The sequence below is a fragment of the Felis catus genome, chromosome B1 (assembly GCF_018350175.1).
Source record: "Felis catus isolate Fca126 chromosome B1, F.catus_Fca126_mat1.0, whole genome shotgun sequence".
Lineage (NCBI taxonomy): Eukaryota > Metazoa > Chordata > Mammalia > Carnivora > Felidae > Felis > Felis catus.
The window spans coordinates 37,872,413-37,944,501 of record NC_058371.1 but is presented as its reverse complement, the minus strand read 5'-3'; the positions used below and the strand labels follow the sequence as shown (position 1 = coordinate 37,944,501).

Here is a 72,089-nt window from a genome sequence, read left to right as displayed (position 1 = left end):
AGTTCTTAAGTGGCATGAGTTCAAAGCTTACTGTAATTTTACAATAAAGGCAGTGTAGTCTTGGAATAAGTGTAGACAAATAAATTAAACAACAATTTGTAGAAACCAGACATACCAGATCAGTTGATTTTCAGAAAAGGTGCCAAAGGGGATAGAATAGTCTTTTAACAAATGATGCAACAATTTAAGAAATGATACAATAATTTAATATGCACATGAAAAATAATAAAACTATATATTTATCTTATAAAATTATAGATTATAGATATTAATATAAAAGTGAAAACTATGAACCTTCTATGAAACTACATAGTAAAATATCTTTGTAAACTTCCAGTTGGCAAAGAGTTCCTCAAGAAAAAAAAAACTAAATAAGGAAAAAGAAAGATAAATTGGAATTCATTAAAGTTAAAACCTTCTGCTTTTCAAAAAAAAAAAAGACTGTAAAGAATATAAAAAGGCACACCACAAACTGAGAGAAAATATTTGTAGTAAGTATATCTGATAAAAACCTAGTCAGAATATATCAATTTAATTCAATAATAAAAAAGATCAACACAATTTTAAATTAGGCAAAATGCATGAACAAAGGATAACCAATTGTCAATAAGCATATGAAAAACATGCTCAAAATCATTAATTATCAGAGAATGTAGAATACAACTATGTCACATCACTCTGTACACTTGAATGTCTAAAGCTTAAAAGACCAAATACATAAAGCATGAGAATATGGAGGAATTGGAATTCTCATAACTAGCTGCTGGCAGTCCAAAATGGTACAACTATATTGGAAAACAGTTTGACAGTTTCTTAAACAAACTTCCCTATGATCTAGTTATTTACTAGTTATATACCCAAGAGAATATATATATGTATATATATATATATATATATGAACATATATAAATATTCATAAAAGCCTTATGTGTAATAGCAGAACCGTGGAAATAATCCAAATATCTACCAACAGGTGATTAGATAAACATGAATTCATATTTCTACAGTGAAATATTACTCAGCAATAACAAGGAACAAACTACTCATATACAAAATAATATGCATGAATCTCAAAAATATTAGTTTGACTGAAAGAAACAGACATGATAGAGTGTATACTCTGATTTCCTTTATATAAAATTGTACAACGTTTGAGACAACTCTCTGCTGTGATAAAAATATTCTATATCTTGATTAGGGTGGTCAAAACCTATTGGAGAGGAGTGACATCAGCAAAATGGCACAGGAGGAAACTCTGAGTCCTTGTACTTCCATGAAGACATCAAGATACAATCAAAACCTTGCTAAAAGAAACTAATAGGAGCTCTGAAAAATAGTTACAAGTCTATAGCAACCAAGTGAATACTCAAGAAAAAAGACACATTTAAATTAGTAAGAAATTTTGTGATGTTTTGCTTGCCTTTTCCCTATCTCCTCTTCCACACGTTCCATGTGGACAGGCTTGGTGTAGAGGAGGAAGCAGTCCAATTCCCAGTTTCCTCCCTTGAAGTGAAAGGAGTAAAGCAGACCATATTTGGAAGATTCTAACCTATATGGGGGCAGTCTGAAGAACTGCTCTCTTTTTCTTCACTCATATCTCAGGCAGAAGGCTCAGGAAAACTAATGGGAGACTTAAACCCAGATGCCTGGGGCAAGAGATTACAGATGAAGACATATGGTAGACCACTGAATGCAGCAGCCCAGTTCCCAATCCCTCCTTTGAACCAAAGGAAGCAGAGAAGATCTTGTTATATTCTAACCAGAGGGTTTCACGAAGGACTAGTTTCAGTTTCTCCTAACTCAAATCTCAGGTAGGGACAAGCATCAGTACTGTTTTAGGAAGACTAAGACTCACAGACACCTGGGGAAAGGGATTATGGATAAATGCACAACAATAGAACTTCCAAGAAGAAAATATGAGGTAAGACTTGATACCTATTACGATGGGTATTATAAACTAAAATTAAACTAAACTAATCCCAAACAGAAAATAACACGACTTGGTGAGGGTATGAGAAATCAGTACCTTGTGCATTGTTGGTGGGGATGTAAAATGATGCAGTTTCTGTGAAAACAGCATGACAGTTCTTCAAAAAAAATTATAGGACTACTGTGTTATTTAGCAATTCTACTTAAAGGTATGTATATATTCAGAAGAATTGAAGGTAAGGACTCAAATAGATATTTATACACCAACAAGTTGAAACAACCCAAATGTTCATTGATGGAAATATGCATGAAAAAAATGTTGTATATGCATACAATGGAATATTATCCAGCCTTAAAAAGGACAGAAATTCTGACACATGCTACAGCATGGATGAACCTTGAAAGCATTGTGTTAAAAGAAATAAGCCATAAAAAGATAAATATTATATGATTCCACTAATATGAAGGACCTACAATAGTCAAAATCACAGAGAAATAAATTATAGTAGTAGTTACCAGGGGTGGGGGAGAAGAATAAATTGAGAGTTATAATTTAATGAGTACAAAGTTTTGATTTGGGATGATGAAAAAGCTCTGGAGATTCTTAGCGGTGAGGATTGCACAACAATGTGAATGTACTTAATACTGCTGGATTGTACACTTTACAATGCTTATAACTGTGAATTTCACGTTATATGTATTTCACCACAATTAAAAAAACTCATTGAGTAATTTTGGTGGGCTTTGAGCTTTAAGCATGATCTCTAGTTGCCTAGTGTATGGCCTGGGAATGATTAAGACAGAGGAATATTGCCTCCTGGGTACCAGGCTAGATGGAGGAAATATGGCTCTAGATTGGTTAGTTTGTATTATCAAAGGCATGTCCCCAGCTGGGTCTTTTGCTATTTCTAAGAATTGGCTATCCCAGTGAGGGGCAGTCTCTCCTCAGCCAGAAATATTAAGATGTCCAAACATCATAATACACAGAAAATTAAAAATATATATGATACAGACACTGAACATTTCACTTAGCAGTGGCAGAATATTCATTCTCCTTAAGTGAACATGGAATAGGATATACCATATGCTACACCATAAAATAAGTCTCAGTAAATTTAAAAGAATTTAAATTATACAAAGTATGTTCTCTGACCACAGTGGGATGAAATTAGAAATAAATAACATATGGAAATTCAAAGAACCTAGAATAACCATACCAAGGTTAAAATACAGAATAAAGTTAGATGATTCACATTTCCTGCTTTCAAACTTACTGCAAAACCATAACAATCAAGACAATATAGTATAGACTAGAAGACAGAGATATAATCAGTGAAATAGAATCAAGAGTCCAGAAATAAATCTTCACATTTGTGGTCAAATGGTATTTTTAAATAGGTTTGGGGAAAGAATAGTCTTTCCAACAAATGTTGTGGAGCATGGGATATCCATGGTCAAAACAATAAGCTGGGGCCTCTATATGACAGCATACATAAAAATTCAAAATCGATTACAGATCAAAATGTAAGAGCTAAAACAATAAAACTCAGAAAAAAACAGGGATAAATTCTTGCAAACTTGGAGTAGACAACGGTTTCTTAGATATGACAACAAAAGCACACATTATAGAAGATAAAAAATACATAAATTGGACTTCATCAATATTAAAAACAACAACAACAACAACAAAAATATGTGCTTCAAAGGACACCATCAGGAATGTGAGGAGACAATCCACAGAACTGGGAAAAAAATCACAAATTATATATGTGATAAAGAATTTATATGTAGAATACATGAAAAAACTCTTACACCTCAATAATAAAAGACAAATGATCCAACTGAAAAATGGGCAATAGATCTGAGTGTACATTTCTCCAAAGAAGATATACAGATGGCTAGTACGCATGCAAAATGATCCTCAACATCATTAGCTATTAGGTACATGTAAATCAAACTACAATAACACTTCACACTAACTTAGATGTCTATAATAAAAAACCAGATAATAATGAGTGTTTGTGAGGATATAGAGAAATTAGAACCCTTATACACAGCTGGTAGGAATGTACAATGGTTGTACATTACTTTAGGAAGTTATCTGGCAATTCCTCAACTAATTAAACACAGGGTTACCATTTGACTCAACAATTCTACTCCTAGGTAAAAACACATGCATGTCCATACAAAAACTTGTATCCATGGATGTTTATAACAGCATTATTCAAAATAGCCAAAAAAAGTTGGAACAATCCAAGTGCCCATTAACTGAAAAATGGATAAAATGTGGTATATCCACACAATGGAATATTATCTGCCATAAAAAAGGAATGAAGTACTGACACATGATTCAACATGATGACAAAACCATATGTTATATCATTCCATTCATATTAAATACTGAGAATAGGAAAATCTATAGAAATCAAAAGTATATTTGTGACTGCCTAGGGATGAGGAGCTTGGGGGAAATTGGGATTGACTGCTTATAGGTTTGAGGTTTGGGTTTTAGATGATGGAAATGTTCTAAAACTGATTGTGGTAATAGTCATGGAACTCTGTGAATATACTAAAAGACATTCAATTATTACTTTAAATAGGTAAATTGTGTGGTATGTAAATAAATTATATCTCAAAAAAGCTGTATCTTTTTTTTTTTAAGATAGTAGGAAGGGTGGTTACAGGTAGCAGAACGTTACCAGGATAGGTAGAAAAAAGCAATGAGATACAAGTCATTGGGAGGTGGGCAGGGCTGCCATACGGTAGGTATGAATGATGCAGAAGAGACAACTTTTCAGGTGTGAAGCACCTGCAAGTTTAAATTTTAAACTTAACCAGCACTAGCAATGATTGAAGGTGGACCCATGAGACTTTAAATGAGAAAGGAGAGAATACAGGAATATCTTAGTCTGTTCTACCACTAGGTAGAGTCTTAATGAGCATGATGATGAGCATATTATATCTGGAAGCTCTATTTTCTTAAGGTTTACACCAGGTTTCTCAGTGTCAAAATTATTGACATTTTGGGCTGGATAATTCTTTGCTATGTTGAGTTGTATAAAGATGTTTAGCAGCATTTCTGGCTTCTACCCACTAGATGGCAGTAACACCGCCCCAGCCAGCTTTCTTGACAAACAAAAAATGTCCCCATACATTACCAAATGTTGCCTGTGGGCCAAAATCACTCTTGGTTGAGAACCTATTTTTATGTGTGTGTGTTTATTTATTTTTGAGAGAGTGAGAGAGACAGCGAGTGGGGGGGGGGGGCAGAGAGGAAAGGAGACACAGAATCTGAAGCAGGTTCCAGGCTCTAAACTGTCAGCACAGAGCCCTACTGGGAGATTGAATTCAGAGACCATGACCTGAGCCGAAGTCTGAGGCTTAACTGACTGAGCCACTTGGGCACCCGGAGAACCTGTGCATTACATGGCTTTAAAGGGTAGGAATAAATGCTGTACTGGTAAATATTTAGCCTACTCTCTTGGTGAAAAAAACAAAACAAAAAAAAACAAAAAAACTTTGTACTATTTGCCAATTTCTGTGGTGTAAATACTCCCTTAGTGGTTTATTTAAAGCTACAAATGCCATCAACCTACTTACATAATTCCTAAAGATTTAACAATCAGCTTTAGCAAGCTGATATAAGTCTGTTTCAGCACATTACAGATAAGGACTCACAGTTCTTGAGTGAATAGAGCATTCCAGCTGAGACTGCTGATGACAGTGATCCCTGTGCCAGGATCCTAGCAACCAGGAATAGGCCCAGAGTTCCCACTTTTGTGATCTCCTCTCCTTTCACTGTGGACTTCGCCACCTAGTCTCAATCTTCTCTATCAAGATCCAATGAGGTTTGCTTTCCTTGGAATTTTTCACTAAATCTACTACAGCTAAGTCCAAGATGGAAAAGTCTGCATTCAGGCAGGATTGAGATGATGAGATTGCCTATTTTCTCCTGGCCAGTCAAGCAGACAAACTGGGTTCATGGCCTCTAGAGAAAGCCCTTAATAATGTGGACTCAAGGTCCTGGCAGATTTATACCCCTCTTTCAATGCTATTAGGTAATAAGTCAACTGGGTTGACCTGTAGCTTGAAATAGTCCAAAAAGTGCATCTAGAGTAGGGTATGTGCACTGGTTTGGGATGGTTGTGCAGAATTTTGGGCAAGGGTCAATTAAATCTCTATGTAGTGAGAGGACATATGGCAATTGGTGTGTGAAGTCAGAGAATAAAGCTTTTATAAATAATTCCAAAGATCAATTTGCGTGCTGACTTTCCTGGTGGTTCTTTGAGAATTGCCCAGATCTAAGCAAATTCTCAATTCTGACTATGATGACTTAGCCTTTATAATAGTGAAGACTGTTCACATTTCTCACAATGTATTATTATTAAATTGTTTACATATCTTGAAAAAAAAGTATTAGAATTGATACTGAACAACATATACATATTTTTTACCCCAATTTTGTGTAATTTTAGCTTCACAAACAAGGGAACTCTAAGCTAAAGACTAATAGAATAATAGCTGATAAATTATAGTCCTTTTTTTAAAGTTATTTTTAAATTTTTTTTTCAACGTTTATTTATTTTTGGGACAGAGAGAGACAGAGCATGAACGGGGGAGGGGCAGAGAGAGAGGGAGACACAGAATCGGAAACATGCTCCAGGCTCTGAGCCATCAGCCCAGAGCCTGACGCGGGGCTCGAACTCCCGGACGGTGAGATCGTGACCAGGCTGAAGTCGGACGCTTAACCGACTGCGCCACCCAGGCGCCCCTTAAAGTTATTTTTAAAGTAATCTCTATACCCAACATGGGGCCCAAACTCACAACCCCAAAATCAAGAATCACATGCTCTTCTGACTGAGTCAGTCAGATGCCCCTATATTATAGTCTTTTTATTGGTCTTTTTATTTTTCAAATTGATTTTTAAAATTTAAATCTAGGTTAATTAACATATAGTGTGATAATGGTTTCCAGCAGTAGAATTTAGTGATTCATCAATTACATATAACACCCAATGCTCATCCCAAGTGTCCTCCTCCTATGTTTATCTGTTTCTTAAATTCCACATGAGTGAAATCATATGATACCTGTCTTTCTCTGACTGACTTATTTCACTTAGCATAATACATTCTAGTGCCATCTACATTGTTGCAAATGACAAGATTTCATTCTTTTTGATTGCTGAGTAATATTCCATTATATATAGGTGTGTGCATGTGTGTGTGTGAGTGTGTACACACACACACACACACAATACACCTTCTTTATCCATTGGTCAGTTGATGGACATTTGGGCTGTTTACATAATTTGGCTATTGTTGATAGTGTCGCTATAAAAACTGGGTGCATGTGCCATTTTTGAATCAGCATTTTTGTATTCTTTGGATAAATGCCTAGTATGTACTGGAAAACATATACATAATCTTTGATAAAATAGTACTCTAACTCTACTAGTGATGACAAAAAAATCATAAAAATGGCAAGGTTAGTTTTTATTTAAGGTTAGTTTTATACTAAAATATCAATAGAAGTAGGAGAAAAAAATCACTTATAAAATTATATTGGTTGCTATAACGTATCTAAGTCATGTAATAAAAGTAGAAAGCACTACCATATAATTGCAAATATTTATGACAGTGCAAGGTCAGATAGATCCTCTTGATTTGGTTCTGATTTGCATTTCCCTTTACTTCATTTGTGAATGGCATTACATTGTCATGTTCAGTAATCCATAAGTTTATTTAATTTATCCTTTTAATTATGGATTTTTTACTTAACTATTTTGCTAAAGAAACTAGAAAATAAATTTTAAGATAAATATGAATGCCTTGCAGTATGTACTGATTTTTGTCTTTTAAACTTTCCTTTCTTTCTCTATTCAATCATTTGTTCGTATAAATGCTTGATTACCTATGATGGTACCCAACTCTATGTTTAGTGCTAAGGAAACAGAAGCTATGATTGAGATTTCATCCTCAACTTTGTGAGGGCATAATCTCATGCAATTAATAGACACTAAATAACATCATATTATATGTATAATACTCAATAAACGAATACTATTTTGCAGCAAAGGAGGTCATGACAAACTCTTAGAGGGAAATCTGGGAGACTCTGTAAATAAAGAGCTACTTAATAATCTGGCATCCTTCAAAGGCTTAGAAATAGAGTTAGTTACCATTATTACTCAGCAATTCTACTCCTCCATGTATATCCAAGAGAATTAAAGACATACTGCTTACACAAAAACTTGTACATGAATGTGTATTAGCAGCATTACTCATGATGGCCAAAAAGTGTGAATAACCCAAATATTCATTAATTGATACACGTGTATTAGCAGCATTACTCATGATGGCCAAAAAGTGTGAATAACCCAAATATTCATTAATTGATACATGGATAAATAACATATGTTATATGCATACAATGAAATATTATTTGCCAATGAAAAGAAATGAAGTACTCACTCATGTTTCAACATGAATGAACCTTGAAAATATTATACTAAATGAAAAAAGCCAGCCACAAAAACCACATATTGTGTGATTTCATTTTTATAAAATATTTAGAATAGGTAAAACTATAGACACAGAAAGTAGCTTAGGGTTGGGACTGGGGGAGGGAGAAGAGGGGAATGGCAGTTAATTGGTACAGACCTTATTTGGACATGAATAAAATGTTCTAAAGTAGGTCATGTTCACACAACTCTGTGAACATACTAAAAACAATTTAATTGTATGTTCTAAATGGATACATTGGATGACACATGACATATCTTAATAAAGGTATTTTATATTACATTAGTCATATATGAAAAGCTCTTATAATGGCACATATAGCAAGTGCTACATGAGAACTAGCTGTTATTATTTAAAATAAAAAATAAAATGAGAAACAATTTTTCACATTCCCGGTTGCTAGAGATTAAGTAATTCAGTAATACATAGTGACAGCCGGAATTTCTACAATCACTCAACTCTCCTACACTGTAAGTAGGAATATAAATTTGTGCAGTTTCATTAAAGGACAAGTTGCTTTACTTATTAAGATGATAAATATTCATACTTTTTTACTCAATAATTTTGAAGAATTTGTCTTTTTTCATTATAGCCTAGCTTATATTATCAAAAGATCTAAATAACTGTGAACAATGCCTGGTTTAATAAATGATGGTACAACTATGTAAGAAAAACTTATATGGCCATAAAAATTTTCAAACAGGGAACTCTTCTTCATAAGCTCATCTATAAGTCACATATTAAATAAAAAAAAATTGCAAAACAGTGGTTATGGTGTGCTCACATTACGGTAAAAAGATGTGACTTTGTAAATGAATAAAACATACATATGTACACATTTATGCTTGTAAATGCATAGACTTTTCTAGAAAGGTAAACAAGAAAGGGAACTGCTATGGGTAGTTGCTTCTAGACAAAGACTAGAAGACTGAAAGTATGAGGTCAGAGAAAGACTTTGTTTGATTGCACACACTTTTGGACTGCTTTAAATTTTTTGTCTTTTGTGGTTTTATTTTGGTCAAGAATATATTACATTTTTAAATAAAAGGCTAATTAAAAGGAAGAACCAAAATATATGAGGCCAGCAGAAAGCTCCAGTCAGAAAAAAGTTGTCCTTCATTTCTCTAACGCAAATAATTTGGCTTAACTAGACTAGATTATGACAACAAGTTTCATAACTACAAAATTCAGTAAAAATTAAAAAAAAATCTTCTTGTCTCCCCCATTTAGCACTGTATTATCTTTTACTCAGTGTTATTAATTCACCCAACAACTATTGACCAAGAACCTCTTAACTTCCCAGCGCAGTTTGGTGCTGTGGGAAGTACCACAGAGGTAACAAGAACAATACTTTCCTTCATGTTACATATAATTTAACAAAATAAACAAGAAAACCTCAAGTAATAAAAGAGCCTAATGATTACTCAAGTCAATTCTGTCTGAAGGCCCTTGAAAAAGCTTTTTGGAGATGTTAGTGTCACCAGGAAGTCAGCAGGGGGCACTTCAAACATATCTTGTGCTGAGTCTGACTTAGCTCACTTTCAGCTTAGGGCTTTGATGTTTTGTCTGAAGTTACCTCAGAATGTGAAGCCCTAAGCAAAAAACACTGGTGGTCTTATATATTCAAGTCATGAACTAAGTCTCAAAAAAAGTGTTCTTTTATTTCCTACATGGATTTAAATTTTAAGTTTTCTTTTTTTGAAAAAAATTTAAAATAAAACTACTTATAAATGAACATGGATTATAAGTCCATTAGGTTATTTGTGGGGACATTGCTTTTTTGTTTTTATGACCTGTCTTCTAGAAAAGACTTACATCCTTCTCCCCTTCAGCCAGTCACAGTTCTGCTGTGACAGCATCTATCTGGTATGTTCTGATGTGTCTCCCTCAACATAAGGCCTTGTTCCAAGACATGCCATTGAAATGCATTGGCTTTTGTTATTGTTGTTCTCTCTTTCTTTTAAAAATTATCTTTTATTTCTCTTCTGAACTTTATTTAGAAAAATATTTTAATGCTAATGTTAAAGCATTAATGATTTTAATGATTTATTTATTTTTATTTTTGTTTTTTTTGTTTGTTTGCTTTCTTTTGTTTTTAGAATAAGGGAAGGGTAGAATATCCTCAACTCAAGAAAACTAAAATCCTTAAACTGTGTCTGGATTATTTAACACCATACTTCTATTGTTTGAAGCAATTCTTTCCACACTCCACAATTCCTTCACCCCAACAAAGAAAGTAACACTGGTTCCTTTATTCAAACCTGGTAAAGGAAGGAGACAGTAGCAAATTGGCTAAATATATTTATTTGTAGTTTATATTTTTGAAAATACAACATCCACTTTACCAATGGAGAGCTATACTCTCTGAATTTAGCCATCTTTTGAACTGCTACTTGGAATTTCTTCAAAATAGCTTTGCTATTCTTTGCTAAAGAAGTCTACAAGACCAGCATCCCCACTTAACAACTGCCCAGTAGGACAACTCCAGTCTCAGGCACCACATCCCAGACCTATGATCTCAACTTCATCCTCACTCTCACTGTCACATCACCATCCTTGACAGATGCAACTTGTACTCCTCCCTGTCTACAATTTAATGGTTAAGTGGCACTGGAAAAGTCTTTTATGACCATTTTTGGTTAACATTTTGGTTTTATTTTTTCTTATTAAAAGTCAGTAGACTTCAAGTAATTTTTGTATTTTTAAGTTTATATTTATTTATTTATTTAAATATATTTATATATATTTATTTTCATTAACCAAGTTCTTTTCTACATTAAATGTAATTTTTGTGATAGAGACAAGATCTACTTCAGTATAGATGTTCTTTTAGACCCTAGACATTCCATCATATTTTAATGTAACAAAAAAATATGCAAAAAATATATGCCTTAAATTATGCATGTACAACAAACATCTGCTTCTCAGCCTTTCCTAGCTTATAATTGCAGCATGATTAACATATAACCATCAAATACATTTTTTTCTTTCTTGGGATTGCCAAAGAAAAAAACGTATTTTATGACTTGTGGTTACTGTTATTTATTCTTCCTTGAGTTTAATCTTCCCTCAACTGTGCAATGGGAATATTATTAAGTCCAGGGTATTTTTTTTGTAGTGATTAAACACAGAAAGGGTTGTAAAATGCTCAGTGTGTGCAAATAGCAGTCCCTTAATCTAAATAATAGAGGATATGCAGACAGAACTTCACTACTGGAGTTTCTGGTCCTTTTTTTAGGTATGCCCATTGAACTTTTTATTTACATTATTTTAAACTTATACTAGGAGCAAGCGTCGTGCTGTTGAGTGCTGGTTTGTCAAATGTTTATAAAAAGTTTAGCTTTTTTAATCTGAAGCTTTTAAAATCTGTTATAAAGAAAATGCCAATTATGGAAACAGTCATGCGTCATGCTATGGGTAATCAAATAACTTTGCTGACGTTTGGACTAGGCATTTCACTGAGGCACTTTGCTAACATGTGGAGACCAACTTGGGCCTCCTCAGAACAACTCAGGCCTTGAGAACAGCCAATCAGGAGAGCGCGTTGCCACCACACCCACCTGTCCACTGCTTGTCCACTGATTGGAGCCAACTGTCTCCTTTTTTACCAGGCTGAATTGCTATGAGTTCATTCTTCCTGGAAATCTCTGCAACTCTTGTAGACATGCAGCATAACAGCACAGGCCGCTCCAAATCTGGTGTCATGTTTATTTTATTTTATTTTATTTTATTTTATTTTATTTTATTATTTTATTTACTTATTTTTTTTAAAGTATAGATTGAGAGGTGAAAGCACTTCATTTATTTATTCTTTCCTTTTTATTTTTTTTCCTTCCCCTCCCCCATGGTCTTCTGGTAAGTTTCTCAGGATCCACATAAGAGTGAAAACATATGGTATCTGTCTTTCTCTGTATGACTTATTTCGCTTTAAAGGTAAATTTATGGAGGGTATGTTATTGTTCCTAGGAAAGGAGAAATATTGAGCATCCCAGGAAAGATATTCTAAAGGCAGTTCACAGTTACCAGATGGATAGGATAAGCGTGCATCTGAAGATGAGGTACAAGAGTTCAATTACAATGCAATTCCCTTTAAGTTTCTAATCACCCCCCCACCCTCAACACACACACACACACACACACACACACACACACACATGCCTAAAGGACTTCATCAGTAATTCACCTTCTCTCTGAAACTGATAGTCATACTTACTGACTCAGGCAGCTTCTGCAGAGTGCCAAAAACCAAATCGAATGGGTAAAAAAAAAAAAGTTTGGTGAGGGGAAAAAAAGTCAACATCCTATTTGACGGAATTGATTAGTCTTTTCCAATGTAGACGCCTAACAGATTTGCTTTTCATTTGTATGGAAAAGATGTTTGTGAAAACAGAAGCAGTAAACTAGATAGCCCAATTTCTCCTCCCAAAATAAAGCAAAGAAGGAAGGCTAAGCTAAAAGTACACTGCCTGAAAGAAAGTGAAAATTTCCCATTGTTAACTCTTCCCCTGTGTCTCACTCCCACCTTTCAATACTACTATTCATCCATCCCTCCAGTGCTGAGCTCTACTCTATTTATGTGGAATCTGCTATTTTGCTGTCATCACCCATCACATTTAATTCACATGTTAGCCTGTAAATTCACTATGGCAGGTCAAATAGAAGTGCAGCTACTGAGCACTGACCCATATGCTAATGCAAATTCTTTACATATAGAAAGATATTTGAAAGTATTATGAACATTTTGGTGAAAAAAATATGCAATGTGATTTCATTATTCTTATTTACTTGCATACCTCAATACAACATTTCTTAAATGTCTATTTATTTTTCAGGGGGGGGGATGGGCAGACAGAGAGGGAGAACACAGAATCCAAATCAGGCTCCAGGCTCTGAGCTGTCAGCCCCAAACGTGGGGTTGGAACTCTGGAACCATGGGGATCATGACCTGAGCACAAGTGGGATGCTTAACTGACTAAGCCACCCAGGTGCCCCAATAGAACATTTTAAATAGTTTTATTAAGATGTAATTTAGGTACCATAAATTTAGGTACATAAACAAGTCAATGTTTTTAGTATATTTAACTAAAACCATAATGTAATTTTAGAATATTATTTATCACCTTCCCCCCAAAACTCCTCCACTCTTCCCCATCTCCAGGCAAACGCTAATCTACTTTGTTTCTAAGATTTGCCTATTTGTGGATATTTTATATAAATGTGTTTTCTATAAACACATACAATACGTGTTTTTCTTTTTTTTTTTTTTTAATGGGCTTCTTTCAGTTCACACGACAATCTAGTTTTAAGTTGTTTGACCTCAATATTCTGTCTGTGAGGATAAAATGTCCTTGAATTCTTTTATGAGTTTGAGGATTGGGTATAATTTTCATGACAGAAAACTTAAAAACTGGTTAAAGCAAGAGGGCTTTTCTGCGCCAGGTATGTTAATCCATTTTGCCAATGTTAATATACAAGATTGTGCAAGCATGAGCCACGGAACAATGTGTGTCCATGGATCCCTAAATTGACACTGTCCAGGAGAATTTTGGGGGAAAACAAACAACAACAAAAACACTGCAAGTCATAAACAGGATCCATTAAAAGACAAGTGTAGTTTAAATACTTATGAAATGTAGTTTAACAGTTTAATTTCCCATCTTTGGAAAACTGGTGATTGCAGAGTATTTAACATAAATCCATATAAATTTGTGTTTCGTGGATAGGGGGCCTTTCTGAGCTAGAATCCTTAGGAAAAGCAAATAGGAACTTTACAGAGAAAGTAAATTCTCCCTTCTGCCCTTTCCCCCTCTTTTCTCTGGCAGGGTTGATACTCATTACAGTTTGCTCAAATACTTGGAAGAGAATTTAGAGCCCTCCCCCCAACTTCTGATTTTAAAGCCAATAGATGATGAGGTTTATTTGCATATTTCCAGTCACATAAGCAGCCGTGCAGTGGAAACAGTGTCAGACTCCATTCTCCCTTCTCCTCCTCAGAGGGAACCTGCCACTTCTAACTGCCCTGCCCTCCGTTTTAAAGGGCAACTTGCCTCACGCTGAACCGCGCCTCCAGCCTGCTCCCGTCTCAGGCTCAGCTGGTCCAACACTGTTCGCGCTCCTGCCAGAGCCCTGTAGCTCCTACAGAGAGCCCTGCCCGGAGATGGAGAGCAAAACCCTGTTCCTGATGGCTCTGGGCATATGGCTCCAGAGTCTGACCACCACCCGTGGATGGGTGGCTGCCGACGACAGTAAGTTTTGCGTGTACACTCCCCTCCACCTGCAGACTTCACTCTGTGGCCACTTCCACAAGTTACAAGGATGGGAAGGAGGAAACTGAAAGGGGTTGCAGAGGCACCCTGGAAACTTTCCTAGCCAGAGCGCCGGGCCGGGAGAAGAGTCACTGGGCTGGGATCCGGGAGGGGCAAGGAGGGAATTCTCCCTCCGATCTTGCTAGAGTCTTTCCCTCGTTGATCCTTCCGATCTGGTTGAGGCCATATTTCCGGGTACGTAGGCTCGGAGACGAAGAGTAGCGGGTAGCATGAGGGGCGGACAAAGAGAGGTCGGAGGAAGGACTTAAATGGTGGAGATCCATAATAACTCTCTCGCATGCGGGCTCTGGAATGAAAGGCGCGCGGGTCAAGGTGACCCTGGCGCAGCCGCGACCCGGGCTCCGGCCTTCGTGAGCACCGACAGAGTGGCGGCTTCTGTAAGAGAAGGCCACGAAGAGGAGGGGAAGAAGCGTTGTGGGTATCTTAGAAGCACCGGGCACCAGCTCTCTGCCTTGACAGCGTAGTGGGGGACTGAGTCGAGTAGGCGGCAGCGAGTCCTGCTGTGCCAGCACCCTGCACCCCTTCGGGAGCTGGGAAGCTCGCCAGTTTCCTTCCTTCCTTCCTTCCTTCCTTCCTTCCTTCCTTCCTTCTTTCTTTCTTTTTTCTTTCTTTCTTTCTTTCTTTCTTTCTTTCTTTCTTTCTTCTTTTTCTCTTTCTTTCTTTCTCTTTCTTCTTTCTTTCTTCCTTTCTCTTCTTTCTTTCTTTCTTTTCTTTTATTGAAGAGGGAGAGAGCGTGCACGAGTCGGGGAGGGGCAGAGAGAGGAGACCTAGAATCCCAAGCAAGTCCTTTTCAGCTTAGAGCCCCACGCTGGGCTGAACTCAGGAACTTTGAGATCATGACCTGAGGGGACTGAGACACCCAGGCACCCCTCCCTAGCTTCCATTCTTGCAGATGCAACTTTTCTTAGCACCCAGAAAACCTAGGGAAGAGTTGATCCTCCTGATAACGTGTCGCAGGGACTAGCTGTCTGTCGCCACTGACTTGGGGGTTACGGGTTTTGCAATTGGCTACCCTTAATGTCCTGGGAACTCAGTCCTGCTCTGACCTGAGAAGCAGCTGCTAGCAGTGGGGCTTCAGGGAGTTTACCCTTGAACCTCAGTCACCACCCTGGAGCCCCTGGCTTGCTAGGGTTAAGGTGCTACAGGAGAGATGTGAATTTCTTTATTGTAGGGAACACACAGGCCCAGCTCCAGACCCTTCCACTATGGAGGCAGCAGGCCTGCCCTTGAACTTTGGTTCATCTAATATACAACAACAACCACAAACCAACTGAAGCAAGTTATAAAAGGAGGCAACATTTTTTTCTCTCTTCCCTGGTAAAATTGCAGTTAGGTCAGTGTCACTTGGATGTGCTCTCAGGTAGCATGTCCACAGACATTCAAGTTATAGTTAAGTTTGTCCATGACTTTTCAGTTGAAAGTTTATTTCAGCAGTGTGTTGTGATAGAACATTTTTGTTAGGGTTATTTAAAAAAAAGTAGATTTCATTAATATGATTGAATAAAAAAAGTATCTTTTCTGTCAGATCAGTTTAAGAATATTGGAGGTTCAATTAGAAAGTCTTAAATATCTTATATAGTGTCATGTTCCCTTCATAGTTCCAAGAAAATGGTAGGAACAAACTCCAAATTCTTATTTAAGAAAATACACCATGGTGTGATGTTCCTTTTACCATAAACACCCGAATATGTGTTGTCCACAGTTTGTTTTTGCTGGCTCCTTAGCAATTCATGACCATAAATTCCTGGTCTAGTCAGTGTCACCTCTCTGGTTTTTAGATTCCTAAACTCTAAAATGAGGAGTTCAGACTGCACTCAAAATTCTCTTAGGCTGGGGTGCCTGGCTGGCTCAGCCGATGGAACATGCAACTCTTGATCTCTGGGTTGTGAGTTTGAGCCCCACATTATGTGTAGAGATCACTTAATAAAATAAATAAAATCTTGAAAAAAAATTCTTGTAAGTGCCTCTAATTCATACTCTTTGATTTAAGTAGACACTTTGTGATTGATGAATTAAATTGGATTTTAACCAACACGTGCTTTTCCTGGCTGTAAATGTATTAAGGGAAGAATCATTTTTAAGTACACTTGAAATTAATACCTCCTATCCTTCCCTCCCACTCTCACTCCACCACCCCCCACCCTTTATATTATGCCTCTCCCATCACAGCAAATTTCCACCCCTTTTCTCCTCCAAATGAATTCATCTAGGAATGTAAGAATTTCATAGCCAAAGGATACAAGTGTGAGAGAATGGTAAGTAGCACCTTCTCTGGGCTCTGACTTTACTTATTCTTGATTTTTTTCTAAGATGAAAGTAAGGATATGAGGCACTGCCCTCAGGCTCTTTGTTCTTGGAGCCACCTCAGTCTCTGCAGAGCCTCATTAGGAAACTTGAAGAGCTAAGCAAGGAGCATATGGGTCAGTGCTCAGTAACTGCACTTCTATTTGACCTGCCATAGTGAATTTACAGGCTAACATGTGAATTAAATGTGATGAGTGATGACAGCAAAATAGCAGATTCCACATAAATAGAGTAGAGCTCAGCACTGGAGGGATGGATGAATAGTAGTATTGAAAGGTGGGAGTGAGACACGGGAAGAGTTAACAATGGGAAATTTTCACTTTCTTTCAGGCAGTGTACTTTTAGCTTAGCCTTCCTTCTTTGCTTTATTTTGGGAGGAGAAATTGGGCTATCTAGTTTACTGCTTCTGTTTTCACAAACATCTTTTCCATACAAATGAAAAGCAAATCTGTTAGGTGTCTACATTGGAAAAGACTAATCAATTCCGTCAAATAGGATGTTGATTTTTTTCCCCTCACCAAACTTTTTTTTTACCCATTCGATTTGGTTTTTGGCACTCTGCAGAAGCTGCCTGAGTCAGTAAGTATGACTATCAGTTTCAGAGAGAAGGTGAATTACTGATGAAGTCCTTTAGGTGTGCGTGTGTGTGTGTGTGTGTGTGTGTGTGTGTTGAGGGTGGGGGGGGGGTGATTAGAAACTTAAAGGGAATTGCATTATAATTGAACTCTTGTACCTCATCTTCAGATGCATGCTTATCCTATCCATCTGGTAACTGTGAACTGCCTTTAGAATATCTTTTTTGGAGAAGTGTCTATTCATGTCTTTTGCCCATTTCTTCACCGGATTCTTTGTTTTTTGGGTGTCGAGTTTGGTAAGTTCTTTATATTTTGGATACTAACCCTTTATCTGATATGTCATTTGTAAATATCTTCTCTCATTCCTTTTTGTAATGAGAGGATTTGTAAATATCCTCTCTCATTGCCTTTTAGTTGTGCTGATTGTTTCCTTCGCTGTGCAGAAGCTTTTTATTTTGATGAGGTCCCAGTAGTTTATTTTTGTTTTTGTTTCCCTTGCCTCTGGAGACGCGTTGAGTTAGAAGTTGCTGTGGCCAAGATCAAAGAGGTTTTTGCCTGCTTTATCCTTGAGGATTTTGAGGCTTTCTGTCTTACATTTAGGTCTTTCATCCATTTTGTGTTTATTTTTGTGTATGGTATAAGAAAGTGGTCTCCAGGTTCATTCTTCTGCATGTCGCTGTCCAGTTTTCCCAGCACCACTTGCTGAAGAAACTGTCTTTATTCCATTGGATATTCTTTCCTGCTTTGTCAAAGATTAATTGGCCATACATTTGTGGGTCCAATTCTTGAGTCTCTATTCTGTTCCATTGATCTATCTGTTTTTATGCCTGTACCATACTGTCTTGATGATTACACTTTTGTATTACAGCTTGAAGTCTGGGATTGTGATCCCTCCTGCTTTGGTTTTCTTTTTCAAGACTGCTTTGGCTATTTGGGGTATTTTCTGGTTCCATACAAGTTTTAGGATTGTTTGTTCTAGCTCTGTGAAGAATGCTGGTGGATGGAACTAAAGCGGATTGTGCTAAGTGAAATTAGTCAGTCAGAGAAAGACAAATATCATATGACTTCACTCATATGAGGGCTTTAAGACACAGAACAGATGAACACAAGGAAAGGGAAGTAAAAATAATATAAGAACAGGGTAGGGGGACAAAACATAGATACTCTTAAATATGGAGAACAGAGGGTTACTGGAGGGGTTGTTGGAAGGGGGATGGGCTAAATGGGTAAGGGACATTAAGGAATCTACTCCTGAAATCATTGTTACAGTATAAGCTAATTTGGATGTAAATTAAAAAAAAATAGAATTAAAGAAAAAAGAATATCTTTTCTGGGATGCTCAATATTTCTTCTTTCCTAGGAACAATAACATACCCTCCATAAATTTACCTTTAAAGCGCTTTCACCTCTCAATCTAATTTCATCTCTGTGAGTTATTATCCATGTTAAGTAAATACCTTGTCTTTGTTCATACACTTAGAATTTTAGCTATTTAAGAATTTAGAAATAAAGATTACATAGTCAAGAAATACATTAACTTGTAACTTGCCTAGTATCCAAGTCCTACCTTAGTGCTGAATAAGGCCATCTGATGGGAACAAGTCAGAGTGGTTACGTTGCTATGATAAGTTGAATTCAGGATGGAAGCACTTATAAAGGAATATACCTTAGGCAGCCCCCTTCCGACTACCCTAAGGTAGCTTTAATTTCTAAGGGGATCTGATAAAAAAGATCTTTATCCCCTTAGAAAGATAAGTGCAGTCATTAATATCATTTTCATGTATGGAAATCAGTAATTCCCTTAGTAACAATTGAGTCAAATCACTTCATCTGTCTGGCAAGAGCAATTCTAGTGTATATTGGAACAACTAAAAGTAACAGCTGGCCCATATCAATTGTGTGAAAAGATAGGCTTGGAAAGTACATTCATCTTTAGGATGCTGAGACACTCTTACAAACACCAGCAGTGTGAAAATTTCTGTCAGAATGCCAAAGAGAAAGAAAAACTGACTAAACACTAATACCATTTATGATCATGTATAGAACTGACATAGAATTGAAAACAGCACATAGCATATAGAGTGGTGCAATCTTCCTGTCAAATGCTTCATTATGCTTTCTGTAACTTAAAAAAAACTAATCTCCTTGAGAAGTGAAATAAAAGTCTCCAAATACAAATTTGTTTGAGAATGTAGGAATTTCCTTTTTTTTTAAATGTAGAAGTTATGTACCGAACAGGAAATGTTGGTAGTGGAAAATTGGACCTCTCAATGGGCTATGCAGATAATCTGTATAGAATCTATGAATTTAATAGACTTTTTTTCATGGAAATTCACAAAGCTAGCCTTAATAATTTCTGAGAATATCCTTAGTTATTTCAAAACCACCAGCAACTCTAGGGCCATCATGTTGCATAACTCTAGGGGAAAATAGACCAAAGTGAGTGGCATCCTATGGAGCTATGTAAAGCAGTAGTCTTAAATAACAGTTTAACAAATAGGTGGTGGGTGGGATATGTCTGCCAGGTCACTTGGATGATTTCTACTTCGAAAAGATTGATAATCAAATATGTTAAAATAAGATTATTGAGGAGGGATGAGTTATTTGATGTGGAGAGATGAGACAAGGTGAAACTAATTTAGTTTGAAATTTTCTAAAGCGCTTCCTAACAATTAAAAAAAAACCTTCTTGGGTATTTAGAGCAGAATAAGATTTAAAAATCTACATTTTTTTCTACTATCAGGCAAATAATAAGGCCATCAGAGTACTACCTGGTTAGGAAGGGAAAGGAAGACCTGCATCTTCAAATAAGATGGAAAGCCAAGTGTATTTTTGATGGGTGAATGGCTTTCAAGTGCAATTTTACTATCTGTAAATAAAAAAAGCCTTAAATAGCAATAGTTTACCACACTCTCTTATTTGAATAAATTATCTTAGAATGTTCAGGTGCTAGAGATGAGAGAGAGAGAGGGAGAGAGAGAGAGAGAGAGAGAGAGAGAGCAACTTGTCACCTATAATGAATGACTTAGCAAGTAGCCACAATATTGCTTTAGGAATTTTAGAAAATAATTAAAAAGGAAAAAGTTGACCAGTACTCAGCTAGCTACATGAATACCTGTATATTCATTATACCATATCATTCTTGTTTTTATTTTGGCCTGGCTTTTGCAATGTTATTTGAAATTACAGATTTTCAGCATTTGAATTGTGAAAAGAGTAAATTTAGATTAAGAAATTAGAAGTACCAGTTATTTATCATCTGAGTTTTAAGTAGAGGAATCTAAAATCTACAAATTATTACCATTTTATAGTAAATAATTTTTAATTTTTTTCTTGACAAGAAAGTAAATAATTTCCCCTAATATAACTTCCCTTTGATTGTGTTTGCTTTGTAGAAGAGTTTGATTTTATTTGCAGCAAAATTTATTTCAAGCATTCACTGTGGTATTAGATGAAGGTTTATCAAAATTTAGAGTTATTGTCAAGAGATTCAAATGGTAGGCTGAAGTTTATTTCTCTCATTCACTTTGGGATTGACTATGAAGAATCAAAGTGGATTCTTCCCCAAACCTGCTTTGCCGTAGTTTTGTAACTACAAAGCTATAAGTTATGACTTTGTGTAAAAGACAGTAAAGACATAAGAAATAATAGAAAAAAATATTTGGGTAAAGTATTAACCAGTTCACACATAGTATATGCATTTTTGAACAACCCACTAAATGATTTTTCAAAAATATTTTTAACTGAGGTACCTTGCTATGGGGGTGGGAACAACTTCATATAAAAACTTCCTCAAGCTTCCAAATTTTCTTACTGCTATTATTTTTTAAAGTTATGTTATTGCAAAGGAAACAACCTTTTCTCAAGCCTATTATACAACATTTTGGGAAAAGCATTAAGTTGATATAATCCAATATTGAAAGAGGGTGAAAAATAATATATGAAATAAGTGGAATTTTACAATGCAAGAGCCATGAGCCAATGTTCTTTAGAAGAATGAGTTTTGAATTGTAACCAAGAGACCTGGATTCTGGTCTCTGTCAACTTCTATTACTAATGGAGAATTAGTCATTCTCTTGCTTAACTGACTGAGCCACCCAGGCACCCCAAGTCATTCTCTTTCAATCTACATTTATTAAAAAAAATAGAAATAAAAATATCATTGGTGGTAGTTGCTTATAAACCTAAAACATACCATAACAACAAATAAAACAAACAACCCTCCAATTAGCCACCTATCCAATTTTTCCTTTTCAGGAATTACAGGAGGAAGAGATTTTATAGATATCGAAAGTAAATTTGCTCTAAGGACCCCTGAAGACATAGCTGAAGATACTTGCCACCTCATTCCTGGAGTGACAGAATCTGTGGCTAACTGCCACTTCAACCACACCAGCAAAACCTTTGTGGTGATCCATGGCTGGACGGTAAGACAGTCTTTTTAGAAAAGAGATTGGGGTGACCCAGGCATCTTGACCCCGTGATGAGTTGTTGGGAACCCCATGATGAGTCTTCATATATCCTGTACTTCTGCTTGCTTTCCTATGGCCTTACTTCATTTTTATTTAAAAAAAAAATTTTTTTAATGTTTATTCACCTTTTGAGAGACAGAGCATGAGTGGGGGAGGGGCAGAGGGAGAGGGAGACACAGAATCCAAAGCAGGCTCCAGGCTCTGGGCTGTTAGCACAGAGCCTGGTGCGGGGCTCAAACCCATGGACCGTGAGATCATGACCTGAGCCACCCAAGCGCCCCTCCTATGGCTTTACTTTAAACTTGAGTACAGGCAATTCTGGCTCAGGGTGGGATTATGGAATCTAAAATCACAGGTTCATGAGTATTTTCCCCCAGATAGTGCCTACCTTCATTTTACCACAGTCCCTAGTTGGTGCCCTTGAATCAGACATTCTTGTGAGTTGGGAAAACAAGGCTTTGCTCACCTACAGAGCAGAATGTACATTTTCAGTTTAGGAAACCAGTACACACCTGGTATGATCCTGATTCATGTAGCACATTGCCAAAGCACATGCTTTCCTAAGGGAAACAACGTGTCAGAGGGAGGAGAGGGTTAGAGTGGAGTGAGGCAGTATTGATTCTGGCTCTGGCTTTGCCATTCTCCAGCTCTGTGAAGTGACTGATGCTACTTCTTATCTCTGGGCCTCAGTTGACTGATGTGTAAGACAAAGAGGTTAGACTAGTTGTCCCTCTACTTCCAACATTCTCCAATTGCAAACTTTAGGGAACTTTTTTATAGATGACAGAGGGCTAGCCAGGGAAGTGTCATGCAAAATGATTAGAAAAGGTGAAAACTGTGGTTACATTTAAAGAATGTGAATAGGTGATGTGGATTAAGGAGTGCACTTGTGATGAGCACCAGATGTTGTATGGAAATGTTGAATCACTAAATTTTACACATGAAACTAATATTACACTGTATGTTAAGTAACTGGAAATTAAATTAAAGCTTAAAAAAAAAAGAAAACAACAACAACAACAACAAAATAAAGAATGTGAATAAAGTAGTACTCTCTAAATATGTGGCAGTCACTTTACATGGTTCAGTTCTTACTTAAGTACTTCAATTGGTTTTTAATATTTTAAAACCCCAGTTAGCAGATTTCATCTTTTATATAAAAAGGAGTTATATAAAATGGGACGTTAAAGAGAAATTATCTTTCCATTATGTCGGAGCTTGTGAATATAGTAAAGATACTAAATATATCCTAATGAGATGAATTAGAGAAGGATTGATAGACTTCTAGTCTTGACTTATTTTCCTGTGTAGCTTAAGTACCATTCTTATTAACAATATAGGATAATTGCTATAACTTTATGGAGATGAAGGCAACTACTAACAGAATTTAGATGGATGTTTATTTTTTAAACATCTATTTACTAAGTTAACATAAATTACATATCTTATGATAAAATTATATATTCAAATTATTAACATGGATCTTTTTATATTTAAGAGATTCAATAAGAAAAAGTAATTGTTGGTAGTTTTAGAGATGTTTTGATTGTATATAGAGTTTTAATACCTTTGTAAAAAGTATAATAAGCTTAATAAACATTTTATATGGCACAATAAATTGAATGTCTCAGACCTCACATTCTTATCCCCTGAGAGAACTTGATGCTTTAAGAATTTTTAAAAAGCATAGTTCCTTCTCATGCAAAGATGACATAACTAACCCAGTATCAGTATATAGTGCCAATTTCTATTATGGGTCCTTCTGCCCACTAAACCCACCATATTCTTCATATCATGTGTCCTGACATTTTGAGTGCCTGAGCTCAGAGGCTAGGCCATTGGCTGTGGGATTGACTTTCATCATAAAAAGCTAGCTGGTTGGTCTATTCAGTAACTAATCTAGCCATAGAAAGGCTTCAGTTCAACTGTGAATCTGAGAATCAAAGATTTAAAAACTTTGTGCTGATTTAAGGAACCTTAGAAAAAAACCCTAGAAAAACTTTTTAGAGTTAAAGAAGGTTTCTTTTACACCCCTTTGTTCAGGGGTACTTACATCAGTATTTTATGTTGAATTAAAAAAGAAAGGAGTATCTGTTGGGATGAGCACTGAGTGTTGTATGGAAACCAATTTGACAATAAATCTCTTATTAAAAAATAAATAAATAAAATAAAATAATACAAAAAATAAAGTTCTTCCTATGATTAAAAAAAGAGAAAGGAGTAGATTCATTTTTAGACAGTTAATAAAAGTATCAGTCACTGTAGAAATAAGTTGGGTTTTTTGCTCTTTGATAGATTGCTTAACTTGGAAACATTGATAGTACGGAAAAACTTATAATAGGAGCTTAGAGCAAGCAAGATTTTTCTGCCTTATCTGAGGTAAGCTGTTCAGCAACTCAAGGTCATAAGACTAAGGGAAATGGGGAAATTCTTTAGTTTTGCCATGGAAAATCCAAAAGAATGCTTAGCATGTAGTATTCTTAGGGCACACCCCAGAAAGCTGTTTAGACACAGCTGTCCTGGAGCTTTGCCACCTGCTTAGGTTTCATAGACCAGTGCACTAAGCACAGAGTTCTCATTGTGGTAGGAGGTCCTCACGCCAGCTGAAAGGAGGAGTGGTTAATGTTTCATTCTGAAGAACTGACATCATCCTCTCTTGAAAGGCAGTTGAAAAGTGTGGCAAACCCCCAACCACTAAGAGAGGAGAAGAGAAGACAAGACCAATTCACAGGAATTTGAGGCTAGGTCAGTGTTCTAGCCTGTTTCCTCAAAGACCCAGACTGTGCTTGGACTTAAAGCAGCCTCACCGAAACATGTTCAAAGAAGGTTTATTAAATGATTTTCTAATGAGCCAACGTCACCTTTGTACCTTTTTTCTTTTTTTTTTCTTTTTCTCTTTATGCTTGAAATGGCAATAGCTTCAATTATATCACTGCAGGTAGACTGGAAGTCAGAATGGTTGCAAGAAGACATTTATGAGGTGGTGGGTAACTTCAAGATCATCTGAATCCAACTCCTTTGTTTTGTAGGTGTCCTTAAAGGTTAAAACAGTGCCTACATTCATAGAAGTAATTATTGGAAGAGTTGGGACTGGAACCAAGATCTCCTGAGTTTCAGGCTTGCTTTTTCCTACCACAGCAATGAGGTGAAAAATTGTGCAGTTGTTAGTGTCAGGAGTGAAACAAGAACTCAGGTTTTGATAGTTTTAGTCTAGAGAATAAAGTAAACAAAATGGAAGCATAAATCTGAAAGAATCCACCATATAAGATCAAAGTTCCAAATGAAGCCCACTGGTTTGGGAATTCAAGACTCCTGTATTTGCTTTTGGAATTATTCTAAGAAGAATATAGGTTTTATAGATCTCCCTTCAAAAGCTGCCTTAAACATATATTTCAGAACCTTCTTTGTTGAGTACGTACGTGAGTAACTTTTACTATGGCTACAATATGATTTCTATCAGGTCATGGTAGAGGTGGGGAGATTTGGGGATTTGAATCAAGTTACTGCTACATGCAGGCTCATGGAACGATGGTGGAGAATTTTATAATGTGCTTTTTTAAAAATGTGTTTTGATTATTTTAAAGTGTGCATCTTTGCAGAAGTGTCTGATGTCCTCTCTGAAAGCATAAATTAAAATTTTACATAAAAAAAGTTAATGTGAGAACTCTATAGTTCTTTTGACTTTGAATTTTGGGGCTTTCTTAAACAAGAGGTAAAGAATTACAGTTGGCAGTCTCCTTATGTCCAAACAGAGCCAATCTAATTTGAGAAATGTGACTATTAAACCTCATTAACTTCCACTCTGAAAATTAAGAATTTGAGAGAACTGTAAAAAAAAAATCTGAACTGAAACTGATCATTTTCTTATGTATTAACAAACAGATTGATAAATAAATTTACCTTCTGTTAGAATTAGCGTGCTTAAAACTTTTTTTCATCAGCACATCAAATGTTGTATGTAAATAAATGACTCTTAAGAAAAAAAGAGTGCATTCACATCCTCCAAACTAATTTTGTTGGGAATAAGTTATTAGCCTAGTTGAAAGTAATTGAATTAAATTATTATAAAATAGCCTATAGCTCCAGTGCAAAATTTTAACTTATTCAGATTGATCTTTCATATAAATTACTGGTTTTACAGAATTCATAAACCAAGCTTTTAAAAATTGGTGGTGTAAACCCTAGTCTGCCATTCCTCACCTCAACACCCTTCTTTGGCATACTCAAATTTGCCTCCTAAAGGGGAGTCACAAGTCTCTGAACACTGTTTTGCATAGTTTGAGTTTTCTTCCTGAGTTAATGGACAACCTTTCAGATTTGTTTGTTTTCTTTCCATTCAGCGTAAGTATATTAGGCTGTCATATCTATAACAAGTTGTATGTGGGTATTTTAAGAAAGCTTGCATCATCCTTTTCAGGTGACAGGAATGTATGAGAGTTGGGTGCCAAAACTTGTGGCTGCCCTGTACAAGAGGGAACCAGATTCCAATGTCATTGTGGTGGACTGGCTGTCACGGGCCCAGCAGCATTATCCGGTGTCTGCGGGATACACCAAGCTGGTGGGAAAGGATGTGGCCAAGTTTATCAACTGGATGGCGGTAAGATTGGGGGAAGAAGCCTTACATGTCCAAAACAGATCTCTTGGCCAGAGTGGGACAAATGGCTGGTCTTTGTTACTTTTCATCTGGGGCAATTCAAATCTTCAGAATAAGCATGGTTATTTTTCAGCCAGAAAGCAGTATTATGATAAGAATGATAAAACTGTAAAGCCAAAGCATAGTCCTGCCCTTCCCTATCGATATTCTCATAGTGAATAGATCTGGTGAGACCAAGAAGTGACTGGGCAAAACAGACAAAAGCTTGTTATTTCAGGGCAAAGGGAAGATGTCATGTTCAGCCAAATCCTTCCTTACCAGTTGACTGGCACATGGAAATGTTATCTTGGCTTTGACCCATTAGAATACCAATCTCTTTCATGAAAGTATTAATAATACCTATTGCTTAGTGTAGATTAAAGATCCAGATTTTTGTTGAGGGTTAGGGGAGTGATGGATTTGAGCTAGGAAGAAACTGGCAAGAAAAGTCTGTAGATATGAGATGGCTAAGGGTCAGGACTTCTGACTTAGCTGCCACTTTTATTCACTTTTTTCCTGAGGTCATCCTCTGAAAATTATCTTTGAAATGTATCTTGGCATTGGTTGAAAGGAAGCTAATACTCTGACAGGGCCAAAATATCTAAGCCAGATATGTGGAGGTAAAAAATAAGCTGTGTTTATTGGACTGACTGTTAGAAGATAAAAGTTCTTGGGGTACCTGTATGGTTCAGTCGGTTGAGTGTCCAACTCTTGATTGTAGCTCAGGTCATGGGCCCAGGGTTGTGGGATTGAGCCCCGCATTGGGCTCTTGCCCTGAGTGTGGAGCCTGCTAGAGATTCTCTCCCTCTCTCTCTCTCTCCCCATCTCCCCAACTTGAGCACACTCCCTGTCTCTAAAACTAAAGAAAAAAAAAAGATTAAAGCTCTTTTCTTGACTCTTTTGCCTATCAGGAAAGTGAACCTGGGAAAATCAGATCACCTGCCTCGACCTCAGGCTTATTATCTATTGAATAAAGAGGATGGACTATATGTGTCTGCGATCCATTCCTGCTATAATATTTCCTGGTTTTAAGACATTTCCTGGCTAACTTAAAGAATAAAGTGATGTAGGGTATTTAGAGTAGGGAATACTGGCTTAAAGTTAAATATATATTTAATATATGTGTGTGTATCTACATATAGATACACACACATATACATATATCTACATATAAATATACAGCTATACATACACATGTACATGCATACATATATTTTCAGATAAATGAAAATTCACATTTCCATACATTTCAATATCAGATGTATGGAAAAAGTTTGTAACTTAAATATGTTGTTAAAGAAAGAGAAAATCTCAACACTAAAGTGTTTCTTTGATCTATACCACAAAATTTAAATAAGTAGAATTAATTTTCAGTATAGCCTGCATTTCCAAAACAATATTTTTCATTTAGTTTTGATCTTTTGTGCAGAACTGTAAGAACCCCTTTTTTCTTTTTCTCTTCCAAAGGAGGAATTTCACTATCCTCTGGACAATGTCCATCTCTTGGGGTACAGCCTTGGAGCCCATGCTGCTGGAATTGCAGGAAGTCTGACCAATAAGAAGGTCAATAGAATTACTGGTAAGAAAGCAGTGCCAGTAGTCTATCACAGAAGAGTCGAGATGCCTGTCATTTGGAAATAGAATAAAAATGTTTGTCAAATATATCTATATGTGTGTGGTGTTCCTCTCTGCTTGCCAAGCCATTTGATTATATTATGGGAGCACTTTTTTTCTGGAGAAGGAGAGAATATGGGCACTAGCTGTCCTAGACATACCACCTACTGTCAGAAGAAAGAGCAGAGTTAAGCACAAAAAGCCCAGTGGTCTCTGGGAAGCTCATTTCCATCCTCCCGGGCTCTGTGCTTTGGTGTTATGTATGTCATATTTCACATCAGTACTGGGATAAATGAAAAAGGACCAACACCAGAGCCTGCTTGGAAAAAAGAAGGCAGTCAACCAGGGCAAAGGTAGTAGATGATTTGGCATGCATAAAGAAAAAGAACGAACTCACCACTCTTTGAAGTCCTTCTCAACAGGTTCAAAAATAATTTACAAAAGGAGATCTAGCTGTTCTGAATGAAATTGCTATTTAATAGCAAGTTTCAGAGACTCAAATTCCTTTCAGAAAGAGTTAAGCCTACTTCTATGACTCTCAGTAACTTAATGATCCAATCACTAGGATAAGGAGCTAATAAAAATCTATGTGGCTGCCAGTTACATTCAAATGATGAACAATCGAATGCCAAGGTAACATTAGCATTGTCTAATGCTAATGGAGACTAAAATTAATGGGAATTAAAAAATATGTGAGGTCTTTTTTTTCCCCCCTCATTAAGGACTAGATCCAGCTGGACCTAACTTTGAATATGCAGAAGCTCCAAGTCGCCTTTCTCCTGATGATGCAGATTTTGTAGATGTCTTACACACATTCACCAGAGGGTCACCTGGCCGAAGTATTGGAATCCAGAAACCAGTAGGACATGTTGATATTTATCCTAATGGAGGCACTTTTCAACCAGGATGTAACATTGGGGAAGCTATCCGTGTGATTGCAGAGAGAGGCCTTGGAGGTAAATATGATTTAGAAGTTAATTAAACATAAGTGTTGTTCTTAATTCTTATTGACCCAGTCTTCTACCCATTCCCCACAAGTATGCAATGTGTATGCAAATGTGTATATTAAAGTATACACATTTAGCCAAGATAATTTCTGAAGAAGCTATCATATTCAGCATAATCGCCTTTATACCTTAGTACTTCCTTTGATCAGATAGACAAACTTTTTTTTCTTTTATGTATTATATTATAGACTACAATACTGAGTGAGTACTGAGCTTCCAGAGATAAAAGAAAAGAAAGGTGAGATCTATACAAGAAAACTCCATTGCCTTGGATAATAGCAGCATAAAATGACTTCTGGCACATGTTGTTATATTCTGAATATAGTTGTGAAACCATAAGGTTTATTTTGAATTGATTGAAAATAAAGGGCATGTTAATTAGTCCAAATTAATTTTGTTAGCCTTTTAGAGAGAAAGTAAAAATAAGAAACAAATCGCCATTCTCTAAAAATAAATATTCCAAAATTTAAAAAAGAAAATATAATTTAATATTGTCTTAATATTTACTTCAATAATCATGTTTGTGTTAAATTTATAATTTGTTTTAAGGGATCTTTGCATCCTTTGTGGGCAATTAAACTTACCTGTAGATATTGACTATAGGTCTTTTGTGCACATGTTATAGGACTTACAGCATAATGCTACTATTTTTAATTGTTATAGAAGCTTATGGTAATAGATACACTTTTATTACACTACTGATTATTTCTGTGATTCATTTAATGCAAAAATCAGTAGTGACACAACCTCCAATTATACATAGAATCTACGTTAAAATACTATTCATTTAATAATTCTGCCTTTTGTGGTATTGTTTCTAGGTCCATGTAGAAGTATTTTATGTTTTCAATATAAGAGAAGGATGTGACAAACTGGGGGAAGTCAACTTCTGCCTTGAATGTCTCTTACTTAGATCCTCATAAACATACAAATATAAGACAGCAGAAAAGTCAAAAGTTCTCTGCAAATTTGCAATTTTAACACTCTTAGAGATAGGTAAGAAACTCCCATCAAGAGTACCTCCTTAAATAGGACTTACATCAAGGAGTCATAGGACTAGATTCTTAGGTAATTTTATTCTGACACCACATTTAACTAGTTTAGACATGTGAGATGAAACACTCATTGTGGACTTTCATGGAATTAAATTTTCTTTTTGTCTCTTGTTCTCCAGATGTGGACCAGCTAGTGAAGTGTTCCCATGAGCGCTCCATTCATCTCTTTATTGATTCTCTGTTGAATGAAGAAAACCCTAGTAAGGCCTACCGGTGCAATTCAAAGGAAGCCTTTGAGAAAGGGCTTTGCCTGAGTTGTAGAAAAAACCGTTGCAACAATTTGGGTTATGAGATCAATAAGGTCAGAGCCAAAAGAAGCAGCAAAATGTACCTGAAGACTCGGTCTCAGATGCCTTACAAAGGTAGGCTGGAGAATGTTGTAAATGAGGAAAATCAGTTTGATCATATTTTTTTATCACACTCATTGCATCACATGTACTGAGTCTGTCCATTACAACAGAAGTAGTGCAATGATTTTATTAAATCCTGAACCCTCACTGTATTTCTGTTGCTAGAGAGGGAGTTGTACTGGTCCATTTTACTGAAGCTCTCAATTCACATTGCCAGTAAGGCCCAGGGTACAACCTGCATTAACCTCTGTAATAGTCTTGCTTGCCACCCTTCTCTGTAATTGTGACCATTAGCATGGGCTAGCCCATTAGAACCAGGCTCAGAGCTCATTTGAAACCATCTATCTATCCAGGGCCAGAAAACCAAGGCCCAGGAGGCCAAATCTAGCCCCTTACCTGCTTTTGTAAATAAAGTTTTATTAGAACACAACTACACACATTCATTTTTTGTTTTTAATTGACTAAGGGTGATTTTGTGCTACCACAGTTAAGTGGGACAGAGACTGTATGGCCCACAAAGCCTAAATTATTTACCATCTGGCCCCTCACAGGAAAGGTTTGCCAACTCCTAAAGTTTGCTTTAGGCAAGAGCTATCTGTATTTTAAAATTCAACTATTCCTGGGAGAGAGAATATACCAAACCTGTAAGATATTTCCATTTTGTCATTAATTTGTTCCCAGGTGAATTTCAAACTTGGCAGCTTATTTAGAGCAAGATTTATACAGATTGAGGGGAGACAAGAAAGGAGATAATTAGGTAAATCTAGCAAGAGGAACTAATCCAGAAAAGCTAATTTATGTGGAGTCCAGGGAGAAGTCCAGGGGAAGGGATGATACTGAAATACAGTTTTCCAAGGTAAAAATGTATCTGATAGAGGCACCCACTTGTAAAGTGTGTTAGAACTTCTGTAGAGGTGCATTTGGTTGCCCAGAGGTTTAGAGCAGCAGTAGTTCAAGGAAACCTTTTAAGCAACGAGGAAACCCTTAGTTTCCCTGACTTTTCAGAATGAGAAAATGTGTGTGAGGTAGAGAGGAGGGTGGAATCTTTTGGAGACCTGGTGGGTATTACTCATCCCCAGGCATCCTGCTCAGTGCCATGCAGTGCTCCATCACTGTTCTTGGGGTCACTGCAGCAGTATCAACTTCTCCTGCTCTGGTCTATGGTGAGTCCTGCAAGGGCTCCACTGAAGAGAAACAGTTTCTCTTCTACTCCTTAGTAGCTGTGTGTTAAGCCTGCTGTGTTTCTTATCTCCTTAACCTCCCTCCATTCCATCTACACAGGGGTTTTAGTAGAGATAGAGAGAACAGGGAGGAGATGATGTAGAAGTTCAAGTACTTGCTTCCAGAAGCTCTCCCAAACACTTTAAGAACTGGCAGTCTTTATAGCCTCACTGATGATTCAATGAATAAGTTTAAAATTTTTTTTCAACGTTTATTTATTTTTGGGACAGAGAGAGACAGAGCATGAACGGGGGAGGGGCAGAGAGAGAGGGAGACACAGAATCAGAAACAGGCTCCAGGCTCTGAGCCATCAGCCCAGAGCCTGACGCGGGGCTCGAACTCACGGACCGCGAGATCGTGACCTGGCCAAAGTCGGACGCTTAACCGACTGTGCCACCCAGGCGCCCCTCAATGAATAAGTTTTATTGTGAGCCTGCTATAATACCTACTCTGTGCTAGATGGTGGGGGGATAAAGAGGATAAACATGATCCTCTGACCTGAAGGAATTTACACATAGGGTAGAGTGTCAGACATACTCATAAAGCATGAAAAAACACAATCACAGTGTTCCATTAACAAATGCCAAATATGCTTTATACAGATATTCAGGGACAAGATGGCCAAGGAAGGGTATAGTTCATGAAGAAAGAATCATGTGTAGTTTGGTTTCTTGATTTGATTTCCCTTGTACCCAATCAAAGATGACTACAATCTAGGGCTGCTTGACAATCCAGATATACCTAGATTCTTCCTATGCACTGAAATCACACTTTTCTAAAAAGGAGTGGAATTCAAGGTCTGAAAATTTGAGTAACAAACACTGTGCAGACATGAAGAAATCTTTCCAAGCCACAGTGATGGTTGTGTGCGAGCACTTCTTATTTAATCACTAGTGAGGTAGTCTGTGGTTCTGAATTGCCTGCTTATTTGGGGGCTGTGATGTTTCCATAAAAACTGATTAGCACTTGTTCCAATTTTTTCCTTATAGTCTTCCATTACCAAGTAAAGATACATTTTTCTGGGACTGAGAGTGATACACAGACCAACCAGGTCTTTGAGATTTCTCTGTATGGCACTGTGGCTGAGAGTGAGAACATTCCTTTCACCCTGTGAGTAACCACTTAGCATTACCTCCAGCATGTGGGTTTATTATGGCACTGCTAACTGCCTTTGGTCCCTAGAACAGAAAAGAGTAGAAAAAGAGATATTCAACAGAATTTTTAAAAAATGTTTTATTTATGCAATTTGAGAGAGAGACAGAGCATGAGCAGGGGAGAGACAGAGAGAGAAGGAGAGAGAGAATCCCAAGCAGGCTATGCACTGCCAGTACAGAACCTGACACAGGGCTCAATCTCACAAACTGTGAGATCATGACCTGAGCCAAAATCAAAAGTCAGATGCTTAACCAATTAAACCACCCAGGCGCCCCACAACAGAATTTTTTTAAAAAAAAAAGCTTTATGGAGACACCTGGGTGGCTCATTCGGTTAAGCGTCTGCCTTCGGCTCAGGTCATGATCTCGTGGTTCGTGAGTTCGAGCACTGCGTTGGGCTCTGTGCTGACAGCTCAGAGCCTGGAGCCTGCTTCAGATTCTGTGTGTCTGCCCCTCCCCTACTCATGTTCTCTCTCTCTCTCAAAAATAAAATAAACATTAAAAATTTAAAAAAAAACTTTATGACAAAAGATATTCACATTGTGCATACAATAGCATAAATTAGAAATAAATAAGTACCCAACATTGAGGCAATGGTTAATTGTGGTTTAATAAGTCACTAAAATCTGTCTAGTTTCTAAAACCTATAATTATAGAAAAACAGGTAAAACATGGTGAAAAATGGAAGGTAAAATATGAAGTAAACAAAGAAAGAATAGAGAATTGTATGTATGCTATGACTGTAACAAAGTAAAAATGTTCACATAGCAGTACAGATTGAAAGGGGATATATGAAAATGAATATAATATCTCTGAATGATTCATTTATGGATTTTTTCTTAAGAATGGTATTAAATAGTTCACACTTTTAGTGTAAAAGTTAGAATAGATTAAAAGGGTGTAGATGTCTTTTAAAAGTCACTAAATGCCATTGATCTTCATCTGGAATATTTTTTTGGACACTTTTTGTATTTTTAAGATATCTCCCAAACAACAAAGCTATTTATGCCTTGGGAGGAATAAAAATGAAAAAAAAAAAAAAAGCAAAAAAAAAAAAACCAAAAAAAAAAACAAAAAAAAAAACACAAAAAAACAAACAAAAAAAAACCCCCACACAGAACTAACCAAATATGCTGATTTTTTATTCAGGCCTGAAATTTCTGCGAATAAGACATACTCCTTTCTAATTTACACGGAGGTGGATATTGGGGAACTGCTAATGTTGAAACTCAAATGGAAGAGCGATTCATACTTCAGCTGGTCAGACTGGTGGAGCAGCCCTGGGTTTACTATTGAGAAGATCAGAGTAAAAGCAGGAGAGACTCAAAAAAAGTAATTAAATCAATTTCTTTCCATTCACGTTAGGCTTACCCTGTCATTACCTTGGGAGGGTACTCTTGGAGCCTTCAACGTTCAGGTGGAACTTTAGTAAGCTTTGTATTTAAAACTATATCATCTAGATAATTACACCTATAATTTGGGGGAGGAGTGTTCTTTTATTATCATTACTAGGGAAGTAATAGTATTTCTGAATTTCATGAAAGAAAACATAAGCCCTGAACTGGTCACAATTATTGACCTAAAGCTGAGATGAGGATCTCAGCTTCTATTTTAGCACTGTTTCTTTTTTCAATATATGAAATTTATTGTCAAATTGGTTTCCATACAACACCCAGTGCTCATCCCAAAAGGTGCCCTCCCCAATACCCATCACCCACCCTCCCTCCCTCCCACCCCCCCATCAACCCTCAGTTTATTCTCAGTTTTTAGGAGTCTCTTATGCTTTGGCTCTCTCCCACTCTAACCTCTTTTTTTTTCTTCCTCTCCCCCATGGGTTTCTGTTAAGTTTCTCAGGATCCACATAAGAGTGAAAACATATGGTATCTGTCTTTCTCTGTATGGCTTATTTAACTTAGCATAACACTCTCCAGTTCCATCCACGTTGCTACAAAGGGCCATATTTCATTCTTTCTCATTGCCACATAGTACTCCATTGTGTATATAAACCACAATTTCTTTATGCATTCATCAGTTGATGGACATTTAGACTCTTTCCATAATTTGGCTATTATTGAGAGTGCTGCTATAAACATTGGGGTACAAATGCCCCTATTTTAGTACTGTTTCTTGCAAGTACAAAACAGTTGTGGAAAGAACCTTAGAGATGTCACTTTGACATTCAAAGATTAAAACCAACATCTTCAAGAAGAATGAGATTCCAAGGTATCTTCATCCATCTCCCCAACCCCACCTCACATATATCTATAAAGAAATTGAATAGAGAGCCCCAGGGATTTTAAAACTTGTACACTAAATTTATAGGGATTTTTGCAAACTGTAGTGTTCCATTATTGGTAATAAAAATGACTCTTAGTGAAGTAAGTCATACAGAGAAAGACAGATACCATATGTTTTCACTCTTCTGTGGATCCTGAGAAACTTAACAGAAACCATGGGGGAGGGGAAGAAAAAAAAAGTTAGCAAGGGAGGGAGCCAAAGCATAAGGGACTCTTAAAAACTGAGAATAAACTGAGGGTTGATGGGGGGGGTGGGAAAGAGGGGAAAGTGGGTGATGGGCATTGAGTAGGGCACCTGTTGGGATGAGCACTGGGTGTTGTATGGTAACCAATTTGACAATAAATTTCATATAAAAATGACTCTTTAAATTAGGATTGATAAATTATTTCCCTCTGGTCATTTTCTTTTATAACAAACAAAACAAAACAAACAAAAAGGAGGTTGTGGATGGAGAGGCTCTGCAGAGCATTTGTTTCTCTAACAGGGCCAGTTGAAGGATGGTTTGTGAATTCCTTAATGTAGATACAAAGAAGTGGTAAAGTGGATCTTGTATTATCTCACGGTGAAGGTCTTGTGATTTTAAGGTTGCTCCAAGCTGTCCAGATTGACTACCTTTATTGCTGAACTGTGATTAGGCCCTCAAATAACCCTATGATTCAGATGTACTGCTGACCAGAATGACCTCACTTTAAACAGTGAGCTATTAGAAATATCAAAACAATTAATCAGACTGATCATGTAGGATTTAAAGATCCTTGACCAAACCATATATTTGTGAACAGTTGTTTCTATTTTCCCTTATATGTTTACATCCATTTTATTCTACAGGGTAATCTTCTGTTCCAGGGAGAAAGTATCTCATCTGCAGAAAGGAAAGGCATCTGTGGTATTTGTGAAATGCCATGACAAGTCCCTGAATAAAAAGTCTGGCTGGTGAGCATTATGGATTAAAGCTCTCTGGATATCCTGAGCTTGCCCTCTGAGGGACACTGCTTCATACATTGCTCTTCATCTTATGACTAAAGACTTGCACTGATTCTTGTTAGAATCTTCAGGTGGTCTTTCTTAGCCCTTCCATATTTACACATCAGACTTACCCATTTACTTTTCTCAATAATTCCTCTTTTTTCTTCCTCTTTCTGTTCTTTTATTTTACTTTTTGGGCTGCCACAAAATCTTCACTGCTGCATTTTCTGTATTGTATCTCTGCTAACTTTATGGATCCCGTATACAGAGCATATGACACAATAGTTATAATCATGGCTGAGGGTGTAGCCCCTCCCCAGATGTACCCAGGGGAGCAAAACATCAGCTGCAATACATAGTCCTTCTTTTTTTAAGTTTATTTATTTTTATTTTGAGAGAGAGAGAGAGAGAGAGAGAGAGAATGCCCATGCACGCACATGCAAGAAAAAGTGGGGTAGGGTCAGAGACAGAGGGAGAGAGAGAATCTCTGTGCTGACAACACAGAGCTCCATATGCTGTTAGCATGGAGCCCCATGTGGGGCTTGAACTCACAAACCCTGAGATCATGACCTGAGCCGAAATCAAGAATCAGATGCTTAGTCAACTGAGCCACCCAGGTGCCCTCACATAGTCCTTTTTGATGCTCCAAGTGGCAGCAGACTCTAGGACAGAGAGCCAAAAGGGCAGCCATCAAGTACCCATCTCAAAATCACCAAAGATGGGGAGCTAATGGAGTTAGAATTCAGGAGACGGTTCTCTTTTCTATCTCAAAACAATCCCCTGGCCCTTACCTACATGATCTTTAAGACTAATCCACATGACAGTTGTCAGCCGAATCTTTCTAGAGTGTAATATTAAATGGAGATTCACATGTGACCTTTCCCAGCCCCTCCTGAATTCTCACATTATCCTACTTTAATTTCTCTGCTCATTCTCCTGCCAGATTCTGAGTACTAATGGGTTAAAGTAAAAGGGGAGGAAAACTTTGATCATGTCATACAAACCAGTGGCACAAGAAAAGAGGGGAAAGGCTAGGCACAACATAATGCTGATGAAGGATTATTGTAAATTTCTATTTTATGATGTAATTTATCCATGGGTAATTATGGATTATATATAGATTAGGAAAAAATAGGCAAAAAGAAAATACAATCACTCTGACTCTCTCCTCCAGGGACAACTCCCAATTAACATTAAATGTATATTGTTTTAGACCTTCTCTATGTATATATAATATTTATATATATTTTTCATTTTTTACAAAAATAGAATTATGACATACTTTGAACGATAAGATGAAGCCACTTTATGAAAAACATTAACGTAAGAGCACTCAAGATAAATTTGAAATAGAGTAGTTAGTTAATGGTATTCAGCCAGGCAGAATAACTGAATATTTACCTAAGTGGAGACTGTTCTACTCAGAGGCTCATTGCTTTGTTTTCCCTCATCAAAAATCTGAGACAATTTCACATTTACTTTAACTTTTAGAAAAGGAATCCTATATGAAGCTTTAAACATGCATTTATGTCACATACACAAAATCACATATACTTATATGTTCTCCCCAAATCAAATACAACTTTAAATCTCTGTGTAAATGTAAAAGCAAAACCTGAAAGATTAGGAAATATCTCCAGCTATTTTAAAAGTATTTCTGGTCATACTATTTATATAAGTCACAATAATATATCTGAGAAAATCTAAGGGTACATTCCTTATCTGATAATAAGATTACTGAGACCACAGATATTTAGGCAGCTGTTTTTATACATCTGAACTTTATGCGGAAGTAATTATGAACAAGGCTTGTAACATTCTGCAGTTTTTCTCTTCTGTGACTATATTAATCAAAAGTTCTCTGTCTCTTTTCTTCTGATAAAACTTCAGAAGTCTCATTCCTCAAGAAAAGAAAATAATCAGCCATTTCATTTGGCAAGTTTTAGAATTAAGAAATCTTATATCTTGTTTGAAATCATTTGGTTCAGTCCTCTGAAAATGATAGTCCTTATTGGGATATAGCTAAGTAGGTATTAGAGTGTCTTTCATTCCTACAAGCCTGCCATTATCCACATGTGATCCATCGTCCACATCTTTCCTGGGTATATATTCACAACCTTTGTTCTGATCTTCCAGTTGAATGCTTTTATATCATGAAGATGGGAGGAGGGATGATTGTAGAACACTAAAGAGGTAATAAATTGCTCCTCCTCTTCTGCTTTTTCTCAGAAACTGGGCAAATCTACAGAAGGAAGAACAGAACACAAATTCCATGAAGAATGGAGTAACTTTTACATCAGATGCCCAGTGCTTTGGATGTTTCAAAGACAAGTTCCCTGAGTATTAATCCCAGCTCTGCTTTGTTATTTTAGGATATAATCTCAAATAAAAAAAAAAGTGACTAATTCAGTTTGAAGGGTATAGTGGCCAAATAGCACATCCTCCAACATCAAAAGATAGCAGATTTGAAAATCACTGTTTTGTCCTTTGAGAAAGAATTGAGAGCCATTTGGGCCCATGGTAAAATAATAAACCTTCTTTATATAGTAAGTTTAGTCAATAGCCTAAAGTTGAGTAGAATTTCATTATTTTATTTGAAATTCTGCATTTTCTGGACTGATACCTTCTCAAAGTTTTCTCCAAGTCTGAATATAGAAAATGATTTGTTTTTGGTGGCATGAGTTGCACCCATTAGTGCAAAATATGTTTTTTGTTTTTTTTTTTTTTGGTTTTTTTTTTTTTTGGTTTCCGTGTTTTCCAGGATTTAGCCAGGGACTAGTGACTTGGAGAGAGGAATAGAAGATGAAGTTGATAAATCACTGAAACTTTAAAACATCCCTGCAGTTGGTTGCATCATTTCTAAGTTACTAATTAAAAGAAATATAAAATTTAGATCAATTCAGTCTTAATAGGCTTTATAGTTTAATCTCTCCCCCTCCTTTGTCTCAAGATTGTATTTTAACAGCATCTTCTATGAGCCTGCTATTGCCAGCTCACACATAATTTTAAACATGGGGAAAGAAAATGATACCACAATTTCATTATCAGATTTCTGAAATTGTTTTCATCAGTTTGGGGTCATTTAATATCTTATAAGCCCTATTCAATTTTAGGTTTATCTCAGTCATGCTTTAGTCATACTTTGAGGATGTCTCTTTCTTCCCTGGTTTTGATAAGAAAATATGTGTTCAAGATCAAATTTTGAATCATGCAAGTTTTAGACAAGGACCATTTTTACTAAGTTAGGAGATGAAAAAGTATATTTCCATAAACAGTGGTTAAAACCATTGTGGGCAATTAAAAGAATCCTCAATCGCCATAGTTACATGAAATGCCATGAGAGTTATTGTTTTTAACAACTAGTCAATAGTGAGTGAACAGTTATTTATAAACTAGGTATCATACTTTCAGAATGATTTTCTCTATATTAATATGAATTGATAAAGAAGTAAAATATCTCAAAGGCTCTTGCTGGGAATCCAAACTGTAAACGTGTGTGGATATCTTAACATATATTCACATATGAAGCCCTGCATATGTGTTTATTATTCAGCATAGCTTGGAAAGTAAAAAATCAAGAGATATAGTATTGGGACATATTGGAGTAGAAATTATTCCAGAAATGCCAAAACTTCAGCCTTTCTTTTGAGAAATATAGTTATGCCTATATAAAGTAATACAAACACTGTGATTAATGTCAGCCAACTTGGAATGAATTTTCTCTAAAAATAAAATGTTGGAGATTTGTTGTTGTCTTCCCCCTTTATTGCTAATTCATTAATTTCCTGGATTTGGGTTTTGAACAAGGATACATAAACTTGAGAAAATATGGATCAAATCAGTGTATGGGCCTAGGAACTCTGACTTTTGCAGACTTCACTATATATGTATATTAACAATGCTTTGGCTTTAAATATTATTTATTAGCTGTAAATATATGTGTGTATAAGTAAAGGGAGATTATATATATTGGAATGGCTGTGACTGCGTTTATACACAGGTGGTGCTAACTTTTGTACATGTCTTTATCAGTGATAGTCTCAATGAGCCAACTTACTCTGATGAAATAATACCATAAAGTAGGCTTCTTTTTTCTTTAAGGAAACTTAATTAACTATGCTCAGAAATGGAATCTGCTTTTAATAAAATTGACAAAATGTTATTTTAACACTAAGTCATTATTTTGTATTGTTTTAGTCCCCTAAACAGATATTTATTCTTAGGACAGATTCATTCAGCATATTTTTTACTGAGTAAAATTTGCTGAGTAAAATTACTATGCTTGGTGAAAAAAATATAGCTTCTAAGAATTACAGTGCACATTGTGTTTTATTTTTATATTTACATTTGTACAAAGCCTTAGAGATCCTTTAAACCAATTATAAAAGAAAATAATACAGATTTTTTTCCCTAAATAAAATACATGAATTTTACTTGTCTACACTTACTTTTTAAGTAGTAAAATATTAGATTAATTTAAAAATTTTTGACCATTTTCTAGAATGAATTATTTTTATTTCTGAGGTCTAATTATTACCTACAAAGTGAGTTTGTGGGATAAAATCAACTATTTGATATTGGAAGGTGAATTTTTTATAAACTTTTTTTTGGGGAAAAGAATAACATACAGCCATATATGCATCTACGTAGGGATTGCTTCTTAGTACAATCAGGAAGAATTTAATCTAGAAAACAATTGTTTCATTGGCCACTGACCCAAAATTTCATGGTTAGTTAGGCATAAGACCTTCTGGACTGGGGCCTCCCTGACAGGAAGAGACTCTCCATTGATTGCTCACAGCCCATCAATGCATATTGATATAACCAAAAAGACAAATAATAACAGGAGTTGGTGAGGCTGCGGAGAAATGTAAGCCTGCATATATTGCTGAAGGGAATGTAAAGTGGTGTGGCCGATGTGGAAAATAGTTTGGCAGTGTTTTGAAAAATTAATTATAGAGTTTAACCCATATGACCCACTGATCCCACTACTAGGTATACACCCAAGAGGAGTGAACCATATCTCCACAAAGCTTTAACACAAAATATTCATAGCAGCATTATTCATAAGAGCTCCAAATGGGAAGGAACCCAAACATCCATCAATGGGTGAAGACATAAAGAAAATGTGGTATGTTCATACAAAGGAATATTGTTGAAAAGTAAAAGAACAAACTGCTGATATCTGCTACAAATTGGGTGCATCTCAAACACTTTTGCTGTATGAAAGGACCAGATATGAAAGACTCCATATTGTATGATTTCATTTGTATGAAATCCAGAAAAGGCAAATTTATAGAGACAAAAAGTAGATTTAGCTGTTGCTTGGGAATGGGAATTAGAAGAACAATTGACTACAAATGGATATAAAGGATCTTTTTTGGGATGATGAAAATTAGATGGTGGTGATGAGTGCACAACTCTGTACTTCACTAAAAAATATTATATTATACACTTAAAGTATGTGACTTTTATAGCATGCCTCAATAAAGGTCTTAAAAATGTATATGCATAGAACTGTGGGGATAGACACAACCACTTTACATATATAACCTATGAAAACTATAATTTAGGGGCACTCCCCTCTTGCCCTTACAGAAGGAATCTGCAGTGTTTATCTAGTATCCTCTAACACCAGCCTTGTTTATCCAAAGGCCCAACACATGGCAGTTTGTTATAAGTAAACACTGCCATATCCTTGTTCTATTAACGATGTTTTATTTTAGCCCTGATTCAGTTAGACATAAATGGGCCCATTTATGATGCATTGATCATACTGTAGAAATGTTATCATAAAGATAACCATCCTCTAAATGAATCTTATTGGGAATTTCCTATATTTAGAATGTCATCAAATACACATTTTTACAAGTAGCATCTTTTTAGAAATCACTTAATACAATATTCTCATTTTTTAGTTGATATAATCAGCTCAGAGAGGTTAAGTGATTTGCCTGATGTTATACTGCAAGTATACACACATGAAACTAGAATGGATTTTTACTGGTTAATAACTTATGTTTACATTATCTGGCCTCCCAAATACATTAAAAATATGTGCTTAGGTTTAAATTTGCCTCATATACAGAGCACAGTTAATTCACCATTAGAAGATACATTCTGGGACTTCTACTAGGATAAGATGGATTTACATTAATCCCATCACACCTTTTGTGACTGTTGACACAGCATGCATGTAATGGTGAAGCTTCCCACTAAGTACACTCTCTACCATGGATACCAGTAGTTAATTACACCTCAATTCTTAATTTTGTTATCACAGTATTGTACGCATAGAACTATGTGTCTGCAGATCAAACACATATATAGAACAACTGGAATAGTGTAGCAATTGGCCATTAAATTGGCCCTCAAAATTCCCATGCTTTGATATTCCCATCCTTGGGTAGTCACCTCCCACGTTGACCTATGTGAACAGTAACAGTTGGAAAAGGTACGTCATTTCTAAAAGTGATGGCTATAAAAGCACAAGCTCTGTTTTGGTTGTTCTCTCGTGCTGTCTCTGCTCTTGGGTCACTCACTCTGGAGGAAACCATGTTGTGAGTGTCCCTATGGAGAAGCCTATTGTAGTGAAAGACTAACACCTCTTATCAGCAGCCACAAGAATAAACTTGGAAGACATACATATGGCCAACAGACACATGAAAAGATGAACACCTCTAATCATCAGGAAAGTGCAAATCAAAACCACAGTGAGATATCACCTTACACCTGTCAGAATGGCTAGAATTAAACAGACAAGAAAAACAAGTGCTGGTGAGGATTTAGAGAGAAATGAAGCTTCGTGCACTCTTAGTGGGAATATAAGTTGGTACAGCCACTGTGGAAAGCAGTATGGAGAGTCCTCAAAATAATATAGAAATACCATATGATCCAATGGTACCCCAAATGGGTATTTATCCAAAAAAGCCAAAAACACTAATTTGAAAAGATATATTCACCTCTATGCCATTGCAAAATTATTTACAATAGCCAAGATATGGAAGCAGCCCATGTGCCTACCAATAAATAAATGGATAAATAAAATGTATATATATATATGTGTGTGTGTATGCATAAAGAAGATATATATATATATATATTCACACACACACACCATATATGTATACTATATATACACAACAATATATATCTACCATATATATATCTATATGTATATATACTATATATATAGTATATAGTGTATATATACTATATATACACTATACTATATATACTATACTATATATATACTATATATACTATATGTATACTATACTATATATATATACTATGCTATACTATATATATACATATATACTGTAAGTATATATATATATATATATATACTGTAAGTATATATGTATATATATATATAGAGAGAGAGAGAGTATACACACATACACACACACACACACACACACTGGAAACCATAAAAAGGATGAGATCTTGCTGTTTGCAACCATATGGATGGACTAAGCATATTGTGCTAAGTGAAGTAAGTCAGATAGAGAAAGACAAATACCATATGATTCACATATATCCAGAATCTAAAACCAAAACAAATGAATAAACAAACAAAAAGTAGAAACTTATTCATAAATACAGAGAATAGATTGATTGTTGCCAGAGGGGAGGAGGATAGAGAGATAAACAAAGTAGGTGAAGGGAAACTGGAGGTATAGACTTCCACTTATGAAATAAATAAAGTCAGGGGAATAAAAGGTACAGCACAGAGAATATAGTCATTGGTATTGTACTAGTGTTGCATGGTAACTGATGGTCACTACATTGATGGTGAACATAGTATAATACATATGCTTGTCCAATCACTATGCTGTACACCTGAAACTAATGTAACATTGCATGTCAACTGTAATTCAATAAAAATATTGTGTTTCATGTTACTTATAGTATTTATTATTCTTTTGATATCTTTTATGTCCTTAGTGATATTCTCTGTTTCATTTCTGATATTTCTAGTTGTGTCTTCTTTTCTTTTTCAGTTTTTGTAGAGGTTTGTCAGTTGTATTGATCTTTCATTTAAAAAATTTAAAATTAAAAAATTAAGTGATATGGGTCATATATTTTGCTTTCATAGTTACCTTAAACTAAAATAAGTATGGTTTTATAAAATCTGTAACCTCCTAAGATATTTAGAGACAGATAGTTACAAATGTTCCAGACATAACCTCTCTTTTGTTCATTAGGGAAAGACTTTTGGAAAACAGAAGGAAACAGATGGATGCTGGAAAACAATTTTGCAAATTCTTAAAAAGCTAAACAAATGCCTACCATATAGTTCAGCCTATCTACTAGGAATTTACCAAAGACAAATGAGAGCATACGTTCATACAGACTTGATAGGAATGTTCTTAACAGATCTATATGTACTAGCTGGAAACTGAAAGCTGCACAATAATTATCAACATGTGAATGTGTAAAAAAAAATTGTGAACTACCGATACACTCAAAAACATGAATGAATCTGAAAATAATTATGGCTGTGTGAAAGAAGCCAGGTAAGAGTACATACTATATTATTTCATTTATCTAAAATTCTGGTAATTTCAAATTAATCTATAATGACAGGATGTTGATTAGTGATTATATATTCCAAGTTCTCCCGTCTTTGACCACTACTTCCTGTCTTTCTATCTAATCAATCTACTGTTCCCACCCCAACAATTCTTCAAATGTTTTTGAACCTCCAGTTCATTGATTTATCCATCTCTTGCTTCCTTACATATTCTCACTCTGATTTTTACTCAGATTTTAAGGCCCAAGGTCACTTTTGCTCTACTACCCAAACTTCCAAGGTCCTTGCCATTCTGTCCCTGAATTGAACTTCCTACAGCAAAATGCAAACCCTGAATAAATCCAAATTATCACTTTCTCAAAGACTGCATCTGAACAGCAGAGTGTGACTGGAAACACACAAATATGTACATGAGAGTGCATGTGTGCAGGCACACATAGACACACACACACACACACACACACATCTCTGGTCACTATCTCACTTTAAATTTGTCACCATGTCATTTAAAATGTCCCTTATGACTGCTCAGTAATTCTACTACGTTTATAAACATTCTTTTACTCTCCCAGATGATTATTTCATCTCAACCCTCAATAGCTCCTCACTTCTTTTCACTCACAGCTGATGGCTTAGCTTCTTATTTTACTGAAGATACAGATGCAATCATAAGGAGAACTTCCATGTATTCCACTCCTCAATCTACCAATATCCCTGCTACTATGTCCATGTACTCTGCTTTCTCTCCTGATATAAGATGTTTTCCTTATCCCTATCTAAGGCCAATTCCTGCATTGTATCTCCTGTGTATATTCATTGTATATTCCTGTGTATCTCCTACCCAGACATTGCTCTAATGTTGTCCCTGTTCTTTTCTGCCCCTCAGTTTTTGCTTCTCTGCTAAATCATTTTGTCAGCACAAAAGCAAACTATAGAAGTTTCTGCTTAAAAACAAAACAAAATTTCTTTGATCCCAGTCCATTTCTATTTCTATGCCTTTAAGACAAAACTGTCTGATTTGTCTTTACTCACTTTTTCTACTCCCCCTTTCCTTTTTCAAAGTCTAATCAAAATGTCACTTTTATTCTACCAACCTTACTCTTATTAAGATTACCATGATGCTAAGCCCAATGGTAATTCTCCTCTTGTTTACTTGATTTCCCAGCATAATTTGATCCACCTAGTTGCTCTTTCCTTGAAACACTTTTTCATTAATCTCTGGAACTATTTATTATCCTCCTCTCTAATTATCTACTCATTCTCAATTTCCTCAATGAGATTGTTCCTGTTCATCTTCCTTACCTTTGTAAGTTTGAGTGTGCCAGTGTTCAGTCCTCAGCCCTTTCTTCAAAATGATCCTAATTTAGTTCCATAGCTTTAATCACCATGTGTCTGATGATGAATCCAAAACTTATATCTTCAACCTATATCTCTTTTCTAAATTCCAGACTTGCATATACCCAATTGCTAATTAAATATCTCCAGTTGGTGGGGGGCGGAGAGGGGGTAGGGGGGTAGGCGGGGGGAGCACCTGGGTAGCTCATTTGGTTAAGCTTCTAACTTCAGCTCAGGTCATGATTTCATGGTCTGTGAGTTCAAGCCCTGTGTCAGGCTCTGTGCTGAAAGCTCAGAGCGTGGAGCCTGCTTCAGATTCTGTGTCTCCCTCTCTCTTTCTGCCCCTCCCCTGCTCATGCTGTCTCTCTCTCTCTCAAAAATAAATAAACATTAAAAAAAAATTAAAAATCCCCAGTTGGAAACTCAGTTATAAGAAGTTCTAGGGATCTAGTACATAGCATAGTGACTATAGTTAAAAATATGGTATTGTGTACTTGAAAGTTACTGAGAGTACATCTTAAGCATTCTCAATACACACATACACACACACACACACACACAGAGTTAACTGTGTTATCTGTTTGAGGTGATGGTGTGTTAATTATCTTGATCTTGGTAATTATTCTATAATGTATATGTACATCAAATTATCACATTGCAGACTTTAAAGATATATATTTGTCAATTATTCCTTAATAAAGTTAAAAATAAATAAATGTCTCCACTTGGCTTTCTAATAGGCATTTAAAATCTAACATGTTAAAAACATAACTACTGATTATAAAACCTACTAATTTCCTATTTTTTCACACCTAGTTAATGACAAATTCCTTCCTCCTGTTCTTCAGAAAGAACACCTTGGAATTTAATCTTGAATCCTTTTTTTACCCCACAGATATAGTCAATAAGTCAAGAAATCCTACCAACTCTGTTTCAAAGTATATCCAGAATCTGACCATTTTTTACTCTTGTTAATGCAATCACTATCAAGTTTTACCTGGATTATTGTAATAGTCTTCCCTTTCTCTGCAATTGCCTTGGTTACCCATTGATATAGTAATAATATAACAACCACATGAACTTTTCAGAATATAGTATAACATCCCATTCCTCTACTCAAAACTTAATTTCTCTACTAACAACAAAACTTTAAACTGTTATTGCCTTATGTGAACAAATATGTGTGCAGGTATGTGCATGCACATATGTGTATGTCCAATTTGTTCCATTTTACATTTAGACCACTTCTAGTTAATTTTTATATACAGTGCAAACTATGGATAGAGGTTTTTGTTGTTGTTATGGTGGTGATTGCTCTTTTATTTAACATAGTCAAATTGTTCCAACAGTATTTGTTGTAAAGACTGCCCTTTCTGCATCAAGTCACACTGGCAAATCTGTTCTATGATCCTCACAGATTATTTACTCATAATGATTAATTTTTTGGCATATTTGGACTCTGAACAGGCTAACCTCAGAAAACCTGCACAAAAGTTCTCATGTGGAGATTTCCTTATTTTATCATGGCTCAAGATTTTGTTTTGTTTTTGTTTTTGTTTTTGTTTTTGTTTTTGTTTTACCTTCTCATCCCAGGCTTCTGGACCTACTATGGAAATCTGCCTAAGATGTGAGATTAAGGGTAGTACCTAAACCTAAATTCTTCCTCTGACCTTTCTCATTCCTTTGACAGGGTTCCAAAAGAGTCTAGAGAGACTCTTTTTTAGGCTTAGAAATCTTTTAACTGCTAAATTAAGACAATTATTTAGTGAAAGGTAATACACAAATATTTCACAATAAAAATGAAACTCATTCTTAGGACAAAACAGAAGAAATTGTTTAAGGGAATAAGATCAGTAATAACATTAATGAAATTTGACTTCGTAAGCCAAGAATGGTGAAATTTTCCTTACAGTCTTAGTTTTCTTATAAGGGGATAGTATGGTGGCATAAATCATGTCATAGATGAGATTCTGAGGGTTGGCATATGATCTGCACCTGAGATCTAGAAGTTATGATTCTAGGCCCTCACATGCATCTTATTTTCTAATCCTTATAATAATCCTTGATATTGGTATCATTGCCCCATTATAGCTGAGGAAATGTTATGCATAAAGTCCAGGCTCACACTACCAGAATGTGGCTGCCAGGAGGTGTAATCCCAAGACCATCTCCAGAATCAGGCTTAGCTAAATCGAAATTAGGAGTTCTTTAAACCCCTTAATGGTATATAATGGTCCAAACTGCAAGTCAAGGGAAATGGATAAGTAGAGAGATAATAAATTATTGTATTTCCTATACTTTTCTAATTCAGCCAAGTAATTCTTCATTAATCTAATATGGAAGCTCTGCCCCAGACAGCATGGGCTCTTAATCTTTCTCCAAACAAAGCTTCTTACTGTAACTTACACATTTTTGCTCATGTGGCTCTCCCTGCCTAGAATAACCACCGTATCTTCTCTGTATCTTTAATGACTACATTCACTGTTCTGAACTCCCTCCCTCAATCTTTTTTCTTCCATTACCACATTACCACTAGGATCAGTCAGCATAAATGTAGCATGTATTTGTTCAGATATGCTTTAATAAAAATAGTAGATACCATTTTCTCTGCATCATCTATGTGCAACACACTGTGCAAGTCACTTTGTTTTATTATCACAAAAGTCCTCTAAGAAAGGTATTTTAATCTCCCCTTTATTGATGAGTACATTGAGAAGAAGAGAAATTAAGTAACTTAGAAATTAGAGACTCATAGCTAGTAAGTGGACAAGTTGGCATTCAAACCCATGTCTGGCTTCAAAGTCATCGTTTTCCTTCTAAGTTTTAAGCCTGTTTGAGCATGTCAGTGCACATAAGAATGTCCACCAGAAATATATTGGCAGGAAAAAATTCTCCTAAGGGAAAAAAAGGCCTGAATACACAATAACAACTCATAGATGAGGGATCAGGATAGAAAAGAGAGACGTTTGAGTTCTGCCATGTGTCTGTTTCTCCTATTATCTTGCACCTCAGCCCCTATGGAGGTATTCCTGAGGTATAGGGAGAAGGGATTAATCTGTGGTTGGCTAAATTTAGCATTCATAGTGTGGTGTCTGGTAGCACCTTTGGCCAAACATTTTCCCAGTAAAGTTTAGTGCACAGGAGTCTCTGGTGTTTTTTGAAAGCTTCACTGGTTTCAGTGGGGACTCAATCAGAAAACCTTGACATCTCTGTCACTTAAATAATTCATTGGTGTTGAGCTGTAACAAATGATATTGTTAACAGCTGGAGGTACAGAGGAAGGAAAGTGTAGAGTCACTTCAGGCTGACAAATTTTAGTAGGCATCTCCTACGTGCAGACAATTTGTAAGGTGCTAGGATCATAGTACCTATGGCAAGTTTTAGCAGGCTTATGGGAGTAGATAGGAAAGCTATGTGTGACATGGATCTTCATATGCTTCGTGTGCCCAGAAGTGGATGCCTTTTTTTAGTTCAGCTGCCCACAGTGGGCATTTTTTTGGTAATTCATTTAAAGGCACTGTACATGTTAGCACTGACTTTACTTACTGCCTTGTCCTTCACCAAAATTAGGTAAGATTTAAAGATGCGGGAGGTATCTGGCTATGAAGTAGGGGCTAGAAAATGCTGTTATATTTGTGCTCTGGCTCTATGTTGCCTCCATCATTCTATTTTCCCAGAAATGAATTTACATAGTTTGTCTTGCCTTCTGAGATGGATACTGGGCTTCTTTAATAATAATGATTACATTATATATCTACTTAAAAAAAACCCTCAGAGTATAAAAATAAATATACTTACATTTATATTAACAACTCTTTGTTAAATAGTTGCACAAATAAATGGATGGTGACTATCGTGAATACTTTTTTCTTTATTTTTTAAATTTTAATTCCAGTATAGTTAACATACAGAGTTATATTAGTTTCAGGTATATTATATAGGATTCAACAATTCCATACATTACCCAGTGCTCATCATGACAAGTGGACTCATTAATTTCCATTACCTATTTCACCCATCCCCCACACACCTCCTTTGTGGTAACCATCAGTTTGTTATCAATAGTTAAAAGTCTGTTTCTTGGCTTGTCTCTCATTTAAGAAACAAAACAAATGAGCAAAGGAATAAGAACTTTTCAAACTCTGACTGGTAGCTTAAATGAATGAGACTCTTCACTTCACCCTATCTCTACCTCTATAGGTTTCTACAAGTAATGGGTATAATTGAAACTGACCAGCATTTGGGGTGCTTGGGTGGCTCAGTCAGTTAATCATCTGACTCGATTTCAGCTCAGGTTATGATCTTGTGGTTCATGAGTTCAAGCCCTGCATTGGGCTCTGCACAGTGTGGACCGTGCTTGGGATTCTCTCCCTCTTCACTCCTCTGCCCCTCTCATGGTCTCTCTTTCTCTCAAAATAAATTAAAAAAAAAAAGAAATTGACCAGTATTCATTCTTTCTGGGAACAGGGCATTTAGGATGTTCTAAAAATATATTCTTTAATTTATTAAAATGTATTTCTCATGATGCTGTAGTTTTAGATTTTGCTTTTTTTGTTTTTTACATTGTTTTTACACTGAAATAAACATAAGCTTTTCCTTCACTAAAAAAATGTATTTTTCAAGAATGTAACAAACATGAACATAATTAGCTTCAGGAAAAGATTTCCCCATATTTCCTAAGAAGAAAACAAAAAGGAACTGAGATGCTGACCTAAAAAAGCTAAATAAAGATAGGGTGAATTGAGTTGGGGTTAAAAAAAATAGAAAGCAGAAGTTAGAAAGAAGGAAGGAAAATATTCATATCTTAACACTTTATAGTTAATGTTAATTTTAAAAGAAAAAAAAACTTTATTTTCTGTGTGTGCCAACATCATGTGAGATAGTGTCATACCCAAGAGCAATGACAGTAGAGATTAAATAAAGAGGTCATCATTGTGAACTCAGCACTTTGTTATCTAAGGGCTAGAAGATTAATCTCTCAGTAGCCCCACGTTGGATAGTCTGGGTTATAAAACGAGGTCCTTGGATTCCTCTATATGTGAATTTGGGCTAAGATGCCAATGACAAGCATATTATCAGAGGTATGAAGCATTCTATTTGAAACTAGAGCACTAAACATTTTAAGGTGATCATGACTCTAAGGGCACATTTCAGCTCCATATACATGAAATAGTATCAGTCTGGGTGGCACAGTCGGTTAAGCATCTGGCTCTTGATCTTAGCTCATGTCATGATCTCACAGTTTGTGAGTTCAAGCTCCACAATGGGCTCTGCACTGATGTTGCACAGCCTGTTTGGGATTCTGTCTCTACTTCTTTCTGACCCTCCCCCACTTGTGCTCTCGCTCAAAATAAGTAAATTAAATACACAAACAAACAGTATCAGTCTACTCCTTGATCTTTACCGCTCCTGTAACCTTAAAGGTATGATGTGAGTGAATGAGGATGATACCTTTTTATTCATACCGGTGAAAGAAGACACACTCAAGCTATATTGAATATTTGTTATGAAAGAAATTAGGAATAGATCACTATTATTATAAGTGGACATCTTTCCACAAGATGATTTTTCAAAGGAATTGATAAATTACAATGTTTTCCGTATTTTCTCATGTTACATTTCTAAAATCTTATCATAAAAATAATGGAAAAATGTGACCCATTTAAGATTAGCTGAAATATGAATTTCACACATACCAAAAGAAAAACCAAAAGATAACAAATTGCTGAAAAAATTGATATTAAAAAACAAGTTTCTAAAAATCAATTAAATCACACACACGCGCGTGTGCGTGTGCGCGCGCGCACACACACACACACACGCAAAGAGGGAAAAGGGGCAAAAAATGGGAACAGAAAAGTAAATGTAAAAAGACCCTCAAACAGATGGAAAGATAGTATCTCATACTTAGAGATAAACAAACAAAAAAACCAAAAAGCCACTTTATGTGAACTTATATTGGGAAAATTATAAAGTTTAAAGATACACTTTGTTAGCAACCCTGAAAGGAAATAAGAACTCTCTTACATTTGTGGCAAGACAGTGCATTGGTACAATTCTCATGGAGGGCAATTGGTAATTCCTATCAAAATTATAAATGCATATCCTTTTCCAGTATCCCTGCTTCTAAGAATTTTATATTGAAGATTCACATCTGCAAAAAGATATTAGCATAGTGCCACTCATCATAGTTTTGTTTTTAATAGCAAATTTGTGAACAACACGTATGTCCATTAATTGAAATTATTTGCAACCATAAAAAAATTGAGGATCAAAAATCATTTGTCAAAATTTGGTATCCATTCATGATAAAACTCTCCAAAAATTAGAAATAGAAGGGTATATTCTCAATTTGAAGAGCACTGTATTAGTCAGGGTTCTCTAAGAGAACCTAGAAAACAGGTGATAGAAGTCATTCCAAGTCCAAAGGCTTGAAAACTGGGGACCAATGGTGTAAGTCCTGATCTGAATTTGAAAGCCCAAGAACCAGGGATTCTGGGGCAGAAGATGAATGTCTCAGGTCAAGCATATAGGTCTTCCTTTTGGTTCTATTGAGACACACAACAATTAACACATATCATATTGAATGATTCTCACCAGCATGGGTAAAAGTCATTTTCTTTACTGACACTGTCTGAAGACACTCTCACAGACACACCTAGAAACAATGTTTAACAATCTGTGCATCTTTTTATTTTATTTGTTATTTTTTATTTTAAATTCTAGTATAGTTAATTAACAATGTTATATTAGTGTTGGGGTGTACAATATAGTGATTCAATAATTCTATACATCACCAAATGCTCATCACAACTGCACTCCTTAATCTCCATAGCCTATTTTACCCATCTCCCAATCTCCTCCCCTCTGGTAACCATCAGTTTGTTCTCTATGATCTAGAGTATGTTTCTTGCTGTGTCTCTCCTTTTCTTTCTATGTTCCTCTGTTTCGTTTTTTAAATTCCACGTATGAGTGAAATCATACTGTATTTGTCTTTCTCTGACTTATTTTGCATAGCTTTATATTCTCTAGCTCTATTCATGTCATTCCAAATGGCAAGATTTTATTCTTTTTAATTTCTGAGTAATATTCTATTATACACACACACACACACACACACACATACATAGCATACATACATACATACCACATCTTCTTTATCCATTCATCTATCAATGGTGGACACTTGGGTTGTTTCCGTAATTTGCCTACTGTAAATAATGCTGCAATAAACATAGGGGTGCATGTATACCTTTAAATGAGTAGTTTGTATTAGTTGCATAAATACCCAGTAGTATGATTACTAGATTTTAGCATAGTCCTATTTTTAACTTTTTGAGGAAACTCTATGCTGTTTTCCAGAGTGGCTGCACATGTTTGCACTCCCACCAATGGAGCATTAAGGATTCGTTTTTCTCTAAATCCTTGCCAATGCCTATTGTTTTTCCTGTTTTTCATTTTGGCCATTCTGATAGGTGTGAGGTATTATCTCATTGTGGTTTTGACTTGCATTTCCCTGATGATGACTGATGGTGAGCAACTTTTCATGTGTCTGTTGCCCATCTGGAAATCTTCCTTGGAGAAATGTCTGTTCATGTCTTCACCCATTTTTAATTTGATTATTTGTTTTTGTCTGTTGAATTGTATAAATTATATATTTTAGATACTAATCATTTATCAGATATGCAATTTTCAAATATCTTATACCATTCAAGAAATTGCCATTTAGTTTTGTTGTTTTCTTCATTGTGCAGAAACTTTTTATTTTGATGTAATCCCAATAGTTTATTTTGCTTTTGCTTCCTTTGCCAGGAGACAAACCTAGACAAACCTATGACCAATGTCAGAGAAATTACTGCCTGTGTTCTCTTTTAGGATTTTTGTGGTTTCAGGTCTCACATTTAGGTCTTTCAACCATTTTGAATTTATCGTTGTTTATGGTGTAAGAAAGTGATCCAGTTTCATTCTTCTGCAGGTTGTTGTCCAGTTTTCCCAACACCATTTGTTAAAGAAAGAGACTGTGTTTTTTCCATTGAATATTCTTTCCTGCTTTGCCAAAGATTAATTGACCATATAGTTGTGGGTCCATTTCTGGGTTTTCTATTCTGTTCCATTAATCTGTGTGTCTGTTTTTGTGTCTTGATGACATTAATCTGTGTGTCTGTTTTTGTGTCTTGATGACTGTCTTGATGACTAAAACTTTAAAAGATAGCTTTAAATCCAGAATTGTCATGTCTCCAGTTTTGTTTTTCTTTTTCAGGATTGCTTTGGCTATTCGGAGTCTTTTGTTATTCCACACAAATTTTGGGATTGTTTATTCTAGCTCTATGAAAAATGCTGGTGGTATTTTGATAAGGATTGCATTAAATATGTGGATTGGTTTGTGTAGTATAGACATTTTAACAATATTTGTGCTTCCAACCCTTGAGTATGGAATGTTTTTCAATATCTTTGTATCTTCTTCAATTTATTTCATAAGCTTTCTACAGTTTTCAGCATACAGATCTTTTACATCTTTGGTTAAGTTTATTTCTAAGTATTTTATTGTTTTTGGTTCAGTTGTAAAAGGGATTGATTCCTTGATTTCTTTTCCTGTTGCTTCATTATTGGTGTACAGAAATGCAACAGATTTTTGCACATTGATTTTATATCCTGCAACTTTCCTGAATTCAGGTATTAGTTCTAGCAATTTTTTGTGGGTCTTTCGGGTTTTCTACTAGAGTATCATGTTGTTTGCAAATAGTGAAAGTTTGACTTCATCCTTGTCAATTCGGATGTTTTTAAATTTCTTTTTGTTGTTTGATTGCTGAGGCCAAGACTTTCAGTATCATGTTAAATAGTAATGGTGAGAGTAAATATCCTTGTCTTGTTCCTGAGTGTAGGAGAAAGGCTCTCAGTTTTTCCCTACTGAGGATGATATTAGCTGTGGGTCTTTCGTATATGGCCTTTATGATGTCGAGCTATTTTCCATCTGTCCTACTTTTTTGAGGATTTTTTTTAAAAGTTTATTTATTTTGAGAGAGAGAGAGAGCACATGCGCATTTAACTGGAGGAGGGGCAGAGAGAGAGGGAGAGAGAGAATTTCAAGCAGGCTCTGCACTGTAAGTGCAGGGCCCAATGTGGGGCTGGATGTCATAAACTGTGAGATCATGACCAGGGCTGAAATCAAGAGTTAGATGCTCAACCAACTGAGCCACCCTGGTGCCCCAGTTGAAGATTTTTATGAAGAATGTACACTGTATTTTGTCAGATGCTTTTTCTGCATCTATTGAAAAGATCATATGGTTATCCTTTAATTTTTTAAGTGTTTATTTTATTTTTAGAGAGAGAGAGAGAAATAGAATAAACAAGGAGGGGCAGAGAGAGAGGGGAATGGAGGATACAAAGCACCCTCTACGTTGATAGCAGCTAGCCCAATGCAGGGCTCAAACTCGAAAACTGAGAGATCATGAGCTGAGCCAAAGTTGGATGCCTAGCCAGCTGAGACACAGGTGCCCCTCCTTTACTTTATTAATGTGGTGTATCACATTGATGGATTTGTGAATATTGAACGAACCCAGCAGCCCATAAAACCCAATGATCGTGGTGAATTTTGTTAGTAACTTGTTGAGAATTTTTGCATCCATGTTCATCAGAGATATTGGCCTATAATTCTCTTTTTTATTGGGGTCTTTGTCTGTTTTGGGATCAAAGTAATGCTGGATTTTTATCTTGATGAGGTCCCAATAGATCATTTTTGCTTTTAATTCCCTTGCCTTTGGAGATGTGTCAGCTAAGAAACTGTTACAGCTGAGGTCAAAGAGGTTTTTTCCTTCTTTCTTCTCTAGGGTTGATGGTTTCCTGTCTCACATTCAGATCCTTCATCCATTTTGAGTTTATTTTTGTGTATGGTGTAAGAAAGTGGTTTAGTTTAATTCTTCTGCATGTTGTTGTCCAGTTCTCCCAGCACCATTTGTTAAAAAGACTGTCTTTTTTCCATTGGATATTCTTTCCTGCTTTGTCAAAGATTAGTTGGCCATACATTTTTGTGTCCAATTCTGGAGTCTCTGTTCTTTTCCATTGGTCTATGTGTCTGTTTTTGTGACAATACCATATTGTCTTGATGATTACTGCTTTGTAGTAGATTATTGCTTTGGAGGGATTGTGATGCCTCCCACTTTGGTTTTCTTCTTCAATATTGCTTTGGCTATTCAGAGTCTTTTGTGGTTCTATACAAATTTTGGGATTGCTTGTTCTAGCTTAGAGAAGCTTAGAGAAGAATGATTGGGATTGCGTTGAATGTGTAGATTGCTTTGGGTAGTATTGACATTTTGACAATATTTATTCTTCCAATTCATGAGCATGGAATGTTTTTCCATATCTTTGTATCTTCTTCAATTTATTTCATAAGCTTTCTATAGTTTTCAGCATACAGATCTTTTACATCTTTGGTTAGGTTTATTCCTAGGTATTTTATGATTCTTGGTGCAATTGTGAATGGGATCAGTTTCTTTATTTCTCTTTCTGTTGCTTCATTATTGGTGTATAAAAATGCAACCGATTTCTGTACATTAATTTTGTATCCTGCAACTTTGCTGAAATCATGTGTCAATTCTAGCAGACATTTGGTGGAGTCTTTCGAATTTTCCATGTACAGTATCATGTCATCTGCCAAAAATGAAAGTTTGGCTTCATCTTTGCCAATTTTGATGCCTTGTATTATTTCATTTTGTTGTCTGATTGCTTATGCTAGGACTTCCAACACTATGTTAAACAACACTGGTGAGAGTGGACATCCCTGTTGTGTTCCTGATCTCAGGGGGAAAGCTCTCAGGTTTTTCCCACTGAGGATGATATTAGCTGTAGGCTTTTCATATATGGCTTTTATGATGTTTAAGTATGTTCCTTCTATCCCGACTTTCTCGAGGGTTTTTATTAAGAAAGGATGCTGTACTTTGTCAAATGCTTTTCTGCATTGACTGACAGGATCATATGGTACTTATCATTTCTTTTATTAATGTGATGTATCACATTGATTGATTTGCGAATATTGAGCCAGGCCTGCAGCCCGGGAATGAATCCCACTTGATCGTGGTGAATAATTCTTTTTATATGCTGTTGAATTCGAGTTGCTAGTATCTTGTCGAGACTTTTTGCATCCATATTAATCAGGGATATTGGCCTGTAGTTCTCTTTTTTTGGGGGGTCTCTGTTAGGTTTGGGAATCAAAGTAATGCTGGCTTCATAGAATGAGTCTGGAAGTTTTCCTTCCCTTTCTATTTTTGGAACAGCTTGAGAAGTTTAGGTATTATCTCTGCTTTAAATGTCTGGTAGAATTACCCCAATTTGACAATAAATATATTTAATACAAAACAAAATAAAACAAAACACCAACTAATGCTGGCTTCATAGAATGAGTTTGGAAGTTTTCTTTCCACTTCTATTTTTTGGAGTTGTTTAAAAAGAATAGATATTAACTCTTCTTTAAATATCTGGTAGAATTCCCCTGGGAAGCCCTCTGGCCCAAGATTCTTATTTGTTGGGAGGTTTTTGATTATTGATTCAATTTCTTTCCTGGTTTTGGGTCTGTCAAATTTTTTATTTCTTCCTGTTTCAGTTTTGGTAGTTTGTGAGTTTCTAGGACTTTGTCCATTTCTTCCAGATTGCCAAGTTTGTTGGCATATAATTTTTCATAGTATTCTCTTATAATTGTTTGTATTTTTGTGGTGTTGATTGTAATCTCTTTCTTTCATGATTTTATCTATTTTGGTCTTTCTTTTTCTTTTTGGATAAATCTAACTAGGGGTTGATCAATTTTGTTAATTCATTCAAAGAACCAGTTCTTAGTTCTGTTGATCTGTTCTATGTTTTGTTTGTTTGATTGATTCTATATTGTTTATTTCTGCTGTAATTTTTATTATTTCCCTTCTGCTGGCTTTAAGCTTTAATTGCCATTCCTTTTCTAGCTCCTTTAAGTGTAAGATTAGGTTGTGTATTTGGGACCTTTCTTGCTTCTTGACATAGGCTTGAAATGCAATATACTTCCCCCTTAAGACTGTGTTGGCTGTATCCCAAAGGTTTTGGACTGTCGTGTTTTCATTTTCATTTGCTTCCATGTATTTTTAAATTTCTTCTCTAATTTCCTGGTTAACCCATTCATTCTTTAATAGGATGTTCTTTAACTTTCATATATATGAGGGCTTTCCACATTTTTTCTTGTGATTTCATAGTGTTGTAATGTGAAAATGTGCATGGTATGATCTTGATCTTTTTGTACTTGTTGAGGGCTGATTTGTGACCCAGTATGAAATCTATTCTAGAAAATGTTCCAGGTGCACTCATGAAGAATATTTATTTTGCTGCTTTAGGATGAAATGTTCTGAATATATCTGTTAAGTCTATTTGGTCCAGTGTGTCATTCAAAGTCACTGTTTTCATGTTGATTTTCTGCTTAGATTATCTGTCCATTGTTGTAACTGGAGTGTTAAAGTCTCCTAATTGTATTATTATTGATGAGTTACTTTATATTTGTTATTAATTGATTTATGTATTTGGGTTCTTTCAAGTTGAGGGCATAAACGTTTGTAATTGTTAGATCTTCCTGGTGGATTGTCCCCTTGATTATGATGTAATGCCCTTCATCTCTCATGACAGTCATTGGTTTAAAGTCTAGTTTGTCAGGGGCACCTGTGTAACTCAGTTGGTTAAGTATTCACCTCTCGGTTTTGGCTCAGGTCATGGTCATGGTTCATGAGTTTAAGCCTGCATTGGGCTCTGGGCTGACAGTGCAGAGTCTGCTTGGGATTCTCTCTCTCTCTATCTCTGCCACTCCCTTGCTCTCTCTCTAAAAATAAGTAAACAAACTTTAATAAAAGAATAAAATAAAATAAAATAAAATAAAATAAAATAAATCTAGTTTGTCTGATATAAGTATGGCTACCTCAGCTTTCTTTTGATGTTCTTTAGGGTAACAGATGTTCTCCATCTCCTCATTTTCAATCTGCACGTTTCTTTAAGTCTAAATTGAGTCTCTTGTTGGCATTATATAGATGAATATTTTCTTTTATCTATTTTGATACCCTATGTCTTTTGATTGGAGCATTTAGTCCATATACATTCAGAATGATTATTGGAAAGATATGAATTTAGTGCCGTTGTGTTACCTGTAGAGTTGGTGTTTTTGGTGATGTTCTCTAGTCATTTGCAGTCTTTGTTGCTTTCGTCTTTGTTTTGCTCGACTCAGAGACTGCCCCCCTCCCCTTAGAATTTCCTGCAGATCTGGTTTAGTGGTCATGAACTCCTTTAGTTTTTCTTGGGGAAGATCTTTACCTCTCCTTCTATTCTGATTGATAATCTTGCTAGATAAAGAATTCTTGGCTGCATATTTTTCCCATTCAGCATGTTGAATATATCTTGCCACTCCTTTCTAGCTTGCCATGTTTCTGTGGACAGGTCTGCTGTGAACCTGATCTGTCTTCCCTTCTAGGTTAAGGACTTTTTTTTTTAACCTTACTCCTTTCAGGATTCTTTCTCTGTGTATTTTGTGAATTTGACTATGATATGTCTTAGCAATGATTGGCTTTTGTTGAATTTAGTTGGAATTCTCTGTGCTTCTTGGATTTGAATGTCTGTGTCCTTCCCCAGATTAGGGAAGTTTTCAGCTATAATTTGTTCAAATAAATCTTCTGCCCTTTTTTCTCTCTTTTCTTCTTCTAGGATCCCTTTGATATGAATGATACTACATTTTTATAAGTTACTGAGCTCCCTAAGTTGGCCTTCATGGTCCATGACCTTTCTTTCTCTCTTCTTTTCAGCTTCATTATTTTCCATAATTTGACTCCCATATCTCTGATTTGCTCCTCCGTTTTCTCCATCTTCATTTTTATGGCCTCCATTTGGGATTTTATCTCAGTTTTAGAAATTTTAATTTTGGTCTGACTAGATTTTAGCTCTTTTATCTCTGCAGTAAGGGATTCTCTAGTGTCTTCTATGGTTTTTTCAAACCCAGCTAATATCTTTATAACTGTTGTTTAAAATCTAGTTCAGACATCTTACTTTATCTCTGATTAAATCTCTGGCTTTCATTTCTTCCTGTTATTTCTTTTGGGGTGAATTTCTCTGTCTTGTCATTTTGGAGAGAAAGAGAAAAAAAACCAAAAAAGCAAAATAAAAGAAAATAGGAATTTAAAAATCAAAGAAAAAATAAATAAAATAAAATACATAAAGGAAGCCAGATCCTAGATGTGTTCTGGTCTATTTGCTGTGAGAAGTTTGATAGAAAAAAAAAGGTAGAAAATAAAAAGAAAACTAGAAAAATTTGAAAAATTAAATATATATATAATTTTAAAAATAATAAAATAAAAAAATATTCTTTCTGTATAAAAAAATAAAGAAAAAAAAAACAAAAACAAAGACCCCCCCCCCAAAAAAAAGGAAACAAAGAAACAACAAATAACCCCAAAGGAAGCTAAATCCTTTTTTCCCTAGAGCTGAAGCTTTGCAACACTCTATGATCAGTAGACTTAGTGTGGGTGAGGGGTTTGTGCTGGTCTTCTGGAGGAGGAGCCTGCTGCTCTGATTCTCAGGTGCAATTGCACTAGTGGAAATGTGTCTACAGGGTGCAGGGTAGCACAGCTGGGGGTAGTGGCTTGGTTCTCCACGTGGTGGCACTATTTAGCTCACTGAGTTGGATCAGTGTTGGTGGTCTAGAAGTAATATGGCTTCACCCCACTCTCTAGTCTGTGGAGCAGGAAGTTTGTACCCTCATAGATGTACAATCACCCCTATTTCCATGGCTTCCTTGCCGTCACCCTGTCTATGTCTGAGTTGTCTGCCTGTCAGGTGACACTGCCCTCCTGGGTTTAATTTTAGGTGTGGCTATGTTTCAAAAACCCTTACTTCAGAGACCTCCATGGCTGCAACCCATGCTGATCTCTGGGGGAGGGTCTCACCCCACTGTAGCTGGTGGTGGCTTGTCCCAGAAAATTGTCATGTCACCCCCTAGTGGCAGTGGTTCAATTTATGATAAATTGTAACACACAGACAGCATGAGGGTTCACTGCCCTCAGCTGGTATCTTTGTTTCTATACTGGTGAAAAGGGCAGCTCTATGATAACTGCTGGGTCTTTTACCCACAAAGAGGTAGTATCACCTTTACCAAATGCACTCCAAGCAGCAGAACTGCTTCTCCACATGTGACCCAGGGGGTCCTTAGACCTTGCTGCCTGTTTCTGGGGCTCTGCCCTGGGTTCTCATGCAAGAGCACCACCGGGTGCTGAACTCTGAAACTTCAGACTCTGTGCTTCACTGTTTTTAAAAACAGTATTGAAAAAAGCAGTATAGGGGCGCCTGGGTGGCGCAGTCGGTTAAGTGTCCGACTTCAGCCAGGTCACAATCTCGCAGTCCGTGAGTTCGAGCCCCGCGTCAGGCTCTGGGCTGATGGCTCAGAGCCTGGAGCCTGTTTCCGATTCTGTGTCTCCCTCTCTCTCTGCCCCTCCCCCGTTCATGCTCTGTCTCTCTCTGTCCCAAAAACGTTTAAAAAAACGTTAAAAAAAAAGTTTAAAAAAAAAAGAAAAAAGCAGTATTGCAAAAAAACAGTATTGAAATCCTCTCCTTTTCCCCTATCAATTGTTTTTGGGGAACAGTTTTTTTTTATGCAGTCCTTTGCAGGTGTTTTTACTCTTTTTTTCTTCACTGTTCCTCTCTCTTTTTCTCTCTACTTACTCATTCCATGATCAAGGATTCTTCCCCACTGTAACACCCACTGCTTTTTTCTCCCACAAATCAACTCTCTACAGTTGCTACCTTCCACCAGTCATTTTTTCTCTTTGTACACATGCAGCTACGTTCTCTAAAACTTCTGGTCAATTGCTTGGGTGTTCAGCATTCTCTAAGACTTCTGATCAATTTCTTGGGTGTTGAGAATGATTTGATATTTATGTAGCTGTTTGGGGGAGGAGGCAAGCCTAGGGTTGCCCTACTCCTCTGCCCTCTTAATCCTCTCCTGAGGTGTATATTGTTTGTTGATGTTTTTCATTGAAGAATTGAATCCTTTGGAAAGTTTCTACAAGGAGCAAATTGCATGGACAGGAGACTCCTGTAAGAATATAGTCATGCTAATGAATACAGGGGAATTTCACAAAGCCATGTTTATGTAGACAACCAAGTGTGGTTTCAGTTCTCAGTATCCAGCTGAATGAGACAATGTCTGTTCTCAGGGATGAGATTGACATTAGGTCTCTTTTCAGAGCGAGGGATGGTATATCTAACAGAATGGTATATCTAACAATTAGGAATACACACACACACACACACACACACAACATAATCCAATTGAAAATGGGCAGAAGACATAAATAGACATTTTTCCAAAGAAGATATCCAGATGACCAACAGGTACATGAAAACATGGTCAACATCACTCATTATCAAATCAAAACTATAATGAGATATCACTTCACACCTTTCACAATTGCCAAAAGTAACATCACAAGAAATAATAGGTATTGGTGAGGATGTGAAGAAGGGGGCACCTTCTTTCATTGTTGGTGGGAATGCAAGCTGGTGCAGCCACTCTCTAAAACAATATGGAAGTTACTCAAAGAGTAAAAAATATAACTACCCCATGATCCAGCAATTGCACTACTAGGTATCTACCCAAAGAATAAACAAATACTAATGCAAAGGGGTACATGCACCCCAATGTTTATAGCGTCATTATCAACAATAGCCAAACTATGGAAAGAGCCCAAATGTCCATCAACTAATGAATAGATAAAGATGTAGTATATATATACAATGGAATATTACTCAGCCATCAAAAAGAATGAAATCTTACCATTTGCGATGACATGGATGGAGGTGGAATGTATTATGCAAAGCAACATAAGAAGGACAAATCCCATATGATTGCATTCATGCAGAACTGAAGAAACAAAACAGATGAGCATATGGGAAGAAGGGGGAAGAGGAGAGGGAAACCAACTACAAGAGATTCTTTTTTTTTAAATTTTTTTCTACATTTATTTATTTTTGATAGAGACAAAGCACAAGTGGGGGAGGGGCAGAGAGAGAAGGAGGCACAGAATCTGAAGCAAGCTCCAGGCTCTGGGCTGTCAGAACAGAGCCCGCCGTGGGGCTTGAACTTACAAACCGCGAGATCATGACCTGAACCAAGGCTGAACACTTAACTGAGCCACCCAGGTGCCCCTAACCACAAAAGATTCTTAATGATAGAGAACAAACTGAGGGTTAATGGAGGATGGTGGGTGGGATATGGACTATATGGGTGATGGGTGTTGCGATGATCACTGGGTGTTGTAAGTGATGAATCACTGAATATTCCTGAAACCAACATTGCATTGTATGTTAACTAAAATTCAAATACAATTAATTAATTAATTGATATTAGGTGCAAATTTAAAAAGAACAAAAAACAAAGAAGACATACAGATGGCCAGCAGACACATTAAACCATGCTCAAAATCACTCATCAGGGAGATAGAAATCAAAATTGCAATGCATTCACAACTGTCAGTATGGCTAAAATCAACAATATAAGAAACAACAGGTGTTGTCAAGGATGTGGAGAAAGGGGAACCCTCTTGCAAGTGGGAATGAAAAGAGATGCAGCCACTCTGGAAAACAGTATGGAGTTTCTTTAAAAAGTTAAAAATAGAACTGCCCTACCAACCAGCAATTTCATTACTAGGTATCTACTTAAAGAAGATAAAAATACCAATTCAAAGGGATACATGCACCCCTGTATTTATAGCAGCATTATCTACAATAGCCTAACTATGGAAACAGCCCAAATGTCCATCAACTGATGAATGGATAAAGAAGATGTGGTATATACACATGATGGAATATTACTCAGCCATAAAAAAGAATAAAGTCTTGGCATTTGCAATAACACTGATGGAGCTAGAGGGTATCATGTTAAATGAGAAAAGTCAATCAGAGAAAGACAAATACCATATGACCTCACTCATATACAGAATTTAAGAAACAAAACAGATGAATATAGCAAAAGGAAAGGAAAAATAAAATAAGATAAAAGCAGACAGGGAGGCATCTACAATGGAATATCACTCAGCCAGAAAAAAAGAATGAAATCTTGCCATTTGCAAGATGGAGCTAGAGAGTTTATGCTAAGCAAAATAAATCAGTCAGAGAAACAAATACCATAGGATTTTACACATATTTAGAATTTAGAAAACAAAATAAACTAGCAAAGGGGAAAAAAACAAGAGAAAGAGGCAAGGAAGAAACAGATTCTTAACTATAGAGAACAAACTGATGATTTCCAGAAGGAAATTGGGTGTGGGGATGGGTTAAATAGGTAATGGATTTAGGAATTGGCTTGTTGTGATGAGCACAGGGTGTTGTATGTAAGTGTTGAATCACTATATCTTACACCTGAAACTAATACAATGCTGTATGTTAATGAACTGGAATGGAAATAAAAACTTATAAAAAAGAATAAGGAATGAAATAAATCATATCACATAACACTTATTACTTTAGTTCTCTTATGAAAGTAATAAAAAAGAATAAGGAATGAAATAAATCATATCACATAACACTTATTACTTTAGTTCTCTTATGAAAGTAATAATTTATTAATTTAACTTTAAATCTTTGGCTTTCATTAAAGAGAATAGTTTATAAAGCATAGGGTGAATTCTTTCCTCTCCTATGACATTCCTGCAGGATGCTATATAAACAAAATTATAAGCATAAAGGAACCCTGGAAGGATACAAAATAAATAGTAAATGTTTTTACCCATGGTAGTAAAGGGTAAATAACTGGATTTTGTAGAATTAGAGTACTCCTCTAATATATCTTTTCAATGATGTTTCACTTTTTGAACTATTTTACTCAACTGCCTATTCATAAAGTAAAAAAAAAAAAAAATGAAAGAGAACTAAAGACAAATATCCAATCATGTTTCATTGTCTCAGTATGCCTTCATCAAAGCACAATATTTTGAGTAAAACAATCATCCTTTATAACAGAAGGTTTAATAGGATTTTAAATAATGAATCAATTGTTCTTTCTTATCAAGCACAAGGTAGAGTTTTATATAATAGCATACACTGAAGCACTGCATAATAATAATAATAATAATAAATAACAATAATAGGGGCGCCTGGGTGGCGCAGTCGGTTAAGTGTCCGACTTCAGCCAGGTCACGATCTCGCGGTCCGGGAGTTCGAGCCCCGCGTCAGGCTCTGGGCTGATGGCTCAGAGCCTGGAGCCTGTTTCCGATTCTGTGTCTCCCTCTTTCTCTGCCCCTCCCCCGTTCATGCTCTGTCTCTGTCCCAAAAATAAATAAAAATGTTGAAAAAAAAATTAAAAATAAATAAATAAATAAATAACAATAATAATAGTGATAATAAACATAAACTTTTTGCTAGTGTACTAGAAACTTATTCCTTCGGGATTACTGTCCAAAATGAAATCATACAAAGATGGTTTATTTAAAATAATTCAGTACTGTCTCTCTCTCTCTCTCTCTCTCTCACACACACACACACACACACACATACACTTTAAAATGGGCTAAACAGGGGCGCCTGGGTGGCGCAGTCGGTTAAGCGTCCGACTTCAGCCAGGTCACGATCTCGCGGTCCGTGAGTTCGAGCCCCGCCTCAGGGTCTGGGCTGATGGCTCAGAGCCTGAAGCCTGTTTCCGATTCTGCGTCTCCCTCTCTCTCTGCCCCTCCCCCCTTCATGCTCTGTCTCTCTCTGTCCCAAAAATAAATAAACGTTGGAAAAAAAATTTAAAATGGGCTAAACAAATTGCAGTGCATACTCAAATACACACCCTCTCCCAAGAGACCAGGAAAGCACCAAAAGTGCATGATGCTCATGAGGATGGTTGTATCTGCACAGATTATTGTTGCTGTTGAAAACTGGAGGAATGATTGTCCATGACTCTCACAAGAAGGGAAGAGGTAGGCCAGAGGCTGGTGGGAAATGTCAGGTCTTAAGATCCAAGTAATGGAAGAGAAATGTTATATCAATTGCCTTTAGAGAGACCAGGACTATTATTAGAAAATTGATTCTTGTAGCAGATGACATCACAGTGCTTCTCCTTATATGGTTTATCCCGGAGAAGTTTGGTTACAATGACCTTTGAAGAAAGTCTTTATAAAAGGAAGAAACCATGTTACAAAGTACAAAAGAGCAAGATAAAACTGAGAGGCATTTCCATTCCTAAAGCTGTCTTTGATTATTATATATCTTTGAATTTGTTGCAGCCACTTGTCCCTAGAAATGAGAGGCCTTGGGCAACCACTCCCTACCCCCTATATTAAAGCTTCTTCCTTCTTCTCTACTTCATAAACTTGTCAGAAAAGCTGCCTTAGCCTGTGGCAGCTCCAGAATTCCAATAGTAGTTGGAGATAGTTGTACTTTTCTCAAAGGCAGGATGGCACCCTAGATTCCCCATCTTCCATACATAGGAAGCTGTAGTGAGGACAAAACATAAACAATGCTTACTGTTTATAATATCTATTTGTGAAATCTGAAGCTGGCTAATTCGTAAGATAATTTACCATAGGAAGGTCTAGAATCTAAAATCCAGGATTTAGTTGCTTTTGTGACTTAGCAGCACTGTATATTATTCTGATTGCAGACTATTAAATTTTTTTTTTTAATGTGAAAGACACTATTAAGTGATAAATAGTTCAAAGTGTGGTTGGGAAAACAATGGTTTTATCAAAATTTCTCAAAGTTTACGGGGCGCCTGGGTGGCGCAGTCGGTTAAGCGTCTGACTTCAGCCAGGTCACGATCTCGCGGTCCGGGAGTTCGAGCCCCGCATCAGGCTCTGGGCTGATGGCTCAGAGCCTGGAGCCTGTTTCCGATTCTGTGTCTCCCTCTCTCTCTGCCCCTCCCCCGTTCATGCTCTGTCTCTCTCTGTCCCAAAAATAAATAAACGTTGAAAAAAAAATTAAAAAAAAAATTTCTCAAAGTTTAGCTACTTGCATTTCTGCTTGAAATATATATCAAATTTTATTCATTCAGTTATTAATGCAGTCATTAATTTAACGGGTATTTAATTACCTGGTATGAGCCAAAGTCTATGCTAGGTGCTGGGGATTTAATGTGAATAAAATAGATCCCTGTCTCTCAAGAAACTAAAGGTCTAATGGAGAGATAGGCATTTAATTAATTATAATCATAGATAATGTGCCAAGAGTGAAGAGGACAGTGTGTCCTCAGAGCGTTTACCAAGGATGCCAACCTCTTCTGGGGGCCAAGAACGACTTCCCTGAAGAAGGTTGATTTAAATTGAGATTTGAAAGATAAATAAAAGTTACTCAAGCAAAAACTGGGATAGGAAAGGGAGAGTATTCTAGGTGGTGGGAACAGTATATTCAAAGTTCTCAGACAGGTAGAATTAGGAGAATGTTAGGAGAATAAAGAACAAAGAGAAAGTCAGTGTTTATGGAGCCTAAGGGGCACAAGAGGAGGTTGGTGCCCAGGGCAGGGGCAAAGCCACACATGAACTGTGTACCAATAGACTTTACCCAAATCAATGGAAGACATTGAATAGTTTTACAAATGTACAAAAATAAGGAATCGTCCCCAAGCCTACAGTTTTGAAAATTCATGAGGAACAGAGGAAGGTAGAGGGGATCAGTGGAGAGAGTTGAAAAATACCAGTTTAGCTTTCTTTTTTCTTCCCAGAAATCTACACCTATGCACAACTCAGTACATAATATTTATTAGTCTCAAGATCCCTAAAAATAAGTATATTATTTGTTCACTTTATGTCTGACTTTTCATGTCCACACAGTGGCCTTTGCATGCTTAATTCTGAGCTTGATTTTCTTCTGAGGTTGACAATGGTGAAACTCTGTTAACTGTCTTTTGGGAATACAGTACAGCCAAACTTGGCAAAAGCTGTACTAGTTGCTGGTGGTAGAAAGTGAAGCAAAAGATGTTAAAAAAATACACATTTTTTTCCTCTTAAAATTAGAATTTGTCATGTAGTGTAAAAATGACGGACATAATTAGTAAATATGATATCTGCTCTTTTTGAAGGTGAAGCAGCATTGAATTGAGGCAAAATTGACCTATGAGTTTGTTTTCATGTTATTGATCTTCAGAATGTATCAGGAGGAGCTTGTAAATGAGTAAATGAATGTAATGACTTCCTTTTACTTCTTCTGGACAAAAGAGAATATGTTCAATGAGAATATGACTAATACACTAAACACCTTGAAAAGATGACATTTGCTTCCCTGTTCTTCTCTGTCTCTGTCTCTGTCTGTCGTGTGTGTGTGTGTGTGTGTGTGAACAATACTGTAAAAAAAGATAACTCATCCAATAACTTGGACTGCCTAAATGTTATTCCCAAATATGAACTATTTTGGCCAGCTATCCTATTCCAGATTCCAAATCTCCCTTTAGCAGGATGATCTGATTTCTTGGCTTCTGTAGCCAAACAAATTCCACCCAGCATGTAAGGCCTTAAGGCATATTTCCTCCCTCAGGCTTCAGACCAAGACCAGATTCTTACTTTTTCCTAAACTCAAATAGTTGTTATTGTTCCATCACTCATTTGGCCCTGAAAGTCTCAGTTTTGTATAGCTTCAAAACACTTCCTTGTGTATCTTATTTGCTCAGACACTAGAGCTAAGGAAGAGAGAAGTCTGACATTTCTTTGGAATCACTCTCATAATAGATTATAGGTGTTCAAAAAATACCAGTTCCTTAATTGATAAAAATGTAAATGCAATTGCTTCAAGTTCATTCAGCTCATAGAATAAAACTGGACCATAAGCTTAACTATTTCCTTGCAGGTTTAAAAAACAAACAAAAATAAAATAAAATTTTTTTCAAGTAAAACATGACAATAAAAGCAAAAGGCCTCAGACGATTTTTGTGACTGATAAATAGGCTACAGACTAAAGTATTTGACAGCTCTTTTTCCACACCACCCAGCTATAATTGACAAACAATAAGCTACACATGTTTAAAGTATACAATTTTTAAAGTATAGATACATATATAGATAGACACAGACTTACTCTGAGTTTAGTTTGTTTTTCCTTTTCTAATTCCTTAAGCTAAAGTCATTGATATGTAACATCTGTTCTAATATAGTGCTTAATCTTATAAATATTCTTCTAATTACTATTTATATCTCCAGGAAACATCTCCATAATTAATATAAAGTTCATATCCATTACCTATAGATGACTAATAATGTTGAACACCTTTTTATGGGCTTATTTGTCATCCGTATATCTTTGAGGCATTATTTGATCAAATTATTTGCCCATTAAAAATGATTATTTATTTGCTCATCATTGAGTCTTCAGAGTTCCAGATACAGGGCCTTTATGAGATATAGGATTTTTTAAAGTTTGTATTTAAATTCCAGTTAGTTAACAAACAGTGTAATATTAGCTTCAGGTGTACAATTTAGTGATTCAACACTTCCATACACACCCAATGTTCATCACAACAAGTGCACTCCTTAATCCCCATGACTCATTTAACCCATCCCCACACCAACCTCCCCTTTGGTAACCATCAGTTTGCTATCCACAGTTTAAGAGTCTCTTTCTTGATTTGCCATATTTTTGTGTCTCTTTTTGTGATGTTATCAACCTTTGATGATGATCATCAAAATTCATTAGTTTGTTGAGGATTATAAAATAAATGGTGATACTCTAATACCATTATTTCATTCTCATGAAATATTTCCCTAATATACTATTTGATGACTGAGTAGAATCATCAATTCAGTAGAATGAAAGACAGGAATTATGTTGGATTCTTTCCCTTTATTTATCAGTTTTCAAAATAATAAATCAATTCCTTATCATTCTAGAATGACACTGATTATATTTTTAAATATATCATTTGTATTAAAATATAGTTTTTTTGTGTGTGTTCCAAGACACATACTTCCTAATATCAAATTGTTTCATCTTTGGTCAGTGGAAACCTCCTCAAGATTTCTCCTATTTTTTGACATGACCCTATTAGTCTTTGAAGATTCTTTGCTCTCTGGTATATCAAGACATTCAACATGCATCATATACACTTCGTATTCTGGACCTAGAACCAGCCATTTCTCTAAGAAGCTTTGATTTATTTTAGTTGCAAATAGTATTTTAAGACAGAAATATAGGTTCAGAAATGCTCATTGTTACTGTTTTCAATGTGTTCAACTTGTATCATTAATTGCTGCATAATAGGCTGTCTCTAAAATATAATCGTTTAAGGCAAAAATAATTTTTTGTTTTCTCACAATCCTGAAATTTGGTCCAAGCTTGGTGTGGACTGTGAGTGCAAGCTGTGACATGATGTCAGCTGGAACATCTTTGTGAGGGCCAGAAGATCACTCACTTGGAGAGCAAATTTGTACTGTCATATGGCAGCTCAGCTTGGGCTATCAGTCAGTTCTCAGTTTTCCTCTGCATGGCTTCTCCAAGTAGAGCTGCTTACAGAATGGCTGCTGCATTCTAACAAGGAATATCACAAGACCTAGCATTACAAGAAGACAGACCTCAATGTACAAGTATTTATAAATCCTCTGCTTGCATATTACTTGTTCATGTCTCATAACTAGCATAGTCCTAGCTTAGAGTCAGTATGGATGGGAACAACACAAAGGCAGAAAGTTGTGGCTTATTGGGGGCCACTGGAGTACCAAAATAACCTTAAACCTTTTTGGTTAACAAACTTTGTGTTCCTTCTGGTAATTTTTCTTCTTCCTTGAATTCTGTAACATGATTTCTGAGTTTTTCTATATTATTTATGCAGTTTCTTCATGTCTTTCATCACCTTTCTGTGTCATTTATTTATTTATTATTTATTTGTTTGTTTTTGTTTCTAGTTAGTTAACATACAGTGAAATATAGATTTCATGAATAGAATTTAGTGACTCATCATTTATATACAACAGCCAGTGCACATCACAATAAAATATATACCTTCTTTATCCGTTTATACACTTCTTTATCCATTCATCAGTCTATGGACACTTGGGCTCTTTCCATAATTTGACTATTGTTGATAATGTTGCTATAAACATTGGGGTGCATGTATAACTTCAAATCAGTATTTTTCTATCCTTTGTGTAAATATCGTAGTGCAATTGCTGCATTGTAGGGTAGTTGTGTTTATAATTTTTTGAGGAAACTCCATACAGTTTTCTGGAATGGCTACAGCAGTTTACATTCCCACAAACAGTGGGAACAGGTTCACCTTCCTCTGTATCCTTGCTAACATCTGTTGGTTCCTGAGATGTTAATTTCAGCCATTCTGACAGGTGTGAGGTGGTATCACAATGTGGTTTGATTTGTATTTTCCTGATGATGAGTGATGTTGAGCATTTTTTCATGTGTCCTTTGGCCATCTGGATGTCGTCTTTGGAAAAATATCTATTCATCTCTTCTGCCCATTTCTTAACTAGATTATCTGTCTGGGGTGTTGAGTTTGACAAGTTCTTTATAGACTTTGGAAACTAATGCTTTGTTAGATGTCATTTTCAAAAATCTTCTCCCATTCCATAGGCTGCCTTTTAGTTTTGTTGATTGTTTTCTTTGCTGTGCAGAGGATTTTTATCTCAATGAAGTCCCAATAGTATGTGTTTATTTTTGTTTCCCATGCCATCAAAGATGTGTCTAGTAAGAAGTTTTTCTGGTCAAGGTCAAAGAGGGTGCTGCCTATGTTCTTATCCAGGATTTGATGGTTTCTGTCTCACATTGAGGCTTTTAATTCATTTTGAATTTATTGTTGCCTATGGTGTAAGAAAGTCGTCCAGATTCATTTTTTTGCA

General features: G+C 36.1%; 1 protein-coding gene across 1 annotated transcript; it reads left to right on the top strand.

The window, feature by feature from the left end:
* Nucleotides 1-14,577: 14,577 nt before the first annotated feature.
* Nucleotides 14,578-38,686, top strand: LPL (lipoprotein lipase; the record flags this gene model as incomplete). The annotated part of the gene is given in 10 exon segments (NM_001042567.1): nucleotides 14,578-14,695; nucleotides 21,913-22,082; nucleotides 26,545-26,724; nucleotides 28,228-28,339; nucleotides 29,097-29,330; nucleotides 30,556-30,798; nucleotides 32,997-33,117; nucleotides 34,311-34,493; nucleotides 36,288-36,392; nucleotides 38,655-38,686. Coding segments are annotated over 10 exon segments (1,437 nt in total). The 5' UTR covers nucleotides 14,578-14,607.
* Nucleotides 38,687-72,089: the final 33,403 nt, after the last annotated feature.